The sequence below is a fragment of the Doryrhamphus excisus genome, linkage group LG14 (genome assembly GCF_037039965.1).
Source record: "Doryrhamphus excisus strain RoL-2023G ecotype Guam linkage group LG14, RoL_Dexc_Guam_v1.1, whole genome shotgun sequence".
NCBI classification, from domain to species: Eukaryota; Metazoa; Chordata; class Actinopteri; order Syngnathiformes; family Syngnathidae; genus Doryrhamphus; species Doryrhamphus excisus.
In genome coordinates this window covers 1,180,234-1,235,538 of record NC_136370.1, presented here as the reverse complement: position 1 = coordinate 1,235,538, position 55,305 = coordinate 1,180,234, and the positions used below count along the sequence as shown (strand labels likewise).

General features: G+C 46.1%; 1 protein-coding gene across 1 annotated transcript; it reads left to right on the top strand.

Annotated features, from left to right (window-relative positions):
• Positions 1-24,350: 24,350 nt before the first annotated feature.
• LOC131132032 (uncharacterized) lies at positions 24,351-54,222 on the top strand. The gene is made up of 3 exons (XM_058077188.2): positions 24,351-25,090; positions 31,734-31,803; positions 54,074-54,222. Exons 1-3 carry the CDS (start codon positions 24,773-24,775, stop codon positions 54,124-54,126), a joined length of 441 nt encoding a protein of 146 aa, XP_057933171.2. The 5' UTR covers positions 24,351-24,772; the 3' UTR covers positions 54,127-54,222.
• Positions 54,223-55,305: the final 1,083 nt, after the last annotated feature.

Here is a 55,305-nt window from a genome sequence, read left to right as displayed (position 1 = left end):
ATAGGTATGAATGTGAGTGTGAATGGTTGTTTGTCTATATGTGCCCTGTGATTGGCTGGCCACCAGTTAAGGGTGGACCCCGCCTCTCACCCCAAGACAGCTGTTATAGGCTACCCACAACCCTCATAAGGATAAGCGGTAGAGATTATAGGGGTGCTATTTTGTGTCCAGAGGTCTCTACATATATTAAACCTGTGTTTAGAAGGCCTGAAACCGGTTTCTATGTTCTATCTAATGTAATTCTATCATGACTGCCACCATAAAGGAAGGATTACTGTACAGTTTCATTAAAGTAGCATGCAAGCGGACACTTACGCTGTACTTGACTTTCCGTGTAGTTGACGCAGTGTAGAGTATTTTCCCGACTGCCAAATAAGCTCCCATCCTCTACTAATGAATGAATGTGGCTATCAGGAACACATGAATTGGATTAGCTGTGTTCTATGGAAAACAGAGGTTCCTCTGTGTAGGCGCTATTAGCAGCGTTGGGCAAATTATTTCCAAATAAACCCTGTAGTGACTAGTTATTGTCCCCATAGTAATTAGTAATTTAAATGAATTGCTTCTTCTTGAATGTAATACAGGCAAAGTAATTACATTAGCGCCACATTGAAAAAGAAATATGAGACTTTGAGAATAAAAGTTGTTCATTTAAAGGAGTAAAGAAATGCGTTTAGAAGAATAAAGTCGTACATTTGCAAGAAAAGGTCATACAATTAGGAAATGAAGTCGTAATATTAAATCATATTTTAATAACAGGCATTGCCTGGGGCAGCTATGAAAAGAGGGGACTTACGTAAGTTTGCTAGGCAAAGCTAACGTTGTGCCTTTTTTCCCTGTAAACATTTTTTAAATCTCTGATGTTTTCAACGTGGCTTTAATATTCTGTTGTAAAATCATCATAATGATTTTTTTAAAGCTTCAAGTATGTATTTTTGAAGTGATTTCGCGTTGTAGTACAGTAGTAGTAGTACAGTATTTATGTTTCTGGCTTGCACTTCCCGACCGAAACGCTATGGGGCGTTGTTTCCCATGTTTTTCCATGGTTTTCCCGAGAGTGAGCCCAAGCACAATGCTGGTTGACTCCTAATGGAACTTAGTCGTGTAGACGTACGGATCTCCTGTGGAATTTGCATGTTCTCCCCTCTTCTTTTCTCCGGTACTCCTCTTTCCTCCCCCCTTCCAGAAACATGCTGTTAGCTTCATTGGTCCAGAGTCATGAATGGGAGTGTGAATGGTTGTTTGTCTATAATATAGACAATATATGTTTGACCGAAACCACATCCAGATGGTATAGATATCAGAGCATAACAACCCCACATTCCCCTGTCGGTTGAAACAGGAAGCGGGGAAACAGCTTTAGTAACTTTAGTAAGCTTTGTTATTCCTAACAAGTAGAAACTTTGATACATGTTTTTACGATGGGCGAATTATAGTCTTATTGTAAACAAACAGAAACAAACAAGAGTAAATAAAGTTCATAAATAAATGTATTTATCCTTCCAGAGGACGTTTTTGCCCCCCCCCCAAAGAAGGCTCTTTAAATGGGAGAAAGCTGCCTCTGTGAGTGTGAGGGTTCCAACGAGGCAACCATTGGTGTCATACTTTTCTTCACCAGAGGAGGTCAGTGCTGAGCAGACCGAATGTTGGCCTCTGGGGCGTCCATTTTTATTCATTCATTCATTCATTCATTTTCCACCGTTTATCCCCACGAGGGTCGCTGGGGTGCTGGATACTAACATTTTAACCCAAAACAATTTTCCAAAAATCCAAACTCTATTTGTTGTTTTCTTAATTTCTCACAATATTATGACGCTGTCTGTCAAATAAATTTAAAAAAATCAGATTAATCACCAAATGAATGAATCCTGATTAATCAACATTTGCAACTTTGCCTGAAATTGCTAATTGTTAGCATGATAGCATGATATATATTTGTATGTATTAGCACCTCCAAAATGACAGGAATCTCAATCAAGCTAAAAGATAGCAGACGCTATTTTCTTTCAAAGTAGCAGAACATCAGCAATGAAGGGTTGCGTTCAAAGACACTACGTCATTTACACTGAATTCACGTTTTGAGTGTATTTTCAGAAATTTTTCCTCGTTTTCCATTTTGGAAATCCAAGGCAATCCAGCTGGAATAGGCGCAGATGCTGGACCATCTAGAAAGCTTTGTGTGCGGGTTATGGTGTGTAGCTGCTCCCAAAATCAGCATAGTCGTTCCCCTTAAATGTTTTTTTATTGAAATTCCATTTTCAGAATGCACTGTGGACCATTACCAATACACCGGCGTACCACTAATGGCCCCCAGGCCACGTCTTGGACAACCTTGAGTTCATTTTAGCTCCATTGTCCCTATATTGTGTGGGATAGCATATGGTGAGGTCGTACCCTGACAAGATGGAGTCTGTGACAATTTTGAGCAAGGCAGCCCAAATTGGTCCAGATGCGGTTTGCATCAAGACGGCCTGCAGGATCCACTTTGAAGGACTGAAGCTGCAGGATGTGTTGTTCTTGGGTCGGGGAGTGGACGTTACTACAGTAGCAGATGTTAGCTCCTTCAAAGCAAATGGCTTCCCCAGCCTGAGCGTCCCAAGCTCTCAGGGACCTCGAGGCAAAGGTTCGACCCCGAAGCCACAACTGGGCACGGATGAACGAAAGCCATACGAGGCGTTTAAGGCCCGACAAGAAAGGTGTTGGAAAAGTTAGCCGCACTCAAATGGCGAAACCACTGTCAATCGATCTGCAAGCATGCCGGCCCTTGAGACACCCAAAATGTGTCACAAACGATCCGCTTCGGATGAAGGGGTCCGCCCTGCGGATCCGATCGGAACGCTTTGCAGGATTAGCGTGTTTGACTGATTGAATGTTTTCCAGCCTTGAAATGATCCCCTGCTCCTGGATGGACCCAAAGCATTGTTGTCCTCACCGTGGAGGACGACCTTGCCGGGAACGTTTCCTATCATCCGTCTTATCGGGGATGCGAGGCGGGGGGGGGGGGGACCCCGCCTTTCCTCCCTTTGCTGTTTATAGACGACGATGATGACAGGTTTAGGGGTCACGGCGGTTTATTTTGGGGTCTTTGTACTTTGTGGAGTGACCCGCGGCCTGCAGGACGGGGAGAAGGTGACGGAGTTCATCCTACGGGAGTTTGGTCTTTGGAGGAACTGGACCCTTGGGACAACAATGAGCACTTATCCGAGCTTCCACTGGAGAACGCTGACGTACGACGTTCCCATTCTTGTTGTTTCCTTCCCGCCTTTAGTCACAAATGGGCTTCAGTTGACTGAATCCTTGGCGCTCCGATTTCTCACAACCTACGAACGGGATTTCAAAGGCTTTGACTTTATTGAAAGAGTCCAAATGAAGAATAAATCCAGATATTCCCTCACATCTGGATGAATATGGTTATCCATCCATATGGGAAACTGAGACTTGGCCGCCATATTGGTTTTCGTCAATATGGGGCAACCCTACTCCTAATATGAATGAAATATATTCTTTTGAATGCTTAATGAATAGAAAAGATGATACATAGCAATTGAAATTAATCAATGAAAACATTTCCTCCTATCATATTCTACTACTCTACTATTGTACTATTGTACTATTGTACTATGATCCAATATTACATTCAGAAAGATGTATGATTGATCTGTTTCCCACCTTGGGGGACACCCTGAAGTATCACCAGTGGTTGAGTCTTTTCTATCTGACGGGGGAGTTACGCCCCCCCCCCCCTTGGTGATAAATGATCCATGTTTACGTCGAAATGGAAGCAAGAACACGCTGGCTGCGGAACGTGCCAGGGGAATGTTCTTCCTCCATGTCCATGGTTGCATGTCAGCCATCTCATGAATGCAACCCGACTCCCACGAGGCCCGCTGCTCTTTGCCGCACAGACAAAGATGGCCGCCAATGTCGAGGTCAACGTGAGTCTTTGTCGGTGCTCTGCCTGTCAAGTCCGAATCAAGTATCAGGGGTGTCGTGGGTGTCACCCTCCGTCACTCGGGGGCCGAAGCCTTTCTGTTGGGGGCCGAACCGGACCTCAGCCTCCACCCACTTGACCTTCATTCATGCTTGGAATGTCTACTACTGATGGTCCCGTTATACGATGATGCAATCACCTGATCATTGATCGTTGATCACCACCTCGCCATCATTCTCTCAATCTACGCCTGCAGCCTTTTTAGCACTACGGCAGTCCATGACATTTCACCTTTCCCAGCATGCTTTGCTGCAGTACAGATGTTCACTTTTCACTGTCCTACGCCTTCACATACATTTAGCCAAAATGTCCAAACAATGCCACAACATCCATCCAACCATCCGTCCATCCAACCATCCATCCGTCCATCATCCATACATCCATCCATCCAACAATTTGTCAATCCAACCGTCCAATCATCTATCCATCCCTCATCCATCCATCCGTCCATCCATCCATCCAACCATCCATCCATGCAACCATCCATCAGTCCGTCCATCCATCCATCATCCATCCGTCCATCCATCCATCCATCCATCCAACCATCCAACCATTTGTCCATCCAACCATCCAATCATCTATCCATCCCTCATCCATCCATCCATCCATCCATCATCCATCCATCCAACCATCCGTCCATCCATCCATCCATCCATCCATCCAACCATTTGTCCATCCATTCATCCATCTATCCATCTATCCATCCAACCATTCATCCATCCAACCATCCATCCATCCATCTATCCATCCAACCATTCATCCATCCATCATCCATCCATCATCTATCCAACCATCCATCATCCATCCATCTATCCATCCAACCATTCATCCATCCAACCATCCATCCATCCATCCATCTATCCATCCAACCATTCATCCATCCATCATCCATCCATCCATCCATCCATCCATCCATCCATCACCCATCATCCATCATCCATCATCCATCCATCCATCCATCCATCCATCCATCCATCCATCCATCCATCACCCATCATCCATTCATCCATTCATCCATTCATCCATTCATCCATCATCCATCCATCTATTCATCCTATCCATCCATCCATCCATCCATCCATCCATCCATCCATCCATCCATCATCCATCCATCCAACCATTCATCCATCCAACCATCAAGCCATCCATCTATCCATCCAACCATCCATCCATCCATCCATCCATCCATCCATCCATCCATCATCCATCCATCCATCCATCCATCCATCCATCCATCCATCCATCATCCATCCATCCATCCATCCAACCATTCGTCCATCCAACCATCCATCCATCATCCATCTATCATCCATTCATCCATCATCCATCATCCATCATCCATCATCTATCATCCATCATCCATCATCCATCATCCATCATCCATCATCCATTCATCCATCATCCATCATCCGTCATCCATCCATCTATTCATCCTATCCATCCATGCATCCATCATCCATCCATCCATCCATCCATCCATCCATCCATCCATCCATCCATCCATCCATCCATCCATCCATCCATCCATCCATCTATAAATCCATCCAACTTAGCAGCAGCAGCTAAAGTACTGAAGTACTGTGTGTATGAATGTACAAGCCATGTTTTACTGCAGTATGTACTACGTATACTGATGATGGATGAAAGAGCTACCAGTTGATGTTGCCAATAGCGAGGATGGATGTACGCGGCCTAGCGGCCTAGCGGCCTAGCGGCCTAGCGGCCTAGCAGCCTAGCGGCCTAGCGGCCTAGCGGCGGAGGCAGCACCACCAGCGGTTGAGCTTCCTTGGGGGAACACGTGTTTCCTTGCTGGGCTGCTTGTTTACGTGTCGGGATGATGGACGGTCGCCATGACATCCCAGAGGCTACTTGCTTTCAAAGGGCCAATCAGCATGCCAGCATCCCTTTGAAGTCCATATATGGCAATGGCTGATAAACAATGTTGCTAAATATAGAACGGGATCCGACGCTTCGTCAAGTAAATATGATATTAGGCCACGATGTCGGAGATATTAATATTATTTATATATATTTGCTGGATTTGGCCTTCTTTGTGTTTGCCAGCTTCTGCTTTTCTTTGGGGGACGTCTTTGTCCGAGGGTGGGCGGAGTCATGCCCCTATGGATGCCAACAAGGGCAGTATGGGATTACGTAACTCGTGTACGGTACGGATTTGGGAGCATGCAGACCCCATGTAGAACTTTTGGTGGCACTGAAGGGCTTCCCTCTGCCTCCATGAGCATGCACGTGGTGGGTGCACGTCCGTCACGCCACTTCCCCAGTTTGGAAGTGCGTGGGTCAAGAAGTGGGAAGTGGGATTCGGGATTCGATCGGAACGCAGCGCCTCGGAGCGCCCGGCCATCCGGACATGTTCATGCTCAACATGATGAATGAAAGGATTTTTTCATAATTGCGTTTACATTTCCCGCATGCTGCCGTGGCCGAGCCCCCGGTCTTCGGAGCGCCGGAATACTTGCAGTCCGTGAAGAGTCCTGGCATGTCGGCAAGGTGCTCGGTTGCTAAGGCTTTAGTAGCTCCTGATTTACGGCTCCACCTGTCCCGTCCTCTGTCAGCACCCCGTCCCACAATAAAGGGCCCCCGTGCTAACCTTAGCTGGGGAGATTACTGGACTGGAGGCGTGAACATTTCACCTGCCAATCATTTTTAGACTGACAGACTGGGGAAACATTGAGGTCAAGAAATATTGTATATATTATATATTATATATATATTCTATTCATATTAGTGTACCAAACCTTGGTGCCCAGCACGCTCCGTCTTCTAGTCGCTCACCACGGTGGTACACATCTCTGGGGGGACTTGGAGGGACCAAGATCCACTTAGTACGTTTGACTCCTCCTCTATTTGCTACTGTTACTACATGCATGTATTCATAGTACTGTTACTACATGCATGTATTCATAGTACTGTTACTACATGCATGTATTCATAGTACTGTTACTACATACATGTATTCATAGTACTGTTACTACATACATGTATTCATACTGTTACTACATACATGTATTCATACTGTTACTACATACATGTATTCATACTGTTACTACATACATGTATTCATACTGTTACTACATACATGTATTCATAGTATTCATACATACAGGTATTCACACAGTTACTACATGTAGTCATACAGTTACTACATACATGTATTCTTTGAGTTACATACATCTATTCATACAGTTACTACATGTATTCATACAGTTATATACATGTATTCATACTGTTACATACATGGATTCATGCAGTTACTACATACATGTATTCATCCAGTTACTACATGTATTCATCCAGTTACTACATACATGTATTCATACAGTTACTACATGTATTCATACAGTTATATACATGTATTCATACTGTTACATACATGGATTCATGCAGTTACTACATACATGTATTCATCCAGTTACTACATGTATTCATCCAGTTACTACATACATGTATTCATACAGTTACTACATATATGTATTCATACTGTTACTACATACATGTATTCATACTGTTACTACATACATGTATTCATCCAGTTACTACATACATGTATTCATACAGTTACTACATATATGTATTCATACTGTTACTACATACATGTATTCATCCAGTTACTACATACATGTATTCATACAGTTACTACATATATGTATTCATACTGTTACTACATACATGTATTCATACTGTTACTACATACATGTATTCATACAGAAACAAACATGATGACATAATTTATGACGTTATTATGATAACATTATCTTATAGTGGACTCCTGCGTGCTCCGACGAAGGAGCTGGATGCTCCCAGATGTTCCAAGCATTCATGGCAGGTTGGGATGGAAGCTTCCCGATGATTCATCTGTGTCACGGTTCTCAGGAGAGACACTCATCTCGCTCCGCATGCTTCTGTCATCCTTAGCGGCAGTTCCTGCCACGAGGAACCCGGTCAGCCCCGAGCGACCTTTGGAGAAAGCATGTGGGTGAGGAAGTGGTTATATTCAATCATGAAAAAAACAGTCGCTGGGGTTGACCCACAAGACAGGAAACAAATGTCATATCCTCGCTTCTCTTCTTCCTGTGGGCGTTTCTCTTATTTCTGCTCCTCAACCCCACACCAAGACAAGCAGAGCATGTCATGGCTCCATCACACCTTGGCAACCTTAGCCTGGGGGCTACATCCCACCCTACCTGGAACACAAGCACAGGCTCTGCAATTTGGCCGTCGTGATCAGGCGGTGATCAGGTGATGAGCAGGTGGTGATCAGGCGATGATCAGACGGTGATCAGGCGGTGATCAGGTGATGATCAGACGATGATCAGGTGGTGATCAGGTGGTGATCAGGCGATGAGCAGGTGGTGATCAGGCAGTGATCAGGTGGTGATCAGGCGATGATCAGGTGGTGATGAGGTGGTGATCAGGCGATGATCAAGTGATGATGAGGTGGTGATCAGGCGATGATCAGGTGGTGATCAGGCGATGATCAGGCGGTGATCAGGCGATGATCAGGTGGTGATCAGGCGATGATCAGGCGGTGATCAGGCGATGATCAGGTGGTGATCAGGCGATGATCAGGCGGTGATCAGGCGATGATCAGGTGATGATCAGGTGGTGATCAGGCGATGATCAGGCGATGATCAGGTGATGATCAGGTGGTGATCAGGCGATGATCAAACGATGATCAGGCGGTGATCAGGTGGTGATCAGGCGATGAGCAGGTGGTGATCAGGCGGTGATCAGGTGGTGATCAGGCGATGAGCAGGTGGTGATCAGGCGGTGATCAGGTGGTGATCAGGCGATGATCAGGTGGTGATGAGGTAGTGATCAGGTGATGATCAGGTGATGATGAGGTGGTGATCAGGCGATGATCAGGTGGTGATCAGGCGATGATCAGGCGATGATCAGGCGATGATCAGGTGATGATCAGGTAGTGATCAGGTAGTGATCAGGCGATGATCAGGTGGTGATCAGGCGGTGATCAGGTGGTGATCAGGCGATGAGCAGGTGGTGATCATGCGATGATCAGGAGGTGATCAGGTGGTGATCATGCGATGATCAGGAGGTGATCAGGTGGTGATCAGGCGGTGATCAGGTGATGATCAGGCGATGATCAGGCGGTGATCAGGTGGTGATCAGGCGATGAGCAGGTGGTCATCAGGCGATGATCAGGCGGTGATCAGGTGGTGATCAGGCGATGAGCAGGTGGTCATCAGGCGATGATCAGGCGGTGATCGGGGGGGAATCAGGTGGTGATCAGGTGGTGATCAGGTGATGATCAGGCAATGATCAGAGGGTGATCAGGCAATGATCAGGTGGTGATCACGTGGTGATCAGGCGATAACAAGCCAAAACAGATATTGAAACCCGCAGTCAATCAAAGATCCAGACTTGTGAACATGATCCGGTGGATCCTGGTGGATCTTCGGATTGGTCTCAGTTGTCACAGCCAGAAACTGTCTTCCTGCCGCTGCTGCTTGGATGGTCAAGGTGGTCAAGGCCTCACGGCCAGACTGCAATGGCGGGCGGCGCCGCCCCAGGAAGACCAACGAGGCCAGTGAGAAGAAAGAGGAGAAGGACGAGTCCATGATGACTCCATGATGACTCCATGGTGACTCCATGATGACTCCATGATGACTCCATCTGAACGGCTGGGCCGTGTGGTGACTTCAATGACTCGGAGTTTATACGTCAGCGTTAATGTGATCCATTTTACAACCCAAGGTCTACGTGTCACATCCTGACACCCTCACAACGGGATCCTGATCCTGCACAGCAGCTGCAGTCAGCGACCCACAACAAGCGAGGTAGAGCGCTGACATCAGCTCCTCGTAAAGACACCAGCGCTTGTATTGTAAATACGGCGCCAGGTGTCGGATGAAGGAGTCTACTCCTACGTGTGTCCCCCACGTGGGAAAGAAACACAGCTTGGTGGTGCTGGCTGTAAAACACTGCAGCACTTCCTTGTTCATCAACTGAGGATTTATTTTTACACGAACGTGAACTGAAGCGTCATGGCGGTCGGACATATTGAGTTTGGCTTTCTTAACGCCGTTCCAGAAGTCGTGGCATAGAATCGAATAAAAGACACGTGTGTGATGCATTCAACAACATCAGGAATTTCATAACCGCTGGATGGAGTAGGAGTAGTTGGGACCTTTTTAACGTCTTCTTACTGAGTTTAGAAACAAGAATTTAGTTTTTGTTTAGAAGATACTCTAAGATACTCATGAGTTTTAAAGATCATCACCTCCACGGCGTTCCTCCTTCCCGGCCCAGCTGACCTCCATCAAACGACACATGAGCGTCCTGGTGTTTACCTCCAATCAACGCATACTTTTGGTTCTTCTCAGCAAGCTGGTCTTCATCACAGAGTGCTAACACCGTCTGTGTTTCAGCTATTTGGACCTAAGTGCATTATGGGAAATCTGGAAGAAGAAGATGAAATAATGAATACAAAGAAAAAGCAAAACATTCAAACTAACAATACCGTATATGTACATACAGTACATACAGTACTCTGTGACCTTTTAGCACAAGTACACCATGAAATGGATTTGAATGTGCATACGTATCTCCATGAGATCTCCAGGATGTCCCGCCATGATTGTGTTTGGTGTGTCAGGGCCAGTTCACACATTCTTCTCCATGGAATCAGTTGATGTTCTATTTATATCCAGGAGCATTTTTGGGAGCCATAAATTGTCATGTGACCTCCAAAAAGTGTCACTTTCCTGATGCTGTACACGGTGAGTTCAGGGACAGTGCGGCAGCCGTTGTTTCCTTCCCAAAGGCATCCCTCACTGCTGCTTTCCTTTCTCGCATACGTGGGCGGGTGGATCACCTGGCATGAAATATTCCTCTCGGAATATCAACATGGGGCTTGATATTCCGATGACTGGAACTTCATTTAGCGTCATCCCCGACTGGCGTGTTTCCACCTCAATTTGAAGATCTATGACAAGCACACATTTCACAGAACGTCTTTGTTAGCATCCTATTAGCGTCCTTAGACATGGAAACAACAACAGAAGTCAGCTCCGCCCACAGATTTGTAGACCAATGAATGGGCCAAAAATGGCAACCAGAAACTCGTTAGTGGTCCTCAATAAGATGAAGAACATCTGAGTCAACACAACAATGACAACAGGCTCTCCAAGCATCCACTTGACTGGCATGGATGGATGGATGGATGGATGGACGATGGATGGACAGATGGATGGATGGATTGGTGGATGGATGGATGAATGGATAGATAGATGGACAGATGGATGAATGGATGGATGGATGACAGATGGATGAATGGATGGATGGATGGACAAAAGGATGAATGGATGGATGGATGGACAGACAGATGGATGAATGGATGGATGGATGACAGATGAATGGATGGATGGATGGATGGATGAATGGATGGACGATGGATGGATGGAGAGATGGATGGATGGACGGATGGACAGATGGATGGATTGGTGGATGGATGGATGAATGGATAGATGGATGGAGAGATGGATAGATGGATGGACAGATGGACAGATGGATGGATTGGTGGATGGACAGAAGGATGAATGGATGGATGGATGGACAGAGATGGATGAATGGATGGATGGATGACAGATGGATGGATGGATGGATGGATGGATGGATGGATGGACGAATGGATGGACGGATGGATGGATGGATGGATGGATGGACAGATGGATGGATGGATGAGTGGATGGATGAATGGATGGATGGACAGATGGTTGGATGGACGGATGGTTGGATGGACAGACAGATGGATGGATGGATGGACGGATGGACAGATGGATGGACAGAAGGATGAATGGATGGATGGACAGACGAATGGATGGACGGATGGATGGATGGATGGATGGATGGACGGATGGACAGACGGATGGATGGATGGGTGGATGGATGGATGAATGGATGGATGTATGATGGATGGACAGATGGTTGGATGGATGGATGGATGATGGGTGGATGAATGGACAGATGGACAGATAGACAGACGGATGGATGGACGGATGGATGGATGGATGGGTGGATGGATGAATGGATGGATGGATGATGGATGGACAGATGGACAGATGGACAGATAGACAGACGGATGGATGAATGGATGGATGGACAGATGGACGGATGGTTGGATGGATGGATGGATGGACAGACGGATGGATGGATGGACAGACGGATGGATGGATGGGTGGATGGATGAATGGATGGATGATGGATGGACAGATGGTTGGATGGATGGATGGATGGGTGGATGGATGAATGGATGGATGATGGATGGACAGATGGTTGGATGGATGGACGGACGGACGGACAGATGGATAGATGCCATCATTTAACACCAACTTGGATGGTCCCAGCACATCTACTGGGAGGCTCCCGGTCGTCAAACCAAATCAGGGTTGGGGTTGGGGGGGGGGGCAGCCTGTACTGTCCAAGGTATGGAGGTGAATTATTGTGCTGTGTGAGTATTTTGTGTCAATAATGTCGATATTTTTCGATATTGTAAGCAATTTGATTATTTTCTTGCAGCTTTTATGGATCCACTTGGTTTGCCAGAGTCACCTAAAGATAGCTTGCTAAAGATAGCTTGGCCCATATAATTTGCCTGTAATTAATTTCCGCCCCCCCCCCCCCCCCTTTCCATCCAGTGCATGACGTAAATCACTGGAGCCATTAGGGGACAAATTGTGGTTGTTTTCCTGCTGCTTGGAAAGGGAAATGATAGGACAGCAAACGGGCTTGGCACCATTTTGTAATGATTCATGGCCAGGGAATCGACCAATGGGAGCGCCCGGTCGTATTCTCTTCTACTGTCAACTGGAGTTTTATGATCAAGTCTATAATGTCCCCATGTAGGATCAGACGCCCCCTCTATGCTGTACTACCAACCAGTAATAGTAATAATAAGGTACTTCGGGTACTTGGGTACTTGATCACGAACATCAGAAGAGTCGGCCTGACGCTAATGAAGAGCAAAAAGTCAAACTAAAGAGAAGAAAAGAGATTCTTGTGTTGGAACTCCAGAACGTGAAGACCACGAAGACCACCTGAACTCACCTCATCCACCTTCTGATGATGCAGCTTGGGGACTTTCAGCATCTTGCTCAAGGACACTTCAACATGGTCTCCGGGTGCTGGGAACTTCCACTCCATCATCTCGCCGTAAATAAAGGTCATTCCAAGGACAGATGAGCTCCATGGTCCTTGATTCTGGTATCTGTTGTGACAAAGGGAGGAGAGGATGCAGATAAGTCGAAGAATAAAGTTGAAGGAAGCAGGAAGTTCATCCAAGTTGCAGCAGGAGCATTTCTTGGTCATCTCAAGCATAACTTGACAATTATCAATTGTTTGTCTGTACAAAGAGCAAGTCTTTGACCAGAAGACTGTGGAACACGGATGCCTTACCCAAGTCCGGTACGCTCCGGTTCTCATGGACACAAACATATGAGAGCGTCATATGCTTTGACCCCCACCTCGGCCCTGGAAAGCCCCCCGTCTGGAGTTATAAAAACACATTTCTTGCATTTACATTATTTTGCTATGGGAAAAATGTATTTGCTTAGAGTACGTTTTGGTTAGAGTCGACCCTTCTGGAACAGATTAATGATGCTAACCAAGGTTCCATTCATTTAAAAAGGCCATGAACACAGTTGACACAAAAGCTTTGTTCTTTTTTAAAGTTCTTTGTTCAGTTTTTTGTTCTTTTCTTGTACCCCAAATGAACTCAATTGTGGTACCAAAGCGGGAGGTACCAAGCCGTGTTCACTGCGGACTGTTCCACCTGGTACGTGGGTGTTGATGGTGTTGCTGGTGAAAATTAGATCAGGCTGGTCTCTCTGAACCGTGGCGGGCTAAACTCTTACTGTGGCCATCTGATTAGCTTGCAATTACGGCGATTACAGGACGGGCTTTCATGTTTAGTCAGCTGACGGTCGGGGTGACCGCAGGGCATCAGTTTAGACCTGGTTCTCCTTTCATAGCCGGCAAGAGTCCTTAGCTCAGCTGAGCTCAGGAAAGAAAAATGTTAACAAATTGCTTGGATGCTATCTGTTGATGAGCGTTAGCCGGGCGCTTAGAACGGCTTTAAATAGCTCAGAGACTTGTGACATCATGTTGACACAACAGCAGCTCAAAGACAGACATGGGGGGGCGGGGGCGGGGGGGTGAGTGTGTCGTACAGCTGAAGGACGCCGAGTGATGGCTGAGGTGGAACGTCGACTGTCAAAGTTGGTTTCCTCCTTTTCTTGGATTTCAGAACCAACTTCCCCACAGAAACCAGCATGGGGTTCGCCACAGGAATCCTTGCAGGGTCCCAGGAATTCTGTGTCACTGACTGCCTTTCAACAGGAAACGTGGGTCAGTCGTACGGCTGATAGGTAGCCTATCAATGCTGGTCTATGGATCACATGACATGGTACTAGTGGTCAGTGCTTTCACACACCACAAACACGAGTATGACAACCACTATTGCGGTACTTGGACTACATGGACCTGTCAGGGTCAGTCACTGGAGTGTACTGGGGTTTTTCTACTGAACAGGGACTCTGTTGGTCTGTGTTGGTTTGTTTTGGTCTGTGTTGGTCTCTGTTGGTCTGTGTTGGGTTGTTTTGGTCTGTGTTGGTCTGTGTTGGTCTGTGTTGGTCTGTGTTGGTCTCTGTTAACCCGTTGACTTCCATTGCAAAGGAAAGCAGGTATCTGTAGTTGCTGGACCAATGGCGTTCCCCTTCCCTAGTACCGATGATGTCATCAACGCCTGCAAAAAAAGACATCTCGGTGTCCCTCGATGGTCTGCAGGCTAGATGTGTGTGCTTGGACGTTCATCGTCTCAGCCCTGCTGGTCCAAGGCCCAAGTTAGGAACCAGCCAAACCCCAAATCTAAATCAGTCTTCGAAGCTTCCATTCTGCCGCCAGTGGGCAGGACCAAACAAAAGTGGTTGGAAACCCCAAGGAGGAAAACCCGGTGCTGAAGCAGCACTTCTTCTGGTGGCTCCTAAAAGAAAGGTCCGTCCAAGGAGCTCACCTTGTGGTTTGCTTAATGAAATGATTATTTCCACTTGGACTTTGCAGGGAGTCCAGAAATCTAACATCTTCTTGGTGTCAACGTCGGAAACCTTAACATCTTCTCTGTGTCAAGGTTTCCAACCTTAACATCTTCTTGGTGTCAACGTTGGAAACCTTAACATCTTCTTGGTGTCAAGGTTTCCAACCTTAACATCTTCTTGGTGTCAAGGTTTCCAACTTTAACATCTTCTCTGTGTCAAAGTTTCCAACCTTAACATCTTCTTGGTGTCAACGTTGGAAACCTTAACATCTTCTCTGTGTCAAGGTTTTCAACCTTAACATCTTCTTGGTGTCAAGGTTTCCAACCTTAACATCTTCTTGGTGTCAAGGTTTCCAACCATAACATCTTCTGGGTGTCAAGGTTGGAAACCTTAACATCTTCTCGGTGTCAAGGTTTTCAACCTTAACATCTTCTGGTGTCAAGGTTTCCACCCTTAACATCTTCTTGGTGTCAAGGTTTCCAACCTTAACATCTTCTTGGTGTCAAGGTTTCCAACCTTAACATCTTCTTGGTGTCAAGGTTTTGGACCTTAACATCTTCTTGGTGTCAAGGTTTCCAACCTTAACATCTTCTTGGTGTCAAGGTTTCCAACGTTAACATCTTCTTGGTGTCAAGGTTTCCAACGTTAACATCTTCTGGGTGTCAAGGTTTCCAACTTTAACATCTTCTGGTGTCAAGGTTTCCAACCTTTACATCTTCTTGGTGTCAAGGTTTCCAACCTTAACATCTTCTGGTGTCAAGGTTTCCAACCTTTACATCTTCTTGGTGTTCAGGTGTCCAACCTTAACATCTTCTTGGTGTCAAGGTTTCCAACTTTAACATCTTCTTGGTGTCAAGGTTTCCAACCTTTACATCTTCTTGGTGTCAAGGTTGGAAACCTTAACATCTTCTCGGTGTCAAGGTTTCCAACCTTTACATCTTCTTGGTGTTCAGGTGTCCAACCTTAACATCTTCTTGGTGTCAAGGTTTCCAACTTTAACATCTTCTGGGTGTCAAGGTTTCCAACCTTAACATCTTCTTGGTGTCAAGGTTTCCAACCTTAACATCTTCTTGGTGTCAAGGTTTCCAACCTTAACAGCTTCTTGGTGTCAAGGTTTCCAACCTTAACATCTTCTTGGTGTCAAGGTTTCCAACCATAACATCTTCTTGGTGTCAAGGTTTCCAACCTTAACATCTTCTTGGTGTCAAGGTTTCCAACCATAACATCTTCTTGGTGTGGATGTAGAGCCCATGAAAGACGATGATTGCCAAACGGGTCCCCAGGCTACCTGCAATAGGGTTCGGGTATTGCCGGCTAGGACAGGAACACCAGACGGAGAACCGGCACTGAGCAAAAAGGAGTCTGCTGGGATGCAGACCAGGACACTCAGGTCTTTACCTGAACATCGTGGAAGTGATGCGTCCGGCAGATGTTTCAGCTCACCTTCCTCCACGTATTGCGTTTAATAGCGCTCTGCTTCCAAGAGTAAAACCTCAAACCAAACCAAAGACGCTTCTAATTTGTCATCGTGATGCCGGCACCGGGCCGACCAAGCCGGAGTGCATGTGGTACATTGTCGGTGGTGGGAAACCTGTGGTTCCTGGGAGGACGACACCAAAGACTTTTAATAAGTACTTGTGTATCTGTTTGCATGTGCTAGTAGTTTGTGTGAGTACCACATGCGGGGTGACTCATCCTTCGCCGAGGCAGATGGCGTTTACGGTCCTGCGTTGGTCATGTGGGCTTCCATGACTAACAGCGAGCGGCGTAACGGCGGTGGAGGGAAGGATCCACTAATAGTACCACAGCTTTTGGATACAGTCGTGATACAGTTCCAAAAAAGTACCGATGCCTTTGTCGGCTAATTGGTCTAAATGATGCGTTTTCTACTTTGGCCCCTAGGGGTCGGCGCTCGGTGAGACAGGCACCAGACTCGTCAGTCAGGTTCCCCAGGGAACACATCTACTGGGACACCACGTTTTAACCAGCTCACACCTTCTAATCAAATGATAGCTCTTGTTTCCAAGGTGTGTCCTGCTGCTGAAGGTTCACACAAGGATACCAGACTCATCTTGGATTTCATCCACGGAGTAAATGGGATGAATGTCAGCAATACGTTCGTAAGAAAAGAAAGTTCAGTGAACGACTAATTAGAGATGAGTGAAATAACCGCAACAACCACAAGGCGTGGCTGAGGAACATCGAACATGAAAGCATTGTGCCGACATCCAACAAGACCTTAGTCTTCTGTGCCGCTGCAGAAGAAAGGTCCAACTCCATCATTAGTTGGACCTTTGTCATAACTTTAATAACGCAACAAACCAACACAGCACAAACGAAGAAGGAACATAATTCATAATTAAATCTTTAATATCTCCAAAAGTATGACTGCACAAACACAGCACAAACAATTGGGACTATTTTGCTTTCATTGGAATCAAAATTGTAATAAAAACACCAATGTTCATTTGATTTGCACAACATGGCGCAAACAAATAAGTACAAAGTACAAAAATACTTTTATTTCACTCAAAAAGTACGACAACATAAACACTCATGTTGTTTGCACAAAACAGCACAAACAAACACAAACAAAACTATTTTGGTTTCATTTGCAGCAAATTTGGTGGCCGGGTGAAGTTTGATTTTGCCTATGAAGTTATTATGTTACATATATGTTATTATGTTATATATATGTTATTAAGTTATATATCTGTTATTATGTTATATATATGTTATTATGTTATATATATGTTATTATGTTATATATATGTTATTATGTTATATATATGTTATTATGTTATATATATGTTATTATGTTATATATATGTTATTAAGTTAAATATAGTATGTTATAAGTATATGTTATTGGCTCAAAACAACACACTCAAATGGGAATATTTGTTGTGCATGAGTTGGGGGGGGGCATCCAGTGGCCCCTGTTTGGGGGCAATCATTGGTCCCTGTTGGAGCAGGCGTCCAGTGGCCCCTGTCGGGGGGCAATCATTGGTCCCTGTTGGAGCAGGCGTCCAGTGACCCCTGTTGGGGGGGCATCCAGTGGCCCCTGTTTGGGGGCAATCATTGGTCCCTGTTGGAGCAGGCGTCCAGTGACCCCTGTTGGGGGGGCATCCAGTGGCCCCTGTTTGGGGGCAATCATTGGTCCCTGTTGGAGCAGGCGTCCAGTGGCCCCTGTTGGGGGGCAATCATTGGTCCCTGTTGGAGCAGGCGTCCAGTGGCCCCTGTTGGGGGGCAATTATTGGTCCCTGTTGGAGCAGGCATCCAGTGGCCCCTGTTGGGGGGCAATTATTGGCCCCTGTTGGAGCAGGCGTCCAGTGGCCCCTGTTGGAGCAGGCGTCCAGTGGCCCTTGTTGGGGGGCAATCATTGGCCCCTGTTGGAGCAGGCGTCCAGTGGCCCCTGTTGGAGCAGGCGTCCAGTGGCCCCTGTTGGGGGGGCATCCAGTGGCCCCTGTTGGAGCAGGCATCCAGTGGCCCCTGTTGGGGGTCATCCAGTGGCCCCTGTTAGAGCAGGCATCCAGTGGCCCCTGTTGGGGGGCAATTATTGGCCCCTGTTGGAGCAGGCGTCCAGTGGCCCCTGTTGGAGCAGGCGTCCAGTGGCCCCTGTTGGAGCAGGCATCCAGTGGCCCTTGTTGGGGGGCAATCATTGGCCCCTGTTGGAGCAGGCGTCCAGTGGCCCCTGTTGGGGGGCAATTATTGGGCCCTGTTGGAGCAGGCGTCCAGTGGCCCCTGTTGGGGGGCATCCATTGGCCCCTGTTGGGGGGGCATCCAGTGGCCTCTGTTGGAGCAGGCATCCAGTGGCCCCTGTTGGGGGACATCCAGTGGCCCCTGTTGGAGCAGGCGTCCAGTGGGCCCTGTTGGGGGGGCATCTATTGGTTCCCTTTGGGGGGGCATCCATTGGGCCCCATTGGGGGGGGCATCCACCGGCCCCCGTTGGGGGGCATCCAGTGGCCCCTGTTGGGGGGACATCCAGTGGCCCCCGTTGGAGCAGGCGTCCAGTGGCCCTTGTTGGGGGGCATCCAGTAGCCCCTGTTGGGGGACATCCAGTGGCCCCCGTTGGAGCAGGCATGCATCTCTTGGTTGGGATGTTCAGTTATCTCCAGCCTAGCTGGGCAGCCTAGAGAGAACGGAAGCTCCAAATGATGTAGAAGAACATTTATTGACTCATCCGAGTTCACGTGGTGTCTTCTCTCTTCTAGCAGCTGTTCTTTGTAATAACACGGCAGCAAAGTTGTAATTTAGACTTTAAAAGCCGCACGGGCTTGATAGTGTGGTAGGAGAGGAAAATATGGAAAATTAATTGAAGGCTTTCATAACAGGTGCCTCCTGTTCCACGAAGTCTGGAAGCAGTCAGCACATGTGGTTTTGCTAACGCGGATCCGAGCCCCAGTATAGCATTAATGGCTGTGGAATAGGTGGTGCAGTCGCTAATATATCGTAGCCACGCTCTCGTTGGCGTAGTTGAAGGTCAAGCGGAGGCAGCAGGCCGCTTCTCTTACGATGCCCACGTCCACTGCAGGCCAGTGGGAGACACTGGGACACCTCCCCATCCATCCGTCTCCAAATGTTCTCCATCGGATTTACATCAGGGATTCTTTTCCATTTCCCAGGAAAACAATCAAAGAAAGCTTTTATCCAAAATGCACAACTTTGCAGATCCACACAAATCACGGCAGAGCAGTCGGCAAAGATCATGCATCAGTCCAAACTCGGTTTAAGGGACTCCCAGAAGCCGGGTTCGTGTTACCTGGACGCTGACAAAACCATCTTCAAAGACAACATGCGGTATGGGAAACCAGTCTAAGGGATCAGCAACCCACACGGATCGGTCTAGGGTTGCTCCTCCGCCATGTTAAGAAGTGATGTCATCATGGCGAGTAAAAGTGGATGTAGTAGCAAGATACATTGCCATTTTGAAGCCTTCCACTGTCTCTCGAGCAAGGCACACTAATTCTGTCAAAACATAAACCTGGCCAACCCAACCAAGATCAGAACTTTGGAGAGAAAAGTAGTCAGAGATTTGAACGAGAACTCAGGGAACCTGACCCGGCTTCCACTGGACTAGATGTTTTACACAAGACCATCATGAGGGCTCTTCGTTATGGTAGACTTGTGTGTTTGTGTCTGCTTCAACACATCCATCCTGGTGTTTTACCTCCAGGCTTCCAATCCTTCTAACGTCTCTCATTTGTCTTAAGCTGCAAGACTGACTTCATCAATGGTGCCTTTTGTTGCTAATGTGACAACGTCATTCGGTACACAACCCAAGACTGCCATTTGTTTGGAAAAGTCATCATGGTATTGGTAATGGTAATGGTAATGGTAATGGTCATTGTAATGGCAATGGCAATGGTAATGGTAATGGCATGGCTATGGTCATGATAATGCCATTTGTTTGGAAAAGTCATCATGGTATTGGTAATTGTAATTGTAATTGTAATTGTAATGGCATGGCATGGCCATGGTCATGATCCCAGTAATGGTAATTGTAATGGTAATGGTAATGGAATGGCCATGGTCATGATCCCGGTAATGGTAATTGTAATGTAATGGTAATTGTAATGGTAATGGTAATGTAATGGTAATTGTAATGGTAATGGTAATGGTAATGGTAATGGTAATGGTAATGGTAATGGAATGGCCATGGTCATGATCCCGGTAATGGTAATGGTAATGGTAATGGTAATGGTAATGGTAATGGTAATGGTAATGGTAATGGTAATGGCATGGCCATGGTCATGATCCCAGTAATGGTAATGGTAATTGTAATGGTAACGGCAATGGTAATGGTAATTGTAATGGTAATGGTAATGGTAATGGTAATGGTAATGGTAATGGTAATGGTAATTGTAATGGTAATGGTCATGGTAATGGTAATGGTCATGATCACGGTCATGATCCCGGTAATGGTAATTGTAATGGTAATGGTAATCTATCCAATCACGGACCAGCATGACCTATTCATTCATATCTTTGGAGAAAACCAAGGGACAACATTTGAATTGGTTTAGGATTTTTGCTAATTGCATAGACGTGTTTGGACGTGTGTATGTAGGCATGTATGTATGTAGGTACGTATGTAGGCATGTATGTATGTAGGTACGTATGTAGGCATGTATGTAGGCATGTATGTAGGCATGTATGTGGGTACGTATGTAGGCATGTATGTAGGCATGTATGTATGCATGTAAGTAGGCATGTATGTAAGCATGTATGTAAGCATGTATGTAGGTACGTATGTAGGCATGTATGTAGGCATGTATGTAAGCATGTATGTAGGCATGTATGTAGGCATGTATGTAGGCATGTATGTAAGCATGTATGTAGGCATGTATGTAGGCATGTATGTAAACATGTATGTAGGCATGTATGTATGTAGGTACGTATGTAGGCATGTATGTAGGCATGTATGTAGGCATGTATGTAGGCATGTATGTAGGCATGTATGTAGGTACATATGTAGGCGTCTCTTCTTCCATAACTTCTGCCATAACTATAGCTGGATATTTCAGCATGGTTCCAGAAAGAACTGCTTGGGTTTTCGGGTTTTCTTTTAAGCAAAATCCTTGAATTGGGATTTGTGAAGGCCTTTCCAGAAGCTGCTTCATCCATTCCAGGATCAGCATTGATGGGCGTGTGTGAACATTTGGCGTTGGTTCTCCTCCTCAACGGTCGGAGTTGCTACCTGATACCGACAGCAAGAGGTGACCAACACCTGGACAGATAAGCAGAAAAACACATGTCATGGTCACATGACACAGGTCATTTCCTCCGTTGCAATCCCAGCTGTTGCAACAGCAGATGTCCCGTTCAAATGGGCGCCATCCCGTGATTGCAATAAATATACCTTTTTGATTTGGAGGATCGTTTCAAAGAGTTCTCAGTTGGGAGAGTCACAGCTGGCCACACGGAGCCACGTAGTAATTACAAGGTTTTGCAGGACCAGCCAACTGGAGTCATGAACCTTTGCAAGCACATCACATCCTAAAAACGCCCTGACAGCGGAAGGCACATCCCAGAATCGGATCGGACGAGTGACAATCCTCTTAAGTTGTCTTTTTCAGCATGGGAATTGAACAGCCTCATCATTCCTTCATCACACACTTTGTCAGTCTCTTTCAACTCTAGTTGTGTTACTTTCGCCTTGCTGGCCCCGACTACGCACCACTGGTACGACTAACCAAGTGGTTAAATAATACCAAAATAACAATTAGATGCAAGCATGTGGGGGGTCGGGGGAGGGGGGGGGTCGGTATGGGATCAATACTACAGTTAGCAGTATCGCCCGCCCCATCACCAGTGTGTGTGCGATACAGCTGTCTATAAAACCACCAGAGGCAACTAAAGTATAATTTAGCTTAACCGGTTCTGATGTTGGTTTTTGTGATGTGTTTTCTCAGGGAGCGTATCCGTCCTGACTTTGAGATACCAACACAAGCCAGTCAAGTGAATTCCGGGACCGCTGATGTGCCGCTGGGCCACCGAGACGCAGGCAGCGAAACCACAATGAACAAAACAAATGGTCAACACGGCCGAGTTCGGTTTGCTCTTTATTGCTGATGAGGATCCCCGTGATGACCTCCAAAAAGCTCTGTGGGGCCTTCGGAGGTGGACGCCAATGTGCCTGGGGAGGGATATAAAAAGTCCTACCGCTGTCCTGAAAATAATCTACTGGTCAAAGTGCCAACATGCACAAGCCTGAGATGACTTGGGACTTGGCTTGGGACTTGACTTGGGACTTGACTTGGGACTTGGCTTGGGACTTGACTTGGGACTTGACTTGGGATTTGACTTGGGATTTGACTTGGGACTTGACTTGGGATTTGACTTGGGACTTGGCTTGGGATTTGACTTGGGATTTGACTTGGGATTTGACTTGGGATTTGACTTGGGGACTTGACTTGGGATTTGACTTGGGATTTGACTTGGGACTTGACTTGGGACTTGACTTGGGATTTTACTTGGGACTTGACTTGGGACCTGACTTGGGACCTGACTTGGGACCTGACTTGGGACCTGACTTGGGACTTGACTTGGGACTTGACTTGGGACTTGACTTGGGACTTGCTCCCACATCTGCTATTAGTAGAGCAGTATCAAAGTTTACCGGTTGGATTTTATATGCATGTTTTATGTTTTGAGTTGGGGGGGCACCACTAATAAACTTGTACAATGTACGTAAATACTCATATTTATAAATATACCAAATAAACAATACATGTTCTCCGTGCTAATGGTAGGAGGTAGATGGGGATTTTTTTAAAGTCGCCCCCCCCCCCCCCTCGAGGCAGACCAAATCACCGTTCATAGTGATGGATCGGTTCCAGACCGCAAGAAATGAATATCCGTGACAGAGGATTCCATGTTAAGAACTAGAATATTTTTGTAGTTAGAACCCGTTTCCGACTTTCTAAATATGATTGATACATACGACATGATTAGAGCCCTTCAGACATGAAATAACACCCCTATAGTCGCCTCAAATGTATTTCATCTAAATTGAAGAAAACTTTTCAAATGGAGTGGGGAAGAAGGACAAAGTAAGAGGCCACAAACTTACCACTTCCACACGGGATGAGAAGTGAGCCTCCATGGCTGGCTACATGGCTAGCTACATGGATGGGTACGGATGGGTGTCTTGTCCATGCAACATTACGGCATGCCGAGTGGCCAGGATCCAGGATGTTGACTAATCGTAGACCGTAGTCCACCACAAACCACAATCATATCGATGGAGCCATAATTGAACCGCGATTATGTGAGAAAATTGATAATTGATTAATAATGTCTTGATCAATTAATTGTTGTTGAAAGTCTGGAAAAGCTTCGGAGGTTAGATTCCCGATATTCTTGATATCTGATATGCCGATATTGTCCAACTCTCAATTTCCGATTCTGATATCAAGCGATACCAATACGGAAACCGGTTTGTGTATCATTCCATATCCTGTTTGGAAGCTAATGGATGCAGCATAGCAGTTGGCTTATGGGCGTGGCTGTAAGCAACATGCCCCCCCCATCCATATATATGGATATCTACCATAATCATCATAATAATAACAAGAATAATATATCTGTACATATAATAATGTCACCTTCACTGAATGGAATCCTTGGAATAAGCGGCAGGCCAATAAAAAGCCGCAAACTTTGGACGCCATACTTAGCAAGTCCGAGCCCCCCCCCCCCCCCCCCTGCTGTTTTGTTTTGGCCCCATGTGAGTCGTCCAGTCAGCAGACTCGCCGCCGGCCCACAGCAGTTGCTGGCTTTGCGTCCCCTAAAAATACATCAAAGGGGGCTGCAGCATTGCCGTCAATCCCACCCCGGCTTTTAACCTCAAGCCAACCATGGAGGAGGAGCTTCTGAGGGGGAGAGAAAGTGGGAGAGAGAGAGAGAGAGAGAGAGAGAGAGGAGAGAGAGAGGCTGCTTCAGGTTTCAGAAAGGCTCAAGGGCGGCTGACCTGCAGCACACATCGCAATCACTTGGGAGAGGAGCAGCAACTTCTGGGACGGAGATGACCCCTACGACTTCCCTATGAAGCAGGAACATCAGGAACGTCGGGAACATCAGGAACATCACTGACCAATGGCACAGCACAAAATGCTCATGTTTTTAACTTCGATATAGTCGCTCAGCAGAAGTCCGAAGAACTTTCATAAAGTCCTCACTTGTAGTCCAAGTCCTCCTCCTCATCTCGATGCTCTTCACCAAGAGTCCGAGTGGATACAAACATCCGTTGAGGTCTACAATGGAAGACGAGGGGGCGAGGAGCCAGAAGAACCCCCAGAAGAACGCTTCCAAGAAGCTGCAACTGCGCTGCAGAGAAGTTTCTGCTGTCACGCTGGTATTACTTCTGCTTTGCTTTGGAGTTTGCATTGGAGTTCTGGTACGGACCACCACGCTGCTGCAGTCCAGGATTGTACGTCTGGAGCAGCAGCAGATCTCGGCCTGGATGTTCTCCTTGGAGCAGGTGGAGCCTCTCCTTTTGGACAGGCTGGACCAGATCTTGGACGAGGTGAGCTTCTCTCCTGCGTGGTCTACTGCCATGGTGTACCACTCGCTTTGGGATGATCCTCCTCCTTTTGCACCTTGCTGTTTTTTGATGGTGTATTATATGGTGTACTACACAGAGCACTACATGGGGTACTTTATGGTGTACTACACGGTGTACTACATGGTGTACATGGTTTAAAACACGGTGTACTTCATGGTGTACTACACGATGTTCTTCATGGTGTAGTAAATAGTGTACTACACTGTGTACTTCATGGTGTACTACACGGTGTACTATACGATGCACTACACTCATGTACAACACGGTGTACTATACGATGCACTACATGGTGTTCTACACAGTGTACAATATGGTGTACTACATGGTGTACGACATGGTGTACTACACAGTGTACTACATGGTATACTACATGGTGTACATGGTTTACTACACGGTGTACTTCATGGTGTACTACATGATGTACTTCATGGTGTTCTTCGTGGTGTACTCATGATGTAGTACACGGTGTACTACATGGTGTACATGGTTTACTACACGGTGTACTTCATGGTGTACTTCATGGTGTAGTACACGATGTACTTCATGGTGTACTACATGGTGTTCTTCATCGTGTACTCATGTAGTACACGGTGTACTTCATGGTGTACTACATGGTGTACTTCATGGTGTACTACATGGTGTTCTTCATGGTGTACTCATGTAGTACACGGTGTACTACACTGTGTACTTCATGGTGTACTATACAATGCACTACATGGTGTACATGGTGTACTACACAGTGTACTATATGGTGTACTACATGGTGTACTACACGGTGTACTACATGGTATACTACATGGTGTACATGGTTTACTACACAGTGTACTTCATGGTGTACTAAACGATGTACTTCATGGTGTACTACATGGTGTACTATATGATGCACTACATGGTGTACTACACAGTGTACTACATGGTGTACTACATGGTGACTACATGGTGTACTACACGGTGTACTAAATAGTGTACATGGTGTACTACATGGTGTACTATTGCATAGACGTGGTGGAGTCACAGTGTAGTACACGGTGTACATGGTATACTACATGGTGTACATGGTTTACTACACGGTGTACTTCATGGTGTACTACACGATGTACTTCATGGTGTACTACATGGTGTACTTCATGGTGTACTACATGGTGTACTATATGATGCACTACATGGTGTACTACACGGTGTACTACATGGTGTACTATATGATGCACTACATGGTGTACTACACAGTGTACTACATGGTGTACTACATGGTGTACTACACGGTGTACTAAATAGTGTACATGATGTACTACATGGTGTACTATTGCATAGACGTGGTGGAGTCACGGTGTAGTACACGGTGTACATGGTATACTACATGGTGTACATGGTTTACTACACGGTGTACTTAATGGTGTACTACATGATGTACTTCATGGTGTACTACACGGTGTACTACACAGTGTACTATATGATGCACTACATGGTGTACTACATGGTGTACTACACAGTGTACTACACGGTGTACTATATGATGCACTACATGGTGTACATGGTGTACTACATGGTGTACTACATGGTGTACTAAATAGTGTACATGGTGTACTACATGGTGTACATGGTGTACTACATGGTGTACTACATGGTGTACTAAATAGTGTACATGGTGTACTACATGGTGTACTAAATAGTGTACATGGTGTACTACATGGTGTACATGGTGTTCTACATGGTGTACTATATGGTATTCTACATGGTGTATATGGAATATGTGTAAGAGGTAAGCCATGCGATGATGAAGGAGTATATACACAAAGATAGATAATAATAATCATAACTAATAATAAAAGAATAAAAAAGAAAGATGAATGAATGAATAGTAAAAAAGTAATGGAAGGTCTGATGGAATGAATGAAAGAAAAGAAGAGAGAAAAAGGAAAGAAAAAGTGTTGAAATGTTGGATAAGTAAAAAATAAGAGCAAATTAAATGAGTACAAATAAAATAAAGATTATTTAAGTGATAATGTGGCTGTGAAGGAAAACCACCACTGTGGACACCCGGGGCCAAAAGAAGGGGGAGTGAGTAAAAACTGTGTTGTAGACGATGAAAGAGACGCCCAACCTCGGGGTCCGCCATGGTGAGGGTCTCCTTCTTCTCCTTCATGTGCTGGAGACCCCAAGTTTTGTTTATCTCCCCCAGTATACATACTGGTTATTAATGGGACCAGACCAGATGTGGCCTTTCGTCGTAGCTAGTCTAAGACGCTTGGGTGTTACTTTCACACACAAGGGGGGTGGGGGGGCTCCATCGGGGCGCCGGTCAACCATTGGCTGCCTTTGGAAGCGCTTCCTTCTTCCAAAAATGGGATTTGCTGCCCCGTTGGCACGCTTTCCCCCTCAGGTGTCCAGAGAAGAAAAGATGAGCGCCCCCTTCGGTCCTGGGTCCCGCCAACAGCACCCTGAGATCATTCATGTCTCGGTTGCCAGATGTGGGTCAGGACGGTTGTTTGGACAGACTTTGTAGCACCCAGCTGTTGTTCCTGGTTCCTGTATTATAGCTGGAACCCATACCCCCCTCCCCCACCCTCGATTTAAGGGGCGCGTGTCCATCTTAGTTAAAGAAGGAATAACAATAGTTTTTAAATCCTGGTAAAGCCCAATTCCCAACACAACAGGAAGTAAATAGGAAGTACTGAGTAAATCCAAGCAGACCTGAAGTGGACTAGTTCTTCATTGTGGGTTTATTAGTACTCCACCACTTGCCCCCGTGTGACCTTTGCTTAGCCCCCTGATGTGTTCATGTTCAGTAAAATCCAACTCCAAGGTGATGCATTCAAAGACGTTGTGATGAAATGTAGTATTGGATACTGTTTACTAGCTGCCTGACATGGTACTGTAATGTTCATGATACACCACAACAACAGGCTTTTATTGCAGGTTGGAAAGATTTCACACCAAGCCCTAAAAATAAGACTTCAGAAAAACAGGAAGTACACGCAAAAACTCAACTCCCCACCTGCCCCTCAGCTCCCCAGGGAACATATTTATAGCGACACACGCTAGCACCAGTTTTATTTATGTCCTAAAGGGATTGTTTACTTTGGTTATGTCTACTCCATTGGGTCATGGTAGTCTATACGTGACTATAGGGGTGTTATTACATGTCTACAGGGCTCTAATAGTCTAAACGTGACTATAGGGGTGTTATTACATGTACACAGGGCTCTAATGATGGTAATTAGCAATCCTACTTAAACAGACGAGGTGCATACTTTGAAATCAAAGATTCCCAGATTTTTAAAGACAGGTACTGGAAGTCTTGGCAAATCCCAAATTATTTGTCTTTGGCTGAAGTGGTTTTCCATGAAAGGAGAATTCCTCTTCATCCTAAGCGTTCCAGCATCCATCTGAAGATTCGGGGCCAGAATCGAAGTATGTGGAAACAACTTCATTTTCAACCTCAATGGTGTGGTCTTCTACTTTCCTGGGGTGGGGGGGTGCGGGGGAAGGGGGGCGGGGGGGGGGTGGTCGTGCACATGTGAACACAGACCATATTTGCACTTCCTCTAAATACCTGCCATATCCTCACCATGAGCACCTTCTTCCGCCTTGGGACCCTTACGGCGGCCCAAACGTGACCCCGCTAACTTTTCCAGTCCGCCACGTCTGCTCCACGCTCGCTGAGCACGGCAAGTGCAGACGCCGGCGAAGAGCTCCAGGCGGCGTTCCGAGGTGAAGAAAAGGGAAAACACGGGTCGGATCCCCACAGACGTACCAGCCGCTAGATTGAGATGCATGACAGCCCTGCGTGGCCCCCACGTGGGGGGCCCGCTGGGACTAATGGCGCACGTGCTAATCACAAAGCCGACTCCGACTGCGTAGCTCTGCACTTCATCACCGCACAGTTGGCGATGACATAACGGCCACACATGAACGCACACGTAGGGGCGGGATTTAATGGCGCCGACTGCGAGGCTGCAGCCAAAGCAGGCGTGTTGACGGTTGTGGATATCGAACGTTGGTCAAGTACAGCGTGAAGTGAAGAAGCCGCGAAGGTAGCGTTAGCATCCGTTTGACCCGTCAATGTGGTCCAGTTCTTTTTCTTACCGTAGCCCCTCCCCCGTTTCCATGGCTTCCCTCCATCATGGCTTAGTAAAGAAGTATGAATAAATCATCCTGTTTATGGTCAAATATGGCCTAGAATTCATCACACACACATATATATATATATATATATGCTACATATATATATATATATATATATACATATACACATATACGTATATATGTACCTTTCTTTCATTACTATCATAGGTCCTATTACACACTGGTCACTTGGTGGCAGTTACTGTCATGTTGGATGGATGATTGGGTGGATGGATGGATGGATGGATGGATGGATGGGTGGATGAATGGATGGATGGGTGGATGGATGATTGGATGGATGGATGGATGGATGGATGGATGGATGGGTGGATGGGTGGATGGATGGATGGATGGGTGGATGGATGATTGGATGGATGGATGGATGGATGGATGGATGATTGGATGGATGGATGGATGGATGGATGGGTGGATGGATGGATGGATGGATGATTGGGTGGATGGATGGATGGGTGGATGGGTGGATGGATGGATGGATGGGTGGATGGATGATTGGATGGATGGATGGATGGATGGATGGGTGGATGGATGGATGGATGGATGATTGGGTGGATGGATGGATGGGTGGATGGATGGATGGATGGGTGGATGGATGGATGGATGGATGGGTGGATGGATGGATGGATGATTGGGTGGATGGATGGATGGGTGGATGGATGATTGGATGGATGGATGGATGGATGGGTGGATGGATGATTGGGTGGATGGATGGATGGGTGGATGGATGATTGGATGGATGGATGGATGATTGGGTGAATGGGTGAATGGGTGAATGGGTGAATGGGTGAATGGGTGAATGGGTGGATGGATGGATGGATGAATGGGTGAATGGGTGAATGGGTGGATGGATGGATGAGTGGGTGTATGGATGATTGGGTGGGTGGATGGATGGATGGATGGATGGATGGATGGATGATTGGGTGGATGGATGGATGGGTGGATGGATGATTGGGTGGATGGATGGATGGGTGGATGGATGATTGGGTGGATGGATGGATGGGTGGATGGGTGATTGGATGGATGGATGGATGATTGGGTGAATGGGTGAATGGGTGAATGGGTGGATGGATGGATGAATGGGTGGATGGATGATTGGGTGGGTGGATGGATGGATGGGTGGATGGATGATTGGGTGGATGGATGGATGGGTGGATGGATGATTGGGTGGATGGATGGATGGATGGATGGGTGGATGGATGGATGGATGAGTGGATGGATGGATGATTGGGTGGATGGATGATGGGTGGATGGATGGATGATTGGATGGATGGGTGGATTGATGATTGGGTGGATGGATGGATGAATGGGTGGATGGATGGATGGATGGGTGGATGGATGATTGGGTGGATGGATGCATGGATGGATGGATGGATGGATGATTGGATGGATGGATGGATGGGTAGATGGATGATTGGGTGAATGGGTGGGTGGATGGATGATTGGATGGATGGATGGGTGGATGGATGATTGGGTGAATGGGTGAATGGATGGATGGATGGATGATGGGTGGGTGGGTGGATGGATGGGTGGATGGATGGATGAATGGATGGATGGGTGAGTGGATGGATAATTCAATGGATGGATGGAAAACCTGTATTTCATAGTACTCCAAGTTAAATTTCAAGTACTACAAATCAACCCTTTTTACCACTCATGGACAAAGTACTGGCTCGTATTTTCCTTTTGGCATCTGCAAACCTCCTTTCCAAACATTCCTTACCTCCAACAAGAACCTTTTTTTTAGTTTTCATTTCTAGGAATTGCACTTGGGTGTGAACTCCTTTGATCATCTCCACAAGTGATCAAGTCCACCTCACGGCCAAATGCACTTTGACTATTTAGACTTTTTGACTTCATTGTTGTGATGACCAAACCATGGCGCCGGGGCCACTGATGTAACAGGCGGTGCCCAGAAGACTGAGTGCCCCGAGTGCTGGGAATGGCAGCCCCTCCATAATATCCCCTCCGGCACCTGTCGCCAGCCTCTAAACAGTCCGTGCTGGCATTCCTCTGCCAGGAAGCGCCGCCAGTTGGAGCGCCCGCCATACTTTGGAGAATGTACTGGGATGCTTGTGGATGCTGCTCGGGGTCAAATCACAGGCAGGAATTCGTGCACCTAATGGGGTCGAGTATCGCTCTTTGATACCCCGAAATAACGTCGGCGTAGGAGCAGGTTTTGTGTCAAGGAGCTACTGTTTGAGCTGGTCAGGTTCAGTTTGAGAACCGGGACATTCCGGCCGGCAATGGAATACTCAAAGGATTTTAATTTGTTCCCATTTATTATTCCTGAAAAAGTCATTCCTCGTGCCGTTCCGAATAGCGTATTGGGCTTGGGCTCCAGCCCTGTTGGAGATGTAGGCTCCAACCCTACTGGAGATGTAGGGTTTTACATATTGGCTTTGTTCTTTATTCTTTATTGGATATTCATCAAATGATTCCTGTCTCCTTTCCTCCCATGCAGAAGCTTGCAGAGCGACTTCCCAAGACTCGAGGAGCGAGGGAGGCCCCCTACAGCTGCCTCTGTCCGCCAGGTACGTCTGAAGAACCTCTAAAGAACTACCCTGATGAGATCCCCATCTGGCCCTGACTGCTCGGCTTTTGTTACGGTCAACAGATTGAGGGAGGTTGTTGAAGGGGTCGTGCGGATCCCCTTATTTTGGCCGCAGGGTCGTGAGTGGGGTGGAGTCTAGGGCGGGACCCGGGGTTCGATGTCAACACAAACCGGATCATGCTGCATTTGTTGCTGTGAGAAAAGGAAAATAGGCCAAATTCTTGTTCTTGGGTTTTTCTGCAGTGTTTACCGCTTTTTTTGGGGGGGGGGGGCTGCATTGCGATCGCTCCTCCACATTTCAGCATGGCTTAAATAGAAATATATGAAAGGGGCGAGGACCCACGGCTCACTAAAGAAACTAGAATCCACCCAACTGCTGACATAGACAAATATCTTCTGGGTGTAAAACCACCTGTTTCCTCCAGGTGCTAGTCATTCAGTCATCAGCTAGTGGTGTGTGTCTGTGGGGGGGCGGGGGGGGGTCTGTGTATGTTGCACTTTTGTGTTTGTAAGAAAAAGTTCACTTGCACTGTAAAAAGTATCGTCGACATTGGCTGAAACAAGAAGTACACAAAGTATTTGCCTCCTCGGGCAGGATTGCAATACGTTGAATTCTTTTAATGATAACTCATGCACAAATCCTAACAGAAGCACAGTAATCCCTGGTTCATGGGGGTAATTGGTTCCAGACCAGGAAGTCCTTATTTAGGAATGGAATATTTTCATAGTTAAAAAACCTGTTTACAACTTTCTAAATGGGCGTTTTAACATAATTAGAGCCCTCCAGAAATAAAATAGCACCCCTAGTCACCTTTACACCGGCATTTCCCATTTACCCAATAATCGCTAGTTCTGGTTCCTCCTGCTGACCCTCCTTTTTACCCCCGGAAATGACATTTTGCTGTTTTTGTTCTTTTTCCCAAATATCGCATTTCAATATTTACATTTACTTTTGACATTTTCTTCATAACTTTTATTATTATTGTACTTTATTCTCAGATTATAAATTTTCCCAAGATAATTTTCCAAAATTCGCAACCAAAATTTCTAACCTCAATATTAGAAAATAAAGAATAATAATTCAAAATTTCATTGAAAAAGTGATTTTTTCCCCCTCTCGTGAATATCTATTTTTTCATACTACAGTTGTCCCTCATTTATAGTTTATAAGTTCATTGGTTCCAGACCTGATCCAGATAAATGAATTTGGGTGATTCAATTTGAATAATCAGACACCTCCCCTGGTGGGCGTCCGGGAGGCACCCCAACCAGGGACCCGAGTTTCAGCCTTCTCTCTCAAGGAAAGGCCAGCCACCCTCCAGAGAAAATCCTTTTGGCCGCTTCTGCCCCCAATGTTCAAGCTCATGACCGGAGGTCAGGGAGGGAACGTAGATGGACCCTCAGAGACCCGCCCAGCTCAGGCGAATCAATCATTCGTAGCGACTACCCTGAGTCCGCCTTCAAAGTCCAGTCAGATCCGACTCCTCCAGCTTGTGTCCCACCGGCCGTGGGAACAGAAGGAGGCGTCTGTCCCGACACGTCGGTGCTAATTGGTCTTGCCAAGAGGGTGTCAGTGGTCCAAAATGACACAAAGTGTCCTGTGGTCCACGCCCATTAATGACGTGGTCTGCTTCGGCTTCACAGGAGATTCTATGTTGCCGCAGGTGTGGCGGCCTTTCAACTCCGAGCCCACCAGATGGTCTCACGCTTTTACAGCTTCTGGTCACTTCCTGTGTCTCCCAAAGGAGAGAATAGTGGACCCGGGTGGGTGTTGTGGAGGTACTTGATCACCAAATGGGGAAACCCCTGAAAAGGAACACTATCAGATTGACACTTCCGATTGAAGACCCGGGGTTCGCACGGATGGTTTTCGGTGAAAGTCAAAAATGGCTGCCAAAAGTTGGACGGTTTTCCATGGATGAAACCATTCTAAAGGCATGCAAATGATGAATGAAAGGGAATTCCCAAGACAATTCCCACCTTCTTGTTTTGCCATGAGTTATTTTTGGACTTCTTCACCTTCCTTCAGGCGACTTTCTTTGGTTCCACGATGGACACTTGAGCTGAGAAAGCGATTATAATCCTGAAGTTGTGATTCCTAGAAAAACGGACGCATGGTCACATATCGTAAACATAAACAACAAAGATAAACAACTATAGATAGCCAAATAAATAGGTAAAGAGTTAGAGCAGATAGAGCGGCAGACAGACAGATATAGAACCACCTGGCGCCTGCCCATCATCGTAAGTTGGCATGGATGAGATGCTTTCCATTGTTGGCATCGCCCGGTCAGTGAGACGGCAGAACCGTGGTGCTTTGATGCAGACCGGACCCTCAATGAAGAAGCAAGAACGATCTAGTTCCAGCGTCAAAACGGATCATGTTCCAAAAACCCTGAGCGGTAGTTGGAGAGATAGAACATACAGGTGGGGCAGAAGATGTCCTTCAGAAGATCTGGTTGTCATTGATGGTTTGAATGGTTCTCCTGAAGATCATGTCCCGGTTGTGGATGATATGGTTTCAGTTTATCTCCAAAACGTTCTCGGCATGGATGGCTCCATTTTCTTCCCTCGTTAACCACCGAAACCCATTTTTCTCTCCATGTTGCAACCACCTGCTCGGCTTTTTCAGTCTTCCAGTCCTGCTTCAGAATCCACTCTCTTGCTGACTGCAATTATTTGCCATTAATTAGGAATGCTGTTAGGAATGGGAATCGGGTCGCCAGCATCAATGGGACGGGCATTCCGATTCTTCTGGGATAGTTCAAATGTTTTCAATTCGGGAGCCTAATTCTGGAGCCTATCCCAGCTGGCTTTGGGGGAGAGGCGGGGTCCAACCCCATGTGTGGCCTACATGCTAGCCCCTTGTGTACTATGTTGGCTAAAATGAGTGTAAAGGCGACTATGGGGGTGTGATTTCATGCCTCCACAGCTCTAGAAAAAAAAAATGTTTCCATAACTATGAAAATATTCCATTCTTAAATAAGGACTCGCTCATCATGTATTACTGTAGACGCTTTGTCAGTGAAAATGTACTGCATTTACTGTGTACCATATTTCTATTCTCTCTTTACTACTACGAGTATTTGACTTTAGTTTGACATTTAGCTGGAGGACGCCTTGGATAACAATCACCATGTGACTGCAAGAGTTCAAGTCCGCCTCCTGTGTGTCGCCCCTCGCTCGCGTGCAGGCTAGTGGCTCGCCATCTCATCAGCCCATTAAACGGCCATTATCAGTTGCCCAAGGCAGCGGTGAATTGAGGCTAGCATGGCCTGAGCGCACAAACACATCGTAATCACAGCAATGCGGGGCTTCGGGAATTGCTTGCAGCATCCAATCCCTGCATTTTGTTAGTGAGCGGTTGGTGTGTCCAAAGCTAACCGTAACTCTAACCCAAACCAAATGACACAGCGTCCACTTCGGTCATTTACAGACAGTCAAAGACCAACATCCCATGGTTCAATTTTGGCGTTCAAAGAAAGCCTGACTCATGAGATTTTTTGTGAAATTTTTCATGAGATTTTCATGAGATTTTTTAAAATGAGATTTTTTAAAATGAGATTTTTTAAAATGAGATTTTCATGAGATTTTTCATGAGATGTTTCATGAGATTTTTCATGAGATTTTTCATGAGATTTTTCATGAGATTTTCATGAAATTTTTTAAATGAGATTTTCATGAGATTTTTCAAGAGATGTTTCATGAGATTTTCATGAGATTTTTAAATGACATTTTCATGAAATTTTTTAAATGAGATTTTCATGAGATTTTTCAAGAGATGTTTCATGAGATTTTCATGAGATTTTTAAATGACATTTTCATGAGATTTTTCACAAGATTTTTCACAAGATTTTTCACAAGATTTTTCATGAGATTTTCATGAGATTTTCATGAGATTCTTAAAAATGAGATTTTTTTAAAATGAGATTTTTAAAAATGAGATTTTTTGAAATGAGATTTTTTAAAATGAGAGTTTTTAAAATGAGATTTTTTAATGAGATTTTTTTAATGAGATTTTTTTAATGAGATTTTTTTAAATGAGATTTTCACGAGATTTTTAAAATTAGATTTTCATGAGATTTTTCACGAGATGTTTGATGAGATTTTTCATGAGATTTTCATGAGATTTTTTAAAATGAGATTTTCATGAGATGTTTCATGAGATTTTCATGAGATGTTTCATGAGATGTTTCATGAGATGTTTCATGAGATTTTTTTAATGAGATTTTTTAAATGAGATTTTTTAAATGAGATTTTCATTAGATTTTTAAAATGAGATTTTCATGAGATTTTCTGTGCTTTGTGCCTCAGCATCACAATGGCCAAGTGCCTCCAAGTGCATCTACATCTACTTAAACTATGGCTGGTACGCTTGTGAGTGGGGGGGGGGGGGTATAGTCAAGAGTGGGGGTGTGGTGCATGCGTGGGGAGTTATTCTGAACGAACAGGAAGTGGGCTTCCACAGTGTACCTGAGGCATGCCATGAAAGGAGAGAAGAGGCAAGTCACCCGATCCCACCCCCTCCGTCCCCGCTTCCTGGGAAGCTTGGCGTGATTGGCATAGCATAGCTCACCTTCCAGTGCAAACAATCTGTACTCACGTATGGCAGCATAAACACGGAGGAAAGGTCAAAGGTCCAGTTTGGCTCCGGCTTATACTGGACACAATGGAGAACGCTGGTCTAACTTTCCAAAAGATGTCCTCTATAGCGCCTCTTCACGTGCGCCTCATGACGGCCTTGTACACAAGAAGCTTCCTCTCATGGAGGCAGCTGACATGAGAGCGTGGAGGTCTCAGGGTCATGGCGCCGGTTATTTAAAGAGTCCCCCAAGTTCACCTTGATGTGTGCTGACAGGAAGAGAGACCAGCAGATCCCCTTTCTTTACTCATGATAGGTTTACAGTGCAGCTGCCGGTGGGCGGCCATAATTGGAGCAAAGTGTCAGCCGGACACAAGGATCGGGAATATTGTCGGATATTGACAGTTGTACGGATGGAGGGGGAGGAAGGTCGTTCAAGAACCATAGACCACTTCCACTAGGCAGTGCGGTTCAGTTCAGGTCGCCCGAATGCGAGTACATTGTCATTGTTGAAAGTTGAGACCTGCTCCTCTGGTGGAACCAGATCTGGTGGGTGTGAAGACAAGGGGCGGAGCTTGATGATGAAGTTCATTGAATGGTTGGCAGAGAAATGGAGGTCGGAGATGGATCATCAAATATGTACAGTAAATATACAGTTGGCTTCACACTTCATCAATACTGGACAAACAAGGCAGGCAGTCCAAATCCACCCTGGGACTGGATGGATGGATGGATGGATGCATGGATGGATGGATGGATGGATGCATGGATGGATGGATGGATGGATGCATGGATGGATAGATGGATGGATGGATGGATGGATGGATGCATGGATGGATGTTCAGTGGGTGGATGAATGGATAAATGATATTGGATCATAGTATTGATGGAAGGATGAATAGATGGATGGGTGGATGGATGGATGGATGGATGGATGGATGGATGGTTGGATGGATGGATGGATGATGGATGGATGGATGGATGGGTGGATGGATGGATGGATGAATAGATGGATGGATGGTTGGATGGATGGATGGGTGGATGCATGGATGGTTGGATGGATGAATGGATGGATGGATGGATGGATGGATGGATGGATGGATGCATGGATGGATGGATGGGTGGATGGATGGATGGGTGGATGTATGGATGGATGCATGGGTGGATGGATGGATGGATGGATGGATGGGTGGATGGATGGATGGATGGATGCATGGGTGGATGGATGGATGTATGAATCGATAGATGGATGAATGGATGATGCATGGATGGATGGATGGATGGATGAATGCATGGATGCATGGATGGATGGATGGATGGATGGATGGATGGATGGTTGGATGGATGGATGGGTGGGTGGATGGTTGGATGGGTGGATGGGTGGATGCATGGATGGGTGGATGCATGGATGGATGGATGGATGGATGGATGAATGCATGGTTGCTCAGTGGACGGATTAATGGATAAATGATGATGGATCATAGTATTGATGGAAGGATGAATAGATGGATGGATGGATGGATTGATAGATGGATGAATGGATGGAAGCATGGATGGATGGATGGATGGATGGATGCATGGATGGATGCATGGATGGATGGATAGATGCATGGATGGATGGATGCATGGATGGATGGATGGATGCATTGATGGATGGATGGATGGATGGATGGATGCATGGATGGATGGATAGATGCATGGATGGATGGATGCATGGATGGATGGATGGATGCATGGATGGATGAATGGATGCATGGATGCATGGATGGATGGATGGATGGATGGATGCATGGATGGATGCATGGATGGATAGAAGGATGAATGGGTGGATGGATGGATGCATGGATGGATAGATGGATGTATGGATGGCTAGATGGTTGAATGGATTATGTATGAATGGATTATGGATGGATGGATTATGGATGGATGCATGGATGGATGTCTGTTCAGTAGGCGGATAAATGGATAAATGATATTGGCCCATAGTATGGATGGAAGGATGAATAGATGGATGGATGGTTGGATGGATAGATGTGTGGATGGATGGATGCATGGTCACTGAGTGGACGGATGAATAGATAAATGATGATGGATCATAGTATGAATGGAAGGATGAATAGATGGATGGACCAATGAATGGATGGATGCAGGCTAAGCCCCCCCCACCCCCCACTGAGCTACTACCACAGCTCAGTTTGTAAATATAACCTGAATTTCATTCATCTTAAAAAGAGGTTGGATGAAAGAAGGCCTGCTTCTTCCCAGTTGGTCTCCTTCCTTCTCTTTAGGATACTAGCATGTAAATAGAAATGCGATGCGGCTGAACGTGTGAAGCAAATCAGACATTTAACGAGCGTTTCCAAGCGGATGCGATCTGGCCGTGCAGCGCAGGCAGCGCAGGCGGCGAAGGATGATGTGAGGAGGCGGGCCGCCGCGGCTTAGCGAGGAAAACACACCATCTGGTTTCCTCATAAAAAATGTTGTAGTGAGCATTCCGCCACCTGATCTCTGGCTGCTGCTATTGCAGCGCTCTTAAACACGACCCACCATTCAACTTGTTAGTATCTTGTTTGGAGAGTTCACAGCCAACTGGGACAGAACCTGTTTTTACAGGCCCACGTGGTCGCCGTCTCATCGGGCCTGAATTTGGAGAAATGCAAATGGTTAAAAAAAGAAAGAAAGCCGTGATATAATCCAGCCATCAGTCCAAGGGTGCAAAAAGATCCCATTCCCAATCCGTACAGCACAGCAGGGATTCTCAGGGCATGCCCATACAAATGCAAAGGAGCAAAAGTGCCTTGATTTTGCATTCGAAGAGCATGACAGTGAATACCTCCAGATGAAATGAGATGCAATTGAACCTGACCTTCCCCTGGTTCACCTACTTACCCAAGTCCAATTACCGACCTTATGGGAAAAGTAGTTCCAAATGGAGACCAGCTGTCCTGGCGCACGGGGCTGCAGTCCTGCAAGCTTTCAAACGTACTGACAGGATGCTTGTTGGGTTTAACACAACAGGTCGCCGGGGCCAACTGGAACTCTAGGAAAAGTCAGTTCGGATCTTTGGATCGTGATGGTTGACAATAGATGGTTGCCAAATCATGTGGGCCTGCCTTAAGTGTGACTTGAGATGTTGTTGCTGGGAATTGGTTAGCAACGACCTGCACACGTTAAGCCACGACGCAGTAGAAAGTGTCGTCCAAATAAGTCCAAAAAACGTCATTAGCCACTACAAATTGCTGTGTTTTGTTGAATTCTATCTCTAGACCAGGGGTCCCAAACACGCGGCCCGCGGGCCAAATGTGGCCCGCAGGACACTAGTTTGAGGCCCCCGCCTTGATATGAAAGTTTAATGTTTGATATGGATGCTGTATGGTATCATGTACCCAGAAAAAAATATTACGTTTGATTCATGTTCATGTTAAAGGTTAAATAACTGTTAATAGTTATCCTCCCTATCCGTGTGGAAGTGGTAAGTTTTTGATATGGATACTGTATGGTATCATGTACTCGGAAAAAATTATTACGTTTGATTCATGTTCATGTTAAAGGTTAAATAACTGTTAATAGTTATCCTCCCTATCCGTGTGGAAGTGGTAAGTTTTTTAGATGGATGCTGTATGGTATCATGTACCCAGAAAAAATTATTACCTTTGATTCATGTTCATGTTAAAGGTTAAATAACTGTTAATAGTTATCCTCCCTATCCGTGTGGAAGTGGTAAGTTTTTTATATGGATGCTGTATGGTATCATGTACCCAGAAAAAATTATTACCTGTGATTCATGTTCATGTTAAAGGTTAAATAACTGTTAATAGTTAGTTATTAACCCCTGCTCTAGTCTGAGCAGCGGGCCAATAAAAAACAGCCCTGTGCCGCAAATGGCCCCAGCGACACATTTTGGACACCTCTGTTATAATACCGCACTGTCTGGTTGACCAAAGCAGCATCGCATGGGACGTTGTAGTGACCAGGTTTCAGTCTTCAAAAGTGTCCAATAGCACCAGGAAGCGTGGCGGGATTTGTCGATAGTTTGGTCTGGAGAACCGCAGTTCCCATGATGCTTCGGTGCGGAACCCAGAAGGAGTGAATTTCCGAAATATTGCCGTGATTGTGCTTTGATGTGACAAATAAATACAAGTTTTGATGAATGTAGAATTGCTACACAAGAACACAGAGTGCAGGGTGGCTTGCAAGGTTTATAGCGTGTCCAAATGATAAGCGGCATAGAAAACAGGTGGATGGCATCGACAGTAGTCAGTAGCCGGTTGCATACGCCGAATGTTTGCGTGTTTACAGGAAACGGTGCCTTGCTCATCTGTACGTGGTCACCAGGGCCTGGAGTACCGGAGACGAGACCTGGTCTGTGAGACCAGTGTTGCCGCGCTCCAGACATCCTGCGGCTATCGAAGCAATTTAGCAAAACCACAGGGAGCCCCCGCTTATGTTCACAGACCTGGGCCCCCAGCCAAAACCAGCACATTCTACTGCAGTTTTTGGAATAATGACTTTTTATACAGTACATCCCCCCTTCTGCTGGTAGTAACGGTAGTTTAAATTGCAGTAGCTGATTTGCAGAAGGTCAAAGTTCAGACGCCATTAAGGGCCCTTGAAGGAGTCCCCGTTTAGGACCGCATGGATAAATAACGGCACGTGGTTAATTGTCTAGCGGAGTGTTTTGGACTTGGAAAGTTGTATTTGTCGGGATCCTAACGAGCTTTGCTCCGTTTGGCGATTGATCAACTACGGAGAGTCGAAGTCGTCTTTATTTCTTAAAAGGAAAATTGGAAGCTCAAAAATGAAAGAAAACAAAAGTGGAAAAAGTCAGCATGGCCTCGCTTTTTGGATCGTCATCAGACACACGGACATCTTTGAAATGGGCGCACATTCGGAGCCAAGACGCAGACACGATACTTGACGTGATGGTTGCGTAACTGGACTGGGTTGGCCCATCTGCCCTGGATGACAGAATACGAAGACTACGGTCCACCTGGAAAAATGGCTTCCTGTGCAGAATACTCCGTGCTTCAGTCCTTCTGTGCCCACCTTTGACCCCAACCCTGAGGAGGAAAACGTTTATTGGTTTGGACTTCAGACACAGCTAGCGTATTGATGACAGACTTCTAATGACAGGCTTATGGATGGAATAAGAAGCTGACTTTGTGCTATTTATAGCCGTGCTTTGGGGGGGTGACACATACGGGGGGGTGACATGCGTCGGTCCCACTGGAACGGAAGATCTGTAGATGCCAGCTGGAGGAGCACCGATGTCCAAATGAAAGTACGCTAGCGCCACTTTCACATTATTTTTCTGTACATTTCAACAAAGAACTGAAGTCGGATCTCAGCTGTGCCGTATATTAAAAAAAAAAAAAAAAAAAAAAAAACAGTATGACCCCCCCTCCATTTTGCAGTAATTTTTTTGTAATTTACCAAAATGATCATTCTTCGTAAATAACCTTCAAAATGTTTTTGTAGTATTATGATTTCATTCCCACAATATTTGGACTTTTCTACAACCCCATAAAAAAATAAACAAACAAAAAAAAACGGTTTTAGTTGTTTTTCTCGTAATACTACGACTTTTAATACGGCGCCATGCAGTCCTTTATGCAACCAAAATAGCATTATTTTTATTATTTTTCCCCATAATATTACAACTTTATTCTTGTAAAATCTTTATTTTCTTTATGTTTTAAAAATGACAGCTGTTTTTTTTTATTTCTGTTTTTTTGTTTGTTTTTTTTTTATTTAGAAATTTATGGTTTTTAGTCATTCTCATTTTATTCCCATAAGATTTCAGACTGGCCCTCTAAGGCTGGCCCGCTAAGGCTGGCCCTTTAAGGCTGGCCCTTTAAGGCTGGCCCTTTAAGGCTGGCCCTTTAAGGCTGGCCCTTTAAGGCTGGCCCTTTAAGGCTGGCCCTCTAAGGCTGGCAATCTAAGGCTGGCCCTTTAAGCTGGCCCTTTAAGGCTGGCCCTTTAAGGCTGGCCCTTTAAGCTGGCCCTCTAAAGCTGGCAATCTAAGGCTGGCCCTTTAAGGCTGGCCCTTTAAACGGGCCCTTTAAGGCTGGCCCTCTAAGGCTGGCCCTTTAAGGCCGGCCCTTAAAGGCCGGCCCTTTAAGCTGGCCCTCTAAGGCTGGCCCTCTAAGCTGTCCCTTTAAGGCTGGCCCTTTAAGGCTGGCCCTTTAAGGCTGGCCCTTTAAGGCTGGCCCTTTAAGGCTGGCCCTATAAGGCTGGCCCTTTAAGGCTGGCCCTTTAAGGCTGGCCCTTAAAGGCTGGCCCTTAAAGGCTGGCCCTTAAAGGCTGGCCCTTAAAGGCCGGCCCTTAAAGGCCGGCCCTTAAAGGCCGGCCCTTTAAGCTGGCCCTCTAAGGCTGGCCCTCTAAGCTGTCCCTTTAAGGCTGGCCCTTTAAGGCTGGCCCTTTAAGGCTGGCCCTTTAAGGCTGGCCCTATAAGGCTGGCCCTTTAAGGCTGGCCCTTTAAGGCTGGCCCTTAAAGGCTGGCCCTTAAAGGCTGGCCCTTAAAGGCTGGCCCTTAAAGGCTGGCCCTTAAAGGCTGGCCCTTTAAGGCTGGCCCTTTAAGGCTGGCCCTTTAAGGCTGGCCCTTTAAGGCTGGCCCTTAAAGGCTGGCCCTTTAAAGCTGGCCCTCTAAGGCTGGCCCTTAAAGGCTGGCCCTTTAAAGCTGGCCCTCTAAGGCTGGCCCTTAAAGGCTGGCCCTATAACATTGTAACTTTGTCCTGGAGCACAATTCCAAAGCAGTACTAAGTAGTACATAATACTACATACTGATGACGTCTACTGTTGGTCGTGTGACAAAAAGGGATGGTCCCTTCATGACTAGTTCAGGACAAAGGTCAAACCTGGAGCTGGCTCACCCTTTAGTGTGTGTGGGGGGGGGGGTCAAAACAGACGAGTGGTGTCCTGTTGAATGGGGGGGGGGGGCAGTTGGTTTGGTCATCTACTGTTAAGCAGCCATTTGATGTTGTTGACATAAATGGTGTTATTTATGGTGCGGGGGGGGGGGGCACTGCGGGAAAGGTGACAGCCCCCCCCCCATAGCCCAACGTGTGTTTAAGTGGTTTGTCGTCCCGTTTACCCAAAGAAAGTTGACCGTACTGCATGCTGTTTTTACAGCATGCTTGAAATTCACACAGGTGGGGGTTGGGGGGGGGGGCACTGCAACCACAGTGTGAAGAACATGAGGTGGGGGGGGGGGTTACTTCACATTCATTTTCCCTGTTTGCTGCTTTCAATCACAGTGATTTCAGTGGTTTTTTTTAAGTTTGAACTTAAACATCATTTAAGACCAGGGTAGGCAACCTAGGGCACAGGGGCCTATTGCGGCTCCTTTGATGACCGCATCGGGCTCGCATTCTTAACATGATTCAATTTACATTATTTGATGTTTTTGCTGACATTTTAGAACCCACTTTAGCTCCACTTTGGTCCACTTTAGCTCTACTTTAGCTACACTTTAGCTCCACTTTAGTTCCACTTTAGCTCCACTTTGGTCCACTTCAGCTCTACTTTAGCTACACTTTAGTTCCACTTTAGTTCCACTTTAGCTCCACTTTGGTCCACTTCAGCTCTACTTTGGTCCACTTTAGCTCTACTTTAGCTACACTTTAGTTCCACTTTAGGTCCACTTTAGCTCCACTTTGGTCCACTTCAGCTCTACTTTAGCTACATTTTAGCTACACTTTAGTTCCACTTTAGGTCCACTTTAGCTCCACTTTGGTCCACTTTAGCTCTACTTTAGCTACACTTTAGCTCCACTTTAGTTCCACTTTAGCTCCACTTTGGTCCACTTTAGCTCTACTTTAGCTACATTTTAGCTACACTTTAGTTCCACTTTAGGTCCACTTTAGCTCCACTTTGGTCCACTTTAGTTCTACTTTAGCTACACTTTAGCTCCACTTTAGTTCCACTTTAGCTCCACTTTGGTCCACTTCAGCTCTACTTTAGCTACATTTTAGCTACACTTTAGTTCCACTTTAGGTCCACTTTAGCTCCACTTTGGTCCACTTTAGCTCTACTTTAGCTACACTTTAGCTCCACTTTAGTTCCACTTTAGCTCCACTTTGGTCCACTTTAGCTCTACTTTAGCTACATTTTAGCTACACTTTAGTTCCACTTTAGCTCCACTTTAGCTCCACTTTGGTCCACTTTAGCTCCACTTTAGGTCCACTTTAGCTCCACTTTAGTTCCACTTTATTTCCACTTCGGTCCACTTTAGCTCGACTTTAGTTCCACTTTAGCTCCACTTTAGCTCCACATTAGCTTCACTTTAGCTCTACTTTCGCTCTACTTTCACTCCACTTTAGTTCCACTTTAGGTCCACTTTAGCTCCACTTTGGTCGACTTTAGCTCCACTTTAGGTCCACTTTAGCTCCACTTTAGTTCCACTTTATTTCCACTTCGGTCCACTTTAGCTCCACTTTAGCTCCACATTAGCTCCACATTAGCTCCACTTTAGCTCCACTTTAGTTCCACTTTAGTTCCACTTTAGCTCTACTTTATTTCCACTTTAGCTCCACTTTAGTTCCACTTTAGCTTCACTTTAGTTCCACTTTAGTTCCACTTTAGTTCCACTTTAGTTCCACTTTAGTTCCACTTTAGTTCCACTTTAGTTCCACTTTAGTTCCACTTTAGTTCTACTTTAGCTCCACTTTAGCTCCACTTTAGTTCTATTATTTTATTTGTCTTTATTCTTATTACTGCTATTTTTGCTGTTGTTGGATTCAATAATAATAAATAGAATATTCATTTCTTAGAATGTTTGGTGCCGATGAAGGAGAACAACGTGAATCCTTCAGGTGTATTTGAATGGTCTGACGAAGACGACGGTCCTTTCATTTCATGCACGTTAGGAGAGCTCCAGGTATCATACGCTCATCTGGAGACGAGCTGTCCGTCAACATCAACCATCAAGCATATTAAATGCAAACCCTCAACGAGGTTTCCAGACGCCCGAGGCTCTTTTTGCAGCGTCCATCTTGGCGGCTAAGCAGAGTGCAGCCACAGATGTCCCGTGGAGATACGAAGCAAATAGAGGAAGGTCGATCACGTCAGATCAGACGCCACTTCACGTCGTAACCAAAAGTAGCGTTGAGGAAAATGGCCGCTGATATTCCACGACATTTTAGACCTCCGTGTTGTTATCACTTTGCTTTTGGGAGGGGTTCAAGACCGGGTGAAGACGTGGAAGTCAGAAAGGGGTCGCTGGTGTTGAGATGAAGAAACTCTGCCAAGCTTCCCAAAAGGACATTTTTGTGGCGAGGCCTGGTTTCCTCGTTTCGGGGGCCGCTCCAAATGAAAGCTGACTCCGTTTGTGTGATTGAGCTTTCATTTTGTTTGTCTTCGCTGCGGACCCACCATCCTTCAGCGGGTTCGTCCTGCTCGCTTCCAGGAGACCGCAGGAATCCCAGAGCTCCTCTTTGTGGCTCAAATACTCCCATGATGCCACCATGATGGTACCATGGTGGCACCATGATGGCACCATGGTGGCACCATGGTACCATCTGAACTCAGTCGCTGAAGGTGTCCAAGCGTCTCTGCTCGGATCATTTCCTAGAATATATGGGGGGGGGGACCAATCCATTCAAGATCCGACTATCAAACTCGATGTGGATTGGGATGGTATAAAATGTCACATGATCAAGATTGCTAATCACCTGATTTCCCTTTAAAGGGGCCATGTCACCCACAGGGGTTGCTCTGGTATAGGAGCCCCCAAAAAAGCTGTTCCCACCTCAGGATGGGTCGTTGGCTCAAACCAGCCCCCGACCAAGTTAAGCCATTTGGTTGGCCTGGGGGCATTCTAAGGAGGGGCGCTTAGCCCTGGGCATTCTAGCCCTCGGGACCCGACCTCGGGTAAGCGTGAGAAGATGAATGGGTGGACAACTAAACTAAAACTAAACTAAAACAGGCTTCCGGTGTGTGGGCAACAGCAGGAAATGGAGCAGGAAAAGGGGGGGTACCAGTGTCCCAGAACGGGATCATCCTTATAAGAGCCCCGCCTGACACTTGCCATGTCCTTCAGGGACCTGGACGCCACGCTATAAAAAATAGCGCTCGTCCCGTGTCACATTACAAGGCGGGTCCAACTGTTGGGACTCAAGTCTCGCCGACCTCCTGGCCCCCGAGGGCCACACATCTGTCTTAGTCAAAGTCCAACTATGGATGGGAACAGGGGGGGGGCTCACATTGGGATCCTGCTCAGCCACTCCACTCTGAATGCGCAGCTCAACATAAATAATCAAATGATTGTTTGTTTGGGGCGGGGGGTGATGGTGGCGGGGGGGGGGTCTCGCCGGCTGACTAATGTCAGTGATGACAGCACCCGTTGGGGGTGGGGGGCTGAAAAGTCCAACCATTTGGCGTGGAGTCATGTCTTTTCAAAGCCTCGTGGTGCTGACATTGATGAATTGGAGTTTGGCGTACATTCGTCCGAAAAAAGTTCCTTAAAAATAAGCACAGGAGATAAACAAATTAATAACAAAACTGCAAGAGTGATTAATTTAATTAGCCCTCAGAAGAGAGGCCGGTACTTTCTTGCCCACAGAAGATGACTTGGTCTGGAGTTAATATTAAACAAACTTCAGGTTCTGACATTTTAGCCCGTGATGCTAAACAACGCTGCCTTTTATTGAGTTCTGACTGGAACACTTACAAGTCAACTATTTCTTACTGCTACTTCTACTACTACTACTACTAATACTACTACTACTACTACTGTGCTGGCCTTACTAGGTTGTATTGGTTGTCTGTTGGTTTGGCGACACCTAGTGTTCGCAATAATGCACTACCATTTTTGTTGTCTGCTGTTTTCCTCCATTCCTCGACACAAATGCTGTTGCTTGTTCCGGAATACGATCTCTTCCGCTTCTGTCCTGGATTCTATATGTTTATAAGTAGCATATGACATCATTTGGATGGTTGTATGAACCCTAAAATATACTGTTGTGTTGTATAAGTTTATTGAGTGTGGTGCTGGTTGTGGCTAGCTTAATGGGCCGTAGCTATTATGCTAGCTTTGCTATTTTGGTTATTCCTTGTATAATGTCTCTGTGTGTAATGTATATTTTGGTGCTGGGTTTGTTTCTGTACAGTTTTACAGTATTGGAAGAGTTACCCGAGTCAAGGTCAAGAAAAGACAAACCTTTGTCCGTTTATTGGAGCGCCTTGGACTGTAAGCTAGCTGCTGTTAAGCTAACTACTTTGACTAGAGAATTCATGGCAAGGAAAAACTACAAAATCATCTCATTGACTTGCTTTGCTAGCAGTTGTTTCTTTTTCAGACGGCTTTAAATCGGTCCGGCGTGTCGTCTGCCGTTCGCCCCAGGTCAACTGGGATAGACTCCGGTAGAAAACCGCACATACCATCGGAGTTGTTTATATGCAGTATCATCAAGTTCACCAGTTCACAAGGGTCCTACCTAGCCAGGAATGCATACTTTGAGGAACAAGTATGTTAGCATCATCACAACGCTGACCGCAGGCGATGATCAGCCACTGGAGGCTGATGTTAACGCAGATCATGCCTGGTGGTTATTTCAGAGAAGCCGAATCTCAGGTTTCCTTTACCGGCGCCTTGGAGCCGCAGAAACACTTCAAGACTTCGGTGGGCGGTGACCAAACAGGATGAAGCGGTGGCTCCTCAGGTTTCCATGCCAAAGTCTGATCTTTGAATCAGCCACGCCTTTTTCCAACAAAGATGTGATGGAGTGTGTTTACGGCTGGAACTGTTAGATTCTGCATGTGAACTTGGACACATCCCAGACTTCTCCAACATATGGAAAAAGCATTCCTTCCTTTTATTGGAGCGGTGCCTTATCCTTACTCCGTCTGAGCTTCTGTTTTAGTACGCGGCCTGGCGTCGTGTGCCAAAGACTTCATCCAGTGAAGAAGTAAAGCGCCTCTTAAAACACTTCCTAAGGTCAGCAGATGACATCACGGATCCTTTGTCTTCCCATCTGGATGTTGGGAATCTAGTTCTTGACGTCCTCCACTTCTGTGTCTGCTTTTTAAAAATGCTTTTATGTCTCGGAGTACAGCAGAACCCGTATATGTCCATCACACTGATGTCGACACTCGGTTTGAACCAAGTCATCAAGTCCTGGTCATCACTGAAAGGATCCCACGTAAAGAATGAAAGATTATTTTGTGGTTTCGTGTTCTATGGTGTACTGTCAAGTGGTACTGAATGTAGTATTCTTCACTGGTACTTGGACCTCAGCAGTGTTGGATTGACGAGACATTAGCTTACATGGCTTGGATGGAGTCAGCCATGGATGCAAAGTGAAAAAAGGTCTCCTCCCGTTATGTGTGGACATGGTACATATTTGCTTCTCCAATAGTCCGTGGAGCTTCATAGTCAAAATAGGTGAGTCCCATTACTTGCATATTTAGCTTCCTCATGCTTGCTGTGTGTCACGGTGCACTGTGGAATACAGTCAAAAACCTTTTCCATGTGGACCAGGTGGGCTAAAGGCCCAGTCAAGGCCCAGTAAAGGCCCAGTAAAGGCCCAGTAAGAGTGGAGCCAGTGTTCCCGAACAAGGGAAAGCACATTGCATTGTGTTGTAGCAAATGTTGACTTAACCCGCACATAAAAACACTGCGGGTTGGCCTTGGTCCATTTGTTGTGTTAACCTTCTAGCTGGGATGCCATTTGTCAGAGGAAAATGCTGGACTGGGAGGTTGGAGCAGCAGGGGGCGTGCGGGTTTCCTCCGGTGACGCACTGCCAAAGCGTGCCCGTTGAACTCGGATGTTTTCTTCGGCTCATTGATTTGTTGCTGCTGTAAAAAGTCAACACCAACTTTTTGAAGGCCAAGCTCCCTGGGCAAGGTCTACACCCCCAACCTATTGTGGTCTTATTATGGGTCTTAGGTTGTGGGACCAAGCTTGGGGCCTACCCTGACATTTAACATGGGGACCAACCGGGTATCCATCATGGTGGATGGGTTGGCAACCCCTGCTGTAAGTATCAGAGAACACGATGGTCAATCATTTTTGGACACCTGCTGACGGACAAGAACCCGATGTGCTCTTCTTTTCCCACAGTCTGGTCCCGTACCAGTTGCTAAAATGGCGGTAGAACAGTTTGAACGGGGACAGAACCTTGGCATGAAAGGAACCTTTCTTAGTGAGGGTCCATCCGACTGTTCCTGCGTTACTACCCGGTCCCTGCCTTGGACCAAACCATTTCTGAATTTGTGCCCCTTTGTGTCTTGCGATGCATTTCTTGAAAAGCATTCGCATGTGCTGGATCTTCTAACCTTCTCAGTTTCAGTGGCTTCCAACCCCCACCTCAGACATCCACCAACCCCACCCACAGCGTCAAAACGGCAGAGTCGGTCCTGATGATTTTAAAAGCTGGAGGAGACCAATCGCAAACGCTGTCCCGCTGTTCCCGCTGTTCCCACTTCTTCCACCGACTTCCCATAATTCTGCTACTTCCTTTCGCTGATGACACGGAGCAACGGAAGTGCAGCATGCATGACACATTGCTTTTCAGGAGGGAGGCGGGTGGGCCTTTGAAGGCTATTTAACAGCACGGGGGCCCCTCTTGGGTTTCGTGTGGGAAGTGAGTGCATCCTATCCAAAGGAAGCCAGAAGAAGCCTTTTCCAGGCTCTGGTGTCCACTTTTTTCTTGTCATCATTTCTTCCTCACTGAGGACTTCAGCATACTTCCTTTCCCTTCTCCTGTCATGTAGCTCACTTCCTGTCCCCCTTTGGTTACCGACTCGTCAGTTCCCCCGTCACTGACCTCTCTACCTGGAAAGAAAAGGAGTGTTTGCGTCCTGCTAATTCCCATCCGGAGCCCCCCTCCATTAAGCTAATGAAAGAGTAGCCTGGGCTATGCTAAACGCCTGCGCTTTGAGTTTTTAGTGGTCGGGTGAATTAGGGAGTTAGGGAAATGGAACCCGCATCCTGGGGCACTTATGTCTTGCTTTTTAATTTAATTACGGTTTTGGACATTATTTGTTTCCCAGGCTTTACTGAAAGTCAAGTATTTACGTTTGCGTATTCATTCCATCCCAAATGGACAAAGAAAGTCCACCAAATATAATAAAACACATCCATAATTACGTCGCCCGTCTATGATGTCATCAGAGGTCGACTCACAAGACATTTTCATTGTTTGACAATTATTGTTTTCCATCCATCCATTTTTCTCCGCTTATCGGGGTCCAGTCTCAGTCGGGAATCCCAGACTTCTCGGTCCCCGGCCACCTCCTCCAGATCCACCGGGAGGACACCAAGGCGTTCCCAGGCCAGCTGTGAGATAGAATCCTCCAGCGTGTCCTCGGTCTGCCCCGGGCCCCAGGGAGGCGTCTGGGGGCCACCGCAACTGGCTCCTCTCGATGTGACGGATCCCTTCCCGAATGGCCGAGCTCCAAACAATTTGCTAACAAATTCAAGCTAATGTTGTCGAAGTTGGGATGAAAAAGGGTGCTGACGCCACAGCATTTCAAGAAATGCTGCAAACGTTTGACAGTAGAAATTGCCTGTGAGGAAATACATACAAAGTGAAAGATAAAAAATCATATTTGTACTTTTCATGAATTCAATTCATGTTCAACTCTCGTCTCATGGACCAGATCTCGTTGATGTCCTGTTGATGACGTAATCTTCCAGCGACATATACTTCTGTGTATTTGAATTTGAGTACACAGTATGAACGTGTACTTTTAAAGCACCATATCCTTCCACCACATGGACGCTCAATGGTCATCGTCGCCATTGCGCGTTGGTCTGCATCGAATCTCCGAGCGCCGCAGTAAAGGCGGGCAGTGAGAAGACAACAACACCATGGCGTGTGTTGGAGTTAACACAACTACATTCCATGGGTTATTCCTGGAGGAATATTCTGGGACTGAGCTGGGGTAGTTCAAAGTTGGCCGCTGGCCCCCCCCCCCGCTCTTGTATTCTTTCTAATTCAACGGGTCAAGGGAAGTGATATCAAAGGCCACATAACTGGCGTCCTTAGGAAGCTGCTGGCGATGGAAGACGATGGAAGATGTTGAGGCGAAGGCCTTTCAGGTCTGCGTCTACACCGCCGTCTGTGTCGCCGTATTTTCAGCGGCTTGTAATGTTGTACATGAACGAAATGACCCGATTGGCTGCTGGACTTGGGTCATCTGTGCTCATACGGACGGAGGAACATGCATGCTTTAGGATGTTGCGTGTGGTATTTGTTTCCATCTGCAGGGACGTCCAAGCGGTGCCTTACATAAGTGGAAAGGACAGGTGTTAGCAAGAGTTAGACAGCATTAATCCCAGGGGGGGGGGCTTAGCATACATGATATCAGTGCAGTCAAACAACATCCTCCAGTGTGTGTGTGTGTGTGTGTGTGTGTGTGTTTATGGCTGTACATTTTGTTTCATGTGGTGCCCACTGCTCACTGCTATAAAGCTGTTGGCGGCCCTGCCCCTCATCAGGCGCCACTTTGCGTACTATATTTGACGGCTGTGTTCTCAAAGTGCCTTTGGGTCAAGGTGCTCTGGGGGGGGGGGGGGGGGGTAGCTCCGGCCAACAGGATGTGAAGGCAGCAGGAATCTTGCATCCATGTTTGCTTCTGGCACTCCTGCATGCAAAGAGCCGGAGCTCCCAATCTATAGCACCAGTGGGAATAACTAGACAACTAGACTAACTGGGCTTGATGATGGTTGCAATCCCTTGTCTTAGCCCCAAAGTTAAAAACACTCCAACACTCATGATGGATGGATGGATGGATGGATGGATGATGGATGGATGATGGATGGATGGATGATGGATGGATGAATGATGGATGGATGGATGATAGATGGATGGATGGATGAATGATGGATGGATGGATGGATGGATGATGATAGATGGATGGATGGATGGATGATGGATAGATGGATGGATGGATGAATGATGGATGGATGGATGGATGATGGATGATGGATGATGGATGATGGATAGATGGATAGATGGATGAATGATGGATGGATGGATGGATGGATGGATGGATGAATGATGGATGGATGGATGATGTATAGATGGATGGATGAATGATGAATAGATGGATGGATGATGGATAGATGGATGGATGGATGATGGATGGATGGATGATGTATAGATGGATGGATGGATGGATGGATGAATGATGAATAGATGGATGGATGATGGATAGATGGATGGATGGATGGATGATGGATGGATGGGTGGATGGATGATGTATAGATGGATGGATGAATGATGGATGGATGATGGATGGATGATGAATAGATGGCTGGATGGATGGATGGATGATGTATAGATGGATGGATGAATGATGGATGGATGATGGATAGATGGATGGATGGATGGATGACGGATAGATGGATGGATGGATGACGGATAGATGGATGGATGGATGATGAATAGATGGCTGGATGGATGAATGATGGATAGATGGATGGATGGATGATGGATTAATGATGGATGGATGGATGATGTATAGATGGATGGATGAATGATGGATGGATGGATGATGGATGGATAGTTGGATATATGGATGGATGATGGATGGATGGATGGATGGTTGGATAAATGGATGGATGATGGATGGATGATGGATGGATGGAGGATGTTTAGATGGATGGATGAATGATGGATGGATGGATAGATGGATGGATGGATGATGTTTAGATGGATGGATGGATGATGGATAGATGGATGGATGGATGAATGATGGATGGATGAATGATGGATAGATGGATGGATGATGGATTAATGATGGATGGATGGATGATGTATAGATGGATGGATGAATGATGGATGGATGGATAGATGGATGATGGATGAATGATGGATGGATGATGATAGATGGATGGATGAATGGATTGATGGATGGATGAATGATGGATGGATGGATGATGGATAGATGGATGGATGAATGGATAGATGGATGGATTAATGATGGATGGATGGATGATGGATGGATGGATAAATGGATGGATGGATGGTTGGATAAATGGATGGATGATGGATGGATGGATGGTTGGATAAATGGATGGATGATGGATGGATGGATGGATGGATAAATGGATGGATGATGGATGATATGATAGATGGATGGATGGATGGATGATGGATGATATGATAGATGGATGGATGGATGATGGCTGATAGATGGATAAATGGATGGATGATGGATGATATGATAGATGGATGGATGGATGATGGATGATATGATAGATGGATGGATGGATGATGGATGATATGATAGATGGATGGATGGATGATGGATGATATGATAGATGGATGGATGGATAAATGGATGGATGATATGATAGATGGATGGATGGATAAATGGATGGATGATATGATAGATGGATGGTTGGATAAATGGATGTGGACTATAGGACTAGTCCAGTCCCAAATGTGATCATTGTAAAGAGTAATGTTTCCAACGTTATGTTTGTAAATCAGTATTTGTATATCAAACAAGCCATTTGTGTGTAGTTATGTGGATAAATGTTTACATCTGAACTGATGTTTTCCTGAAACGTACCCATGTTGGACTGCTGATGACTGAAGAAAGGAAGTAGGTAGAAACATGATAGAAGACAGGACTCTAATCTTTCTAAGCTCCGTGCTACTGAAAAATGTTGAGTTAATGTTATGTCTCTCTCTCTCTCTCTTCCTTGTTTTGCAGGACCCCCAGTAAGTAGAGCAGACCCCTTGTGTGATCCACGTGGGGTAAAGTAGCTTCTTATCTTTTCTCCTGGCTGTGAAGTACTACTGAAGGACTACTATTGCCCCCTGTGGTAAAATGGAGTACTGGATGGTCTGTCCTAACGTACAGTACGTAAGGACAACTGGCTCCTCGTCCTGTTGTACTTGGACCATAGGAGTTAAAACACAACTTTTACTGTTTTAGTCACGCAGGAGCGTAGACCAAGTATTTCTAAAAGTATTTCTAAAAGTATTTCTAAAAGTATTGAGGATTGCAGATAAGCAGACAAAAGAGCAAGTGGCCAAACGAAGCAAACAAGCGCCAAAGGAAGGAGAACACCTGAACTAAATAGAAGGGAGTGGAATTAGAAACAGGTGTGGGAGACAGGAAAACCAAGGCAAGGCTAGACAGGAAGTGAATACAAAAATAAGAGCGTCCAAGGACAAAGTCAACTAAAAAGGTTTTAGTTGTTTTAGTTTTTCCACGATGTTTGATGGCAATTTGCTCTTTGTTAGATTGAAAGTTTGTCATCATATAACAACTTTTTTATCTTCACTATTATGAAACAGCTCATTTCCTACCCTTTTGTTTTCCACGCTATGAGCCCATTTTGCTGGGAAGCGTAGTTCCCAGGGGACCGGCCATCCCGCATACGGTGGCCCAATTTACAAAGTGTATGGGAAGTGGAACAGAGAAAATGCGTATTTCATGTAAATATTCGGGATGGTTCTCCTCGGCCAATGGCGGATGCTTTAGAAGCTTTTTAGAAAATGTCAAGAGTTCCTGTTTTGACTTCCCACCAATTAGGCCCCCCGTCCTTCACTGAAGAGCCGCTTGACACAAGAGGATCTGACTTGTGTTCCCAAAGACCCTCGGCTGCGGAAAGCGCCGGAAGCCATTGTGGTCCGGGTCCTTGTGTATTGTTTACTACCGGCGTCAGCTGGCTGGGATGCGTTCAGGGCCCACCGTGACACGAGGGCCATTAGTCGCTGGGTGCCGCCTCCGCCCGTAGCCATTCGTTGAATGAGTTCCTTGTTCCACGCCACATGATTCCCGGACGCTGTGCTGCGGTACCTTCGTGGATCCTGGTATATGGTGGTTTCCATTGGCCCGCCAATATGGCAGGACGTACCAGTATAAATGGCGGCCATTTTCCCCATTTGCCATCACTCCATTTGTTTAAATACATTTTAATAAATCCATCTTTGGGA

Excerpts from the sequence above, each read along its gene's own strand:
- LOC131132032 (XM_058077188.2), top strand. The coding sequence starts at position 24,773 with ATGCTCTTCACCAAGAGTCCGAGTGGATACAAACATCCGTTGAGGTCT. Across the intron at positions 25,091-31,733 it reads TGGACCAGATCTTGGACGAG|AAGCTTGCAGAGCGACTTCC; the intron begins GTGAGCTTCTCT and ends CCTCCCATGCAG. Across the intron at positions 31,804-54,073 it reads CAGCTGCCTCTGTCCGCCAG|GACCCCCAGTAAGTAGAGCA; the intron begins GTACGTCTGAAG and ends CTTGTTTTGCAG.